The 55911-nt window shown below is 50.9% G+C and overlaps 4 protein-coding genes across 6 annotated transcripts; 2 read left to right on the top strand and 2 right to left on the bottom strand.

Annotated features, from left to right (window-relative positions):
* Nucleotides 1-15080: 15080 nt before the first annotated feature.
* CLEC4G (C-type lectin domain family 4 member G) lies at nucleotides 15081-18284 on the top strand. Of its 2 annotated transcripts, none has more exons than XM_007169056.3 (9): nucleotides 15081-15149; nucleotides 15481-15582; nucleotides 15888-15941; nucleotides 16132-16194; nucleotides 16331-16435; nucleotides 16775-16864; nucleotides 17083-17231; nucleotides 17351-17466; nucleotides 17714-18284. In XM_007169056.3, the coding sequence occupies exons 1-9, from the start codon at nucleotides 15095-15097 to the stop codon at nucleotides 17805-17807; spliced, it is 828 nt and encodes a 275-aa protein (XP_007169118.1). In that variant the 5' UTR covers nucleotides 15081-15094; the 3' UTR covers nucleotides 17808-18284. The 2 variants fall into 2 exon arrangements, with proteins under 2 accessions (XP_007169118.1, XP_007169117.1); XM_007169055.2 differs by having other exon boundaries at nucleotides 17752-18284.
* Nucleotides 18285-31800: 13516 nt separating this feature from the next.
* FCER2 (Fc epsilon receptor II) lies at nucleotides 31801-39375 on the top strand. Its single transcript, XM_007169057.1, has 10 exons — nucleotides 31801-31822; nucleotides 32881-33000; nucleotides 33320-33373; nucleotides 35944-36006; nucleotides 36179-36241; nucleotides 36367-36429; nucleotides 36543-36632; nucleotides 38556-38707; nucleotides 38814-38920; nucleotides 39237-39375. Exons 1-10 carry the CDS (start codon nucleotides 31801-31803, stop codon nucleotides 39373-39375), a joined length of 873 nt encoding a protein of 290 aa, XP_007169119.1.
* Nucleotides 39376-43848: 4473 nt separating this feature from the next.
* Nucleotides 43849-46091, bottom strand: TRAPPC5 (trafficking protein particle complex subunit 5). 2 transcript variants are annotated; one of them, XM_007169059.2, is made up of 2 exons: nucleotides 46027-46091; nucleotides 43849-44470 (listed from the first exon to the last, which is right to left on the bottom strand). In XM_007169059.2, exon 2 carries the CDS (start codon nucleotides 44456-44458, stop codon nucleotides 43892-43894), a length of 567 nt encoding a protein of 188 aa, XP_007169121.1. In that variant the 5' UTR covers nucleotides 44459-44470; nucleotides 46027-46091; the 3' UTR covers nucleotides 43849-43891. The 2 variants fall into 2 exon arrangements, with proteins under 2 accessions (XP_007169121.1, XP_057395027.1); XM_057539044.1 differs by lacking the exon at nucleotides 46027-46091 and adding an exon at nucleotides 44598-45205.
* A 1024-nt stretch (nucleotides 46092-47115) lies between these two features.
* Nucleotides 47116-49643, bottom strand: MCEMP1 (mast cell expressed membrane protein 1). The gene is made up of 7 exons (XM_007169060.2): nucleotides 49568-49643; nucleotides 49160-49243; nucleotides 48462-48584; nucleotides 48263-48313; nucleotides 48043-48186; nucleotides 47693-47761; nucleotides 47116-47571 (listed from the first exon to the last, which is right to left on the bottom strand). Exons 1-7 carry the CDS (start codon nucleotides 49638-49640, stop codon nucleotides 47555-47557), a joined length of 561 nt encoding a protein of 186 aa, XP_007169122.1. The 5' UTR covers nucleotides 49641-49643; the 3' UTR covers nucleotides 47116-47554.
* Between the last annotated feature and the right edge of the window lie 6268 nt (nucleotides 49644-55911).

A 55911-nucleotide genomic window follows, 5' to 3' on the forward strand; every position in this document is an offset into this window, starting at 1 on the left:
TCATTTAAAAATGGTTAAAATGACAACATTGTGAATCAACTCTACTTCAGTTTTTAAAAAATAAATAAAATGGTTAAAATGGTAGATTTTTATGTCATGCATATTTTACCACAATAAAACAATTTTATCAAAAAATCTATTTAGGATTTCAATTGGGATAGCATTGAATTTATAAATTCATTTAGGGAGAATTAAACTCTTTAAAATACTGAGTGTTCTTCTGGGGAACTCACTTTTTGTCTTGATTTGTTCAGACACATTCTTAGGAGAATAACAGCTTTATTCATAGTCTTGTTATGATTATTCTTTAACTTTCAAGGGATTTTCGTATATTAGGTAGAGGATTTGTTTCTTATTTTCCAATGTTCACTGCTAGAACATAGAAACTTGTTCCCTTGTACGTTAATCTTGGTGAGTCCTCTAATTAGTCCAGAAGTTAAGTCCCTAGGACTTTCTGGAAATATGATCACTGTTAACATTCACTTTTCCTTTCCAATATTTTTAGGTCTTATTTACTATTGCACTGGGAAAATAGCAAGACAGGCATCCTTATTTTGTTCTTGATTTTACCAAAAATGTTTTTCATAATTCACAAGTAAGACATTTCTGTGGGTTCCTGGAAATTGCCACTTATCAAATGAAGGAAGTTCTATCCTGTTCTTTGTTTACTTCAGCATTTGTTTTCTTGTGTTTATCTTTTTTTTTCTAATGAGGAATGAGTGTTAAATAGATATATTTCATAATTGCAACGTGGAGGGGACAAAAATAAATTGTGGAAGGATGTAGACCACATGGTACTTTTTTTTTGTTTTTGTTTTTTATAAATTTATTTATTTATTTATTTTTGGCTGTGTTGGGTCTTCGTTTCTGTGCGAGGGCTTTCTCCAGTTGCGGCGAGTGGGGGCCACTCTTCATCGTGGTGCGCGGGCGTCTCACTATTGCGGCCTCTCTTGTTGCGGAGCACAGGCTCCAGTCGCGCAGGCTCAGTAGTTGTGGCTCACGGGCCTAGTTGCTCCGCGGCATGTGGGATCTTCCCAGACCAGGGCTCGAACCCGTGTCCCCTGCATTGGCAGGCAGATTCTCAACCACTGCGCCACCAGGGAAGCCCCATGGTACCGTTTAGGTAAAGCTTCCAGAGGTGCAAAACAACTCCATATATTGTCTAAATGCACACATAATTCAGATAGGTTTTAATAGAATAAACACCGAGTTCGGGAGGGCATTTTCCTTGGGAAAGGGAGGAGAGAAATAAGACCAGAGGGGGCATATGGGGCTATCAGCTATAATTTATTTACTTTTAAGAAGATCTCAAAAACACGAAGAAGTCAAAACCTGATAAAGCTGAGTGAAAGGCATGCGGGTTTTCATGTTTTTCTCTGGCATACCTTTGTGCGTGCTTAATAAATAAAGCACGCCCAAAGCAAAACCAAAACTAACAGCAGCAACCAAAGCATAAGATACCCTTCCACTGAGCTGGGTTCCCTGGTGACTAGTAAGCTTCCTGTCTCTGGAGAGAATGGAAATCACAGAGTGGTCTTGGCCTTGGGACTGAATCCCGTGACTTTCACCTTCCTCCCATACTAGTCCAAACCCCTTGTCTGCACGATTCAAGTCCTTGTATGATCTGGCCCCAGCTGGCACCCCAGCCTCAGACTACTGCCCCTGAATTAGTCTCAGCTTCTCTGAAGAGTCCTAGGCCCTCTCTCCTCCCAATCTTTGCAAGCATCAATATCATGCTAGGAACACTCTTTCATCCTCCAGAATAATTCTGGCTTTTTCCTCCAGGCATCACCTCCTCCCGGAAGTCCTCCAGGATCCTCCAGGCTGAGTCAGATGCCTCTAGGGGTCCTCATAGTCCCCTGTGCCTCCCAGACTCATCACATGGTTTTAAAGTCCCTGGTCAGGTGACCTAAATGGGAAGGAAATCCAAAAATGAGGGGATATATGCATACGTGTAGCGGATTCACTTTGCTGTACAGTAGAGACTAACACAATATTGTAAAGCAACTATACTCCAATAAAAATTAATTTAAAATTCATTTATAAAAAAATGGCATTCTAAAGTCCCTGGTCACATGTTTCCCACCTCCCTGCTCCCCGCCCCCCCGCCCCCCCAATGGGTCTCCCTTCCCTGGAGTGGGCCAGGGCTAAAGGTTAGAGGGCTGTGACCAGGCTTGTGCCTGGGACCTCCCTTTCCCTTTAATTTCCCCTGTGACAAATTCTGGGCACAAGACAGGGAGTGGACAGCCTTCTGGTTGCCTGGCAACACTGGACATCTCCCCCAACCTCCCCAAGGCAGCTTCAGCTAGAGGTATATACAAGAGAGACCCATGTTCCTGCCTCCTTGCCTTTGCCTTGGCTGTGCCCTCTGCCTGGTAGACCCTTCCTTTTTCTGTCAACAGTGCACAAGTCCTTGATGGCCCAGTTCCCGTGCTACCTCTTTCAGAAAACCTCTTCTCATGCACCCAAACAAATTCATTGTTTCTTCTCCATAAGGGCTGATGAATCCTTTCCATCTAGATCCTTTCCTAAGAACATATTCTGGTGAGATTGTGCAACACTTGTGGATTTTTTTTTTCTTCCATTTCCTCCCACTGAGCCCTCATCCCTCCTGAGTACTGCTGTCCTGGAGAGCCCCAGGAGGAGGGTGTGCCCTCCCTGAAGGTCCTGCCCCACTGTAACCTCCTGCTGGTAAGGCAGCTGTCAGCCCCTGTTGATTCAGGTTCCATTTCTGATGACAAAAGCAAGATGGATCTTTTGTCCCGGAACCAGAGGACTTTTAGGAAGAGGAGCGGGACCCTCCCATTTTGTGGGCAATAACCTTCCTCAGCCCTGCATTGGTCTCTGAGTACTGTTGACTTTTAATGTCTAACCATTCTTCCCCACTCTGTACTACAGGCAGCCTCTCTGACTGAGGCAGGAGATAGATGGGCTCCAGATTAGGTATTTACAACTGGCCTCCTGTTTGCACTTTGAGATGGAAATAACAACAGAAACAGGGTAAATAGCCAGGCTTCGTCCCCTGAGGACACTTTAAGATAACAGTCACGGCAGGAACAGAGAGGGGCTAAACCCTGCTTGAGGAAAAGATCAAGAGGTCATATATGTCCCATCCTTGGGGCAAGGGAGACACTGCACCTGTGCAGAAAGGCTCCTTGGGGGTCAAAAAAGAGGGGGCAGCACCCCATGATAGGTGATGCCAAGGCGCCCCATAGGCCTCTGGGCTGGAATTCATCTTGGAAAAAAGTTGTGCACGCATGCTGGGGAGGGTCCTAGGGCAGGTCAGGTGTGGAAAAAGAAACCAGATAATTGGCCAGACGTAAACAGAGACCCGGAAGAACTGCCCTATATGAGTGATGGAACTGCCTCTTAACTGCACTTCTCCTCATTAGGGAGGACGCCCACACCCTTGTCTCTACAGGTGTGTACCTCTGCCTTGCTTCTGTCTTAACTAAACAAACTGTCTCTCTACGTGCTCTCCCACTTGTGCTGTGCTGTGTCTCTAATAATAAACTTTGTGCCTGTTTTTACAGTTTTTGCCTCCTTGAGAAATGCATTTTTCAATGGGAGTAAGAGCCAGGGGAAATTTGCTTCTAGCCTCTAGCCCTTGCTGGCCTCGTGACTAGGATTCCTGGTTTTCATCCAGGCCACCCAGGTTCAATTCCTGGGCAGGGAACTAAGATCTCGCTTCAAGCCACCGCTCACTGCTGCTGCCTCTCCAAGATCATGACGTGGGCGATACACATGCTTACACACTTGGTGTGATTGTGTGTGTCAGTTACAGAAATGTCCTGGCGCTATGCATCTCAAGTGGTTTCTGCTTCTTGCCATCCTAGGTTACTGGGATCTAGACCACGGCTGCTTCTGCAACTAGTTTATTACTCATTTGTTTCAGAGTGCGTGCCCACCAAGTTTTACTTATTCACTAGTGAAGTTCTATAAATTAATAAGAAAAAAGAAAAAGAAAAAGAAAAAGATGGGTAAAAGGGTACAATTTATAGAAAATCAAACCAGAAGAGTGAATCAACATATACTGATACTCAAAATCTCCAGGAGTCAGGGAACACAATCAAAAACTACAATGAGATTCAGTGAGAAGGAGCAAAACGGATTAAAACATAAACAGTGATAAAAACGTAAAGACTCTTTTTTAACTAAGGGGGAGAAAAGAGAGAGAGAGAGAAGGTGGGGAAGGGGGGGATAACGAGGGATTGAAAATGAAGCCACTAAGGATTTCACTTGACAAATCAGGTTTTTTTAATAGAATTTTAATTTTTTAAATAAATTTATTGTATTTATTTATTTTTGGCTGCGTTGGGTCTTTGTTGCTGCGCGCGGGCTTTCTCTAGTCGTGGCAAGTGGGGACTACTCTTCGTTGAGGTGCGCGGGCTTCTCACTGCGGTGGCTTCTCTTGTTGCGGAGCACGGGCTCTAGGCACGCAGGCTCAGTAGTTGTGGCTTGTGGGCTCTAGAGCACAGGCTCAGTAGTTGTGGCGCAAGGGCTCAGTTGCTCCGCGGCATGTGGGATCTTCCCGGACCAGGGCTCGAACCCGTGTCCCCTGCATTGGCAGGTGGATTCTTAACCCCCAGGGAAGTCCCTGTGAGTCTGTTTCTAAGAAATCCTTTCTACCGGATATTTTCCCCAAAGTTTGGCTTTGCAAATATTTAGATTTAAATCCAGCTGGGCTGGGGTTGATTGTCTTATTTGCCATGACATGGCCTTCAACAGGGGATGGCACATAGTAGGAACTCAAGAAATATTTGTTAAATGAATGCATAAGAGGCCATAGTAGGCAGTCATTAAATATCTGTTCAATGAATTTGTGTGAAACTTAAGATGAGGAGTTCCTGCCATGGTGGGTACCTGGTCTGTATCTCAGCCCACATGTCCCTTGGAGGGATTATAATCGTCCTCCTGCAAAGGACTGCATTGCCTTGTGGGTATCTGGACCCAAAAGGCTACCCATCTCATTGGTCAGACCCTGGAGACCAGTCTTCAACAGCGCCACTGTGTAGTTTGGAGAGGAATTGCAAGAATGGTCTGATTCAGACCCAGTCTCCACTTGGGGTGGAAACCTTTCTGCTCCCTCTCTTCCCACACTTGGTTTTTAGGGTCCCTAAAGATTCTTGGACAATTCAAGAGAAAAGAAGGAAAATCTGAGCTGCTTGCGAATCAGGAAAGTAAGAGAGAAAGCCATTGATTAGAAAAAGAAATGAGTTTATGCAACATTTTGTTTCAGTAACATAGTAATTGGAATTCTTGGTTTAATGTGTGACTTCTACAAGGGCAGAGATTGCAGCTGCTTCTTTGCGATATCCACAGCCGTTGGACTGTGTCTGGTACCTAGGAGGTGTTGAATAAATGTCTATTAAATAAATGAGAGTAAATCTCTGAGCCTTTGCTCTTGTTATTTTCTTTGGCTGGAGTGTGCTTCCTCCAATATGTTCATGGCTATTCCCTTGTTTCATTTGGATCTCTGCTTAAATGTTGCCCCTTCCATCCTTCCTTTCTTCCTTCCTTCCTTCCCTCTCTCTCCCTATCTTCCTGGTTTTATTGAAACATAGTTCACACACCATATAATTCACCTGTACAATGCAGTGGTTTTTATTATATTCACACAGTTGTGCATCTATCACCACAACCAATGTAAGAACTTTATATAATCCTGAAAAGAAACCCCATAGCCCGTAACCATTACCCTCCATTTTCCCCCATCACTCCTGGCCTTAGACAATAACTAATCTACTTTCTGCCTTTATAGATTTGCCTATTCTGGACATTTCTTATACATGGAATTGTACAATATGTGGTCTTCTATATCTGACTTCTTTCATTTAGCATAATGTTTTCAAGGTTCATCCACGTCATAGCATGTATCGGGACTTTGTTCTTTTTTTTAAGGCTGTATGATATTTCATCATTTGGATGTACCCCATCGTGTTTATCCATTCATCAGTTAATGGACATTTGGCTTAGTTCCACTTCTTCGCGATTATGAATCACACTGCTCTAAGCATTCATGTACAAGTTTTTGTGTGGATGTAAGTTTTCATTTTTCTTGGGTACATACCTATGTGTGGAATTGCTGGGTCACATGGTAATTCTATGTTTAACTGACTGAAGAACTGTCAAACCATTTTCCAAAGAATAGTGCATTTTCAGAAAGACCTTTCCTGATCATCCTAAAGCAGCTGCTCCAAATCACTCACTACCTCCGTACACTACTTCATTTTTCCTTCACTCCCTGGTGGGATAGTACAGGATAGTGTATATACTTATTGCTCTATGACACTAGAATACATGGTACATATTCATTTGCTTACTGTCTTCCCTTCCACAAGATTGTAATATCCATTAAAATGGGAATTTTGGGGCTTCCCTGGTGGCGCAGTGGTTGAGAATCTGCCTGCCAATGCAGGGGACACGGGTTCGAGCCCTGGTCTGGGAAGATCCCACATGCCGCGGAACAACTAGGCCCGTGAGCCACAACTACTGAGCCTGTGCGTCTGGAGCCTGTGCTCCGCAACAACAGAGGCCGCGATAGTGAGACGCCCGCGCACCGCGATGAAGAGTGGCCCCCGCTTGCCTCAACTAGAGAAAGCCCTTGCACAGAAACGAAGACCCAACACAGCAAAAATAAATAAATTTATTTTTAAAAAAAGGGAATTTTGGCCAGTTCTGTCCATTGCTGAATCTCCAGTGCCTAGGAAAGTGTCTGCAATAGGGTAACTCACACACTAGACAAGCAGGTGTCCCGGAAGCCACAGGAAGTTTGGCATGGCCACCTGCTAATGTGCCTCAGAGAAATCCACAAGATGCCTGGTTCTGAGTAGAAGCAGTTGCAGTGGTCAACTCAAGTCACTGGGAAAGCTGCAGTGCCAGAAGCCAAATGACTGCATTCACACCTGAGTGGGGGCTGAGATTCTGGAGACAAGGGTCACGCTTCTGAGAACGTCCAGGTTGAAAGGAAAAAAGGGCCCGTCTGCTCTGTCTTGGAACATTATCTGACATACCCAACTGCCAGGGGAAAGGGGCTCCCCTCCCTACTCACCCCATACTCCAGACTGCGTTTGCTTGGAGTACAAGAATGTGCTTGTTTATGTTTATGACTGTTTCAGTTATCTATGCGAGATAACAAATCACCCTACAACTTGGGGCTTAAAACTCACAATTCCATGGGTTTACCCAGTGGCTCCTTTCCTGGTCTAGCCTAGAATTGGTTGCATTGTTGCACTGGGATGGCAGCTGGAACGGCTGGAAGAGCCAAGAGGATCTTTGTTGCTGGCCGCCAGCTGGACCACTTTCCCCTCCACGTGGCCTCTCATCCTCACGGATCAAAGCCAGGCTCTCTAACAAGGAGAACTGTAGCATCCCAGGAGCTCGTGTGTGGAAGCCGCAAAGCACCCTGGGGCCCAGACTCGGAAGTCACGTGTTGGTTCTTCTGCACGCCCACTTCTGAAAGCAAATCATGTGGATAGTCCAGATTCTGAGGGAGAGGAAATTGATTCCATGTGACGTGAGGAGTAACAAAGTCACATCGCAGAGAGGCTTGTGTAGGAGATGGGTGGGATTTGGCTGGGATCTTTCAGTCTCCCACAATAACTAAGAGAATTGTCTCTGTGGCGGAGGAACATGGCTTTGGGTCAGGGCACCAACACCTCTTGGTTGGGTAGCCTTGGGCAAGCCACCTTTCCTGTATGAGCTCCGGATTCCTTCCCATGAAGTAGAAGCAATCCAGTTTTATCATCACCTGACAATCCGCCTTATAGTTACCGCCAGGAAAACGGGCTACAAATCAGCAATTCTAAGATCTTTTCTGGCAGACTCTCTCCATGAAACTGGACAATTCATTTAACTAGAGGTCCCAGTTGATCTTGGATGGCAACCATGGAAAAATCATATCAACAGCAAAAATAATAGCAGCTACCTCTTATGGAGTCCTACCAGGCTGAGTGTATTACTCTGCTGGTCTGTAGAAACGGCCAAGGAGTCTTTGGGTCACCCCAGAAGCAGAGCCTGAGATAAGGATTTGAGGACTTGTAGTTTACCTGGGCGGTGGTTCTAGAAGCCCCTGGAGGAATGTAGGGAAGTGGGAGAGGGAAGAGAAAGAGCCAATACAGGATGTGCTCAGGAGCTGAATCCCACTGGGGACCTTGGGAAGACGGTGCAGAACACGTGACTCTGAGTTATACTAATGAGTGTCTACCTTTTTAAAAAAAAAAATTCTCGTCTTTTCATTTTATTTGATCATATATGTCTCTCTCATGCCTTCCTGAAACAAGGCAAGAGAATAGGCATCGAATAAAATTTTTAAACACGAAGTGGATACAGTTTGTTATTTCTGAGGGTTGTTGAGAGGATGCCAGAAGGTGTGTGTAGGCACTTACAAGGGGGGCTGCAATGCAAGAAGTGCTCCTTACAAAAAAACAAAAATAAAAACATTTTTCCTTCTCAGTGAGCCCAACCCTGGCCACCCTACTTGCTGGTCACTGCCCCAGCCCAGCACTCCAGGGTCCTTTATCCAACTTGACTTGTCTTCCTTTAATTATTTTTTTTTTCGTAGCACTTGTGACTTTTTAATACACAATATTAGAGGTCTCATCCTCAGCATATGAACACTGGGGACTGATCAGTCTTTGCTTGTGGGAGCCTGTCCTGTGCATTGGTAGGATGTTGAGTAGCATCGTGAGTCTCCAACCCACTAGATGCCAGTAGCACAACCACCAATTGTGAAGAGCACAAATGTCTCCTGACATTGCTCTATATCCCCTGGGGAGATTAATTGCCCTCAGTTGAGATCCACCATGCTATTCAACATACCTTTTATTTTTTATTTTATTTTATTTTATTTTATCTGAACTTAAAATGCTTTATTTTTTTTACCAGCAAATGGTAACACTTTGACATATGCCAGGCTGGTGGCTTGGGTTTTCCTCAAGATTTGTTGTTGTTACACTTATTCATTTGTTTTTTTTAATGTTTATTTATTTATTTTCTTATTAGTCATCCATTTTATACACATCAGTGCATACATGTCAGTCCGAATCGCCCAATTCATCACACCACCACCACCACCACCCCCCGCCGCTTTCCCCCCCTTGGTGTCCATACGTTTGTCCTCTACGTCTGTGTCTCAATTTCTGCTCTGCAAACTGGTTCACCTGTACCATTTTCTAGGTTCCACATATATGCGTTAACATACGATATTTGTTTTTCTCTTTCTGACTTACTTCACTCTGTATGACAGTCTCTAGATCCATCCACGTCTCAACAAATGACCCAATTTCATTCCTTTTTATGGCTGAGTAATATTCCATTGTATATATGTAACACATCTTCTTTATCCATTCGTCTGTTGATGGGCATTTAGGTTGCTTTTAGGGAGTGTTCTAATTTCATTCTTTTACATGTAGCTGTCCAGTTTTCCCAGCACCGCTTATTGAAAAGACTGTCTTTTCTCCATTGTATATCCTTGCCTCCTTTGCCAGAGATTAGTTGACCATAGGTGCGTGGGTTTATCTCTGGGCTTTCTATCCTGTTCCATTGATCTATATTTCTGTTTTTGTGCCAGTACCATATTGTCTTGATTACTGTAGCTTTGTAGTATTGCCTGAAGTCAGGGAGTCTGATTCCTCCAACTCCAATTTTTTCCCTCAAGACTGCTTTGGGTATTCGGGGTCTTTTGTGTCTCCATACAAATTTTAACATTTTTTGTCCTAGTTCTGTAAAAAATGCCATTGGTAATTTGAAAAGGATTGCATTGAATCTGTAGATTGCTTTGGGTAGTATAGTCATTTTAACAATATTGATTCTTCCAATCCAAGAACATGGTATATCTCTCCATCTGTTGGTATCATCTTTAATTTCTTTCATCAGTGTCTTATAGTTTTCTGCATACAGGTCTTTTGTCTCCCTAGGTAGGTTTATTCTTAGGTATTTTATTCTTCTTGTTGCAATGGTAAATGGTAGTGTTTCCTTAATTTCTCCTTCAGACTTTTCATTATTCGTGTATAGGAATGCAAGAGATTTCTGTGCATTAATTTTGTATCCTGCAACTTTACCAAATTCATTGATTAGCTCTAGTAGTTTTCTGGTGGCATCTTTAGGATTCTCTATGTATAGTGTCATGTTATCTGCAAACAGTGACAGTTTTACTTCTTTTCCAATTTGTATTCCTTTTATTTCTTTTTCTTCCTTGATTGCCGTGGCTAGGACTTCCAAAACTATGTTGCATAATAGTGGTGAGAGTGGACATCCTTGTCTTCTTCCTGATCTTAGAGGAAATGCTTTCAGTTTTTCACCATTGAGAATGATGTTTGCTGTGGGTTTGTAGTATATGACCTTTATTATGTTGAAGTAGGTTCCCTCTATGCCCACTTTCTGGAGAGTTTTTATCATAAATTGGTGTTGAGTTTTGTCAAAAGCTTTTTCTGCATCTATTGAGATGATCATATGGTTTTTATTCTTCAATTTGTTAATATGGTGTATCACATTGATTGATTTGCATATATTGAAGAATCCTTGCATCCCTGGGATTAATCCCACTTGATCATGGTGTATGATCCTTTAAATGTGTTGTTGGATTCTGTTTGCTAGTATTTTGTTGAGGATTTTTGCATCTATATTCATCAGTGATATCGGTGTGTAATTTTCTTTTTTTGTAGTATCTTTGCCTGGTTTTGGTATCAGGGTGATTGTGGCCTCATAGAATGAGTTTGGGAGTTTTCCTTCCTCTGCAATTTTTTGGAAGAGTTTGAGAAGGATGGGTGTTAGCTCTTCGCTAAATGTTTGATAGAATTCACCTGTGAAGCCATCTGGTCCTGGACTTTTGTTTGTTGGAAGATTTTAAATCACAGTTTCAATTTCATTACTTGTGATTGGTATGTTCATATTTTCTATTTCTTCCTGGTTCAGTCTTGGAAGGGTATATCTTTCTAAGAATTTGTCCATTTCTTCCAGGTTGTCCATTTTATTGGCATAAAGTTTCTTGTAGTAGTCTCTTAGGTTGCTTTGTATTTCTGCGGTGTCTATTGTAACTTCTCCTTTTTCATTTCAGATTTTATTGATTTGAGTCCTCTCCCTCTTTTTCTTGATGAGTCTGGCTAATGCTTTATCAATTTTGTTTATCTTCTCAAAGAACCAGCTTTTAGTTTTATTGATCTTTGCTATTGTTTCCTTTGTTTCTATTTCATTTATTTCTGCTCTGATCTTTATGATTTCTTTCCTTCTGCTAACTTTGGGTTTTGTTTGTTCTTCTTTCTCTAGTTTCTTTAGGTGTAACGTTAGATTGTTTATTTGAGATTTTTCTTGTTTCTTGAGGTAGGCTTGTATAGCTATAAACTTCCCTCTTAGAACTGCTTTTGCTGCATCCCATAGGTTTTGGATCGTCGTGTTTTCATTGTCATTTGTCTCTAAGTATTTTTTGATTTCTTCAGTGATCTCTTGGTTATTTAGTAACGTATTGTTTAGCATCCATGTGTTTGTGTTTTTTACGTTTTTTTCCCCTGTAATTGATTTCTAATATCATAACGTTGTGGTCAGAAAAGATGCTTGATATGATTTCAATTTTCTTAAATTTACTGAGGCTTGATTTGTGACCCAAGATGTGATCTATCCTGGAGAATGTTCCATGCACACTTGAGAAGAAAGTGTAATCTGCTGTTTTTGGATGGAATGTCCTATAAATATCAATCAAATCTATCTGGTCTATTGTGTCATTTAAAGCTTGTGTTTCCTTATTAATTTTCTGTTTGGATGATTTGTCCATTGGTGTAAGTGAAGTATTAAAGTCCCCCACTATTACTGTGTTACTGTCGATTTCCTCTTTTATAGCTGTTAGCAGTTGCCTTATGTATTGAGGTGCTCCTATGTTGGGTGCATATATGTTTATAATTGTTATATCTTCTTCTTGGATTGATCCCTTGATCATTACGTAGTGTCCTTCCTTGTTTCTCGTAACATTCTTTATTTTAAAGTCTATTTTATCTGATATGAGTATTGCTACTCCAGCTTTCTTTTGATTTTCATTTGCATGGAATAACTTTTTCCATCCCCTCACTTTCAGTCTGTATGTGTCCCTAGGTCTGAAGTGGGTCTCTTGTAGACAGCATATATATGGGTCTTGTTTTTGTATCCATTCAGCAAGCCTGTGTCTTTTGGTTGGAGCATTTAATCCATTCACGTTTAAGGTAATTATTGATATGTATGTTCCTATTACCATTTTCTTAATTGTTTTGGGTTTGTTTTTGTAGGTCCTTTTCTTCTCTTGTGTTTCCCACTTAGAGAAGTTCCTTTAGCATTTGTTGTAGAGCTGGTTTGGTGGTGCTGAATTCTCTTAGCTTTTGCTTGTCTGTAAAACTTTTGATTTCTCCATCAAATCTGAATGAGATCCTTGCCGGGTAGAGTAATCTTGATTGTAGGTTCTTCCCTTTAATCACCTTAAGTATATCATGCCACTCCCTTCTGGCTTGTAGAGTTTCTGCTGAGAAATCAGCTGTTAACCTTATGGGAATTGCCTTGTATGTTATTTGTCGTTTTTCCCTTGTTGTTTTCAATAATTTTTCTTTGTCTTTAATTTTTGCCAATTTGATTACTATGTGTTTCAGCGTGTTTCTCCTTGGGCTTATCCTGTATGGGACTCTCTGTGCTTCCTGGATTTGTTTGGCTACTTCCTTTCCCATGTTAGGCAGATTTTTGACTATAATCTCTTCAAATATTTTCTTGGGTCCTTTTTCTCTCTCTTCTCCTTCTGGGACCCCTATAACATGAATGTTGTTGCATTTAATGTTGTCCCAGAGGTCTCTTAGGCTGTCTTCATTTCTTTTCATTCTTTTTCCTTTATTCTGTTCTGCAGCAGTGAATTCCACCATTCTGTCTTCCAGGTCACTTATCCGTTCTTCTGCCTCAGTTATTCTGCTATTGATTCCTTCTAGTGTAGTTTTCATTTCAGTTATTGTATTGCTCATCTCTGTTTGTTTGTTCTTTAATTCTTCTAGATCTTTGTTAAACATTTCTTGCATCTTCTCGATCTTTGCCTCCATTCTTTTTCCGAGGTCCTAGATCATCTTCACTATCATTATTCTGAATTCTTTTTTGGAAGGTTGCCTATCTCCACTTCATTTAGTTGTTTTTCTGGGGTTTTATCTTGTTCCTTCATCTGGTACATAGCCCTCTGCCTTTTCATCTTGTCTATCTTTCTGTGAATGTGGTTTTTGTTCTACAGGCTGCAGGATTGTAGTTCTTCTTGCTTCTGTTGTCTGCCCTCTGGTGGATGAGGCTATCTAAGAGGCTTGTGGGAGTTTCCTGATGGGAGGGACTAGGGGTTGGTAGAGCTGGCTGTTGCTCTGGTGGGCAGAGCTCAGTAAAACTTTAATCCACTTGTCTGCTGATGGGTGGGGCTGGGTCCCCTCCCTGTTGGTTGTTTGGCCTGAGGCGACCCAACAGTGGAGCCTACCCGGGCTCTTTGGTGGGGCTAATGGCGGACTCTGGCAGGGCTCACGCCAAGGAGTACTCCCCAGACTTTCTGCTGCCAGTGTCCTTGTCCCTTGGTGAGCCACAGCTGCCCCCTACCTCTGCAGGAGACCCTCCAACACTAGCAGGTAGGTCTGGTCAGTCTCGTATGGGGTCACTGCTCCTTCCCCTGGGTCCAGATGCACACACTACTTTGTGTGTGCCCTCCAAGAATGGAGTCTCTGTTTCCCCCAGTCCTGTCGAAGTCCTGCAATCAAATCCCGCTAGCCTTCAAAGTCTGATTCTCTAGGAATTCCTCTTCCATTGCCAGACCCCAGGTTGGGAAGCCTGACGTGGGGCTCAGAACCTTCACTCCAGTGGATGGACTTCTGTGGTATAAGTGTTCTCCAGTTTGTGAGTCACCCACCCAGCAGTTATCGGATTTGATTTTATTGTGATAGCGCCCCTCCTACTGTCTCATTGCGGCTCCTCCTTTGTCTTTGCATGTGGGGTATCATTTTTGGTGAGTTCCAGTGTCTTCCTGTCGATGATTGTTCAGCAGTTAGTTGTGATTCCGGTGTTCTCAAAAGAGGGAGTAAGAGCATGTCCGTCTACTCTGTCATCTTGAAGCAATCTCCAACTTACCTTTTAATTATGTTCATTATTGGCTGTCTGTCTCTCCCTACCCCCTACTGGAATGTTAACTCCAAGAAAAAAGGAATTTTCTTCTTTAGTTCATTGATGTATCCTCAGTTCCTTGATCGATGCCTGGCATGTGGTAGGTGTCCAATATTAGTTGAAAGAATGAATGACATTTGGAGGGTTTTGTGCTTGGGGATGGTGCCAAGGCTTGCCGTGCATAACCTCATTTCTTTATCACAGCATCCCTTGGAGGGAGGCCTTGTCACTGTCCCCCTTTGCACAGAGGAGAAAAACAGAGGCTTCTAGAAGCTGCATATGGACACCCTACACACACACCCAATAGTAGAGTCCAGAAGCTTAGCTGGCCTCCATGCAACAACTGGCTGTGTTCTCCCTTCTAGTCGAAGAGGACTGAATAAAGGTCAGGGTCAAAGGTAGCTTCTGGCAGGCACCTGCAGGGGAGTTGAGGAGCCATGAGCAGCTGGCATGGGGTTGAGGGGCGCACACCTGAAGGGCCTTTCTCAGGTACCCTCAGGGAGCTGCCTTGAACTTGGCTGGGTTCATCCTGTCCCTCTCAGGAGGAAGGCCAACGCCAGACCTATAAGAGATGTGGACCGAGCTCCAAAGTGAAGCCCCAGCAGAGCCTGGAAATGGTTGCTGGAGCACGTGCCTGGTGATGGTGGGGGTTGGGGATGAGCGCCCAAGAGGCTGGGACTACACGCACGTGCACACACACACACACACACTTCACTCCTCCCACTCCTTCTACCCTCCATCAACCCCCCTCAACTCCCCACTTCCCCTCCCCACCCCACCCTTATTGCAGTCCAGCCCAGCTCAGCCCAGCCCAGCCCAGAAAGGGCCCATCGTTGTGATTGGTCAGTGGTTCTCTGTACCAGGAATTGAGACACAGGAGATGGGAAGGAAGGAAGAGGGTGGGTTGGGCGGGGAGAGGGATGGGGTTACTTTTGTATCTACTCCCAGAGCTGGGTGCCTGCTCACCATGGACACTGTCGGGTACAGCAAGTGGGACGGCAGGCTGGAGGAGGTCCCCGGAGGTATGAGCAATGGGGCTGCCTCACAGGTCCCCTTGGGTCCCTCTCTGACCAGTGGTTTGGGGTTTGATGGGAGAATGGAGAGGATCAGCCAAGAGAGGGCCTAAGTAGTGAGTGCAGGAGAGACACCACAGGCCCTAGAGCCAGCTGGACCTGGATTCAAATTTCAACTCTGCCACTTAGGGGCTGTGTGACCACAGACAAGTTACTGTACCTCTCTGAATCTCAGTTTCCTGGGAGGAACCCAAGCATCCAGGGCTCAGTCCTCAGGGCCCAGGGATCCAGGGTGGTCCTGGTACCGGAGGAACTCAGGAGTCCATCTGTGTTATCCCAGGGCACTGGGGACGCTGGGGACAGAGACCCCTCCTCCTGGCCCTGGCTCTCTTGGTGGTCACAATCCTGTGGACCCTCGTTCTGAGCGTCCTGTTTTCCAAGGGTGAGTGACTGGATGATGGGGGAGGTCGTGTCCAGCCCCCCTGGGGACACAGACCTTTTCTCCGTCCCTAAACACACCAGCCAGGTCCCAGGCCCTTGCCTGGGTCTGAGTGTGAACACCTCGGAACAGAGTTTGTGTGCACCCACGTGTGTGCATATGTGCCTGTGAATGTGTTTGTCCTTTGTCGGTGTGTGTGCACATCACGTGTGCTGCACGCCTGTCTACCCACTCTGTGCGTCCGGTGATCGGGGTCCCCACACCCCTCGGGCCGCGGGGAGAGTTCCCGAGTCCCCCTCTCTCCGCAGCCTCCACAGAGCGCGGGGCGCTGCTCGGCCAACAGGATCTGCTGAGGACAAACTGTACGTGCAGGACAGGGGCTCTTGGGTCCCCAAAGTTCGGGGGCGGAAGGGTCTTGGACCCTGGCGTCGGGATAGTGGGTGGGTCGGTGGGGATCTCACAGTCTGCAAGGCTGGCCCTGGAGTTGGGCAGGGTCCTGTGAGTCCCCGAGGGTGACCTGGAGTGTGTGGGGCGGACGGGGGATCGTTCCAGCCTCGAAGCAGACGGTGGTGCTGGGTGTCTTGAAGGAGGAGATCCGAGCCTGCAATAGCTGCTGTGAGACTGGTGGACCGAGGGGGCGGGGCTTGTGGCCGGGATTGGAGGAGGCGAGTGGGAGCGGGGCTCCTGGCGCGTAGTGGGGGCGGCGGGCTGGTCTCAGATGTCCCGCCCCCATCCTCGTCCCCCTTCCAAGGCCTGGGGACTCAGGCGCAGCTGCAGACCGTGCGCACCAAGCTTAGAGAGGCACAGTCGAAGCTGATCCAGCAGGAGAGCGCCCTGAAAGAACTGAGCGAGCGCGGTGAGGGCGGGACATTGCCATGATCCCTGACCCCTCACCCCGGCTGTTACCCTACCCTTGATTCACCTCCGGACCCCTCTGTGACCCCCACCTATCCTGTGATCCTGACCATTGACCCCAGTCGTGTCCTCCATCCTGCCTCTGACCTCTGGATTCTGACCTTGACTGCAACTCCTAACCCCAACCGCAACTGGACCCTACCCAGCTATAACAGTCCTTGACCGTGATGTCATTCTTGACCTTGGCAATGACCACGGAAGTGGATGCTGACCTTAACTAATCATGACCCTATTACTGATGCTGAGCCTAGCTATAATCTGGACTCCTTTTACCTCGCAGTGACCCAGAGTTTGGCTGAAGCCGGTAGGGACCGTGAGAACATCCGCAGTGAGCTCTTCCGGGCGCTGGAAGGAGTTCGGCTCGGGAACCGTGAGCACGATCCGGAGGGGTGGAGGGGAGAGGCGAGGACAAGTGGACCCCGCCCTTGAGCCCCAGGGTTCCCTGATCCGCCTGGCCCCGTCCTTTAACCTTGGCCTGGTCTCAGTGGCTCCGACCCTGAGCCCGGGGGTCCAACACTCCCCTCCCCAATCCTCACCATCTGCTCCATTCGGGAGCAAATCACCTCTTTGATCCTCGCCACCCTGCAGGCTCCTGCGAGGAGTGCCCCAAGTCGTGGCTGCCATTCCAGGGCTCCTGTTACCTTTTCTCCACCCAACGGGCCACGTGGGTGGAGGCGCAGCGCCACTGCGAGGGCGCTAGAGCGCACCTGGTGATTGTCGGGGGCCTGGATGAGCAGGTGCGCAGCTCCGGCTTTGGGGGGCGGGGGGGCGGGGAGAAGGAGTTTACCTGAGGGGGCGTGGTTGGGGGCGGGGTGGGGCGGGACGGACGCGAGGCTCAGTCTCCCCTCTTGCCCAGGGCTTCCTAAGTCGGAACATTGGTGGCCGCGGTTACTGGCTGGGCCTGAGGGCCGTGCGCAGGGCGCGCAGGATCCAGGGCTACCAGTGGGTGGACGGAGTCCCGCTCAGCTTCAGGTGAGGGAAGGGACTTGGGGAGGCTGACAGTTCGGATCCTAGGAGAAGCGCTTCGGCCAGATCTCAGGGCCTCCTTAGGGATGGGCGGGCTACACCCCAGGAAGTGACTAGGGTTAAATTCTGGGGTTAGAAAGTTATATCCCAGGTGCGTGTGCTCAGGTTAGGCCCTCAGGATGTCTAGGTTAGACGCAAGCAATAAACAGGCTAGACCCCGGAAAGGAAGACTGGACCCCATGGCCATCCTCAGCCTAGCCTCCCAGCAACACCTCCGCCAAACCACTGCAGCTACTGGAATCAGGGGGAGCCCAATGACTCGCTGGGGCGCGAGGACTGCATCATGATTCTCCGCACGGGGATGTGGAACGACGCACCGTGCGACAACAGGGACGACAGCTGGATCTGTGAGAAGAGGCTCAGCTGCTGATCTCCCCCCAGTGCCCCAGAGTCACGCCCACTGGCACTTGTCCAATCGCCTGAGCCGCTCACCGTCCTGGCTCCGCCCACCACCATTAATTTCCCACCCCACCCACAGCGTAGGCCAGTAACTGCACTCTGAGACCTCCGCTCCAGCCTCACTGCAACCCCTCACCCGTGGACCTCACCTAGTCTCCACCCACTCCAAAACCTGAGCTCCCCGGCCCTGTGATCTGACCCTATCGCCCTCCCTAACCAAGGTCAAGTAATTCAGGGATGGAGCTGTTTGATTTACTTGTATTTACATGGTATGTTACCATGCAGATGGAAGGCCTCAAAGATAGGGATTTTGAGAGCTTTCTTCGCAGCCCGAGGGAGCATCAATAAATGAGAAATGAATCTTGGCCCCTGGCTCTGGTTAGCTGTTCTAAGCTTTATCTCAGAGACTCTGATATCATCCATGTGAGTGACCCTGACCTCAGGGGCCTATGATGCCCCCCAAACCCAGTGGGTAACCTGCATCGGGCCAGGAGGGCTGTAGGGCACGGGGGACACAGGAATGAGTCTGACCCCCATCCTTACCCCTGGGACAATGTGACCAGTGACCTGACCGAGGAATACATGAAGGAGTGATATGATGCATTTGAAGGAGCCACCTGTGTCCCCAGGGAGAGGAACTCTGCTGAGATGCTGCAGTGCTGGCCCTGTTCCTTGAGGAGACTGTCATCCTATTGTGGAGACTACAGGCAGCCTGACACAAGGCCCTGAGACAGGTGGGAGAGGGGCTGCCCGGATCTGATGAGCATTGTCTCTTTCATCTCGGGCACCCAGGTTCTGTGGGATGTTCAGGGAATACATCCAGAGAAGATGGACTTTCCAAGAACAATGGGATTTCAGCACATGGAGCTGGGAAGGGAGGGCTTTGCAGGCAGAGGGTGTTGGAAAGTGTAAGGCATGGCTGAACCCATTTGGGGGGTATGGGGTGCACACAGCCTAGCTTTATCAACTGGAGACTTTTGATCTGAATTTACCCTGCACTCCCAAAGCCTCCTGCTCCTGTCTTGGGGACCTGGGGGCTCTCCCATCATTTCCAGTGGAGACGGGTCCAACTGTCCAACTGAGGGGAGTGACAGGCTAGCAGCTTTTAGTTCTGTGCAGAGCTGAGTCCAGAACCAAAGCTGCTCGGAGCCCCCAGGCTGCCCAGCCCTGAGAGCATTCACTGAGTAGGAACAGGAGGCAACAGCACCCAAACTCCCTGGCCAGGCGGAATCTTTCAGTGCTGTAACCAGGAAACCCCCAACCCTTCACTGAACCCTCTAAACTGCAGCCCAGGGGACTTCCCTGGCAGTCTAGTGGTTAAGACTCCACACTTCCACTGCAGGGGGTGCAGGCTCGATACCTGGTGGGGGAACTGAGATCCTACATTCCGAGTGGTGTGGCCATAAATAAATAAATAAATAAATAAACTCCAGCCCAGAGCAAGGCATTGACCTTGCCCAGCAGCCATCTGACTTCTGGACAGATAAAATACCTAGTAGACTGTTGACCAGACTGATGGATTTCCAGACAGTCAGCTTGGAAGAGTGTATGAGTTCCCTACTGCTGCTGTAACAAATGCCTGCCAACTTGGTGGCTTGAAACAATACATAGAATAGAATACAATAGAATAGAATAGAATAGAATACAATAGAATAGAATACATCTGTTCTACAGTTGTGGAGGTCAGAAGTCCAAAAGTAGTTTCATTGGGACTTTCCTGGCGGTCCAGTGGTTAAGACTCCATGCTTCCACTGCAGGGGGCACGGGTTCGATCCCTGGTTGGGGAACTAAGATCCTGCATGCTGTGCAGTGCAGCCAAAAAGAGAAAATAAACAAACAAATTAGTTTCACTGGACTGAAATCAAGGTCACGAGGATCAGTCTCCCCCCAGAAACTCCATGTGACCCAGCAGTTCCACTTCTGGATAGATATCCAAAAGAACTGAAAGCAGGGTCTTGAAAAGATATTTTCATACCCATGTTCATAGCAGCATTATTCACAATAGCCAACAGGTAGAAGCAACCCAAGTGTCCATCAATGGATGAATGGATAAACCAAATATACTCATCCATATAATGGAATATTATTCAGCCTTAAAAAGGAAGGCAATTCTGACACTTATTACAGCATTATGCTGCGTGAAGTAAACCAGTCACAAAAGGACAAATACTGTTGTTTAATGGGTACGGAGTTTCAGTGTTGCAAGATGAAACAATTCTGGAGATCTGTTGCAGAACGATGCGAATATACTTAACACTCCTGAACTGTCCATTTAAAAATGGTTAAGATGGTAAATTTTAGTTATGTTTATTTTACAACAGTTGAAAAAATTTTTTTATTTTAAATGCACTTATTTCAAGCTTACAATTTAACAACTTTTGAGAAATGTATACAGCTGTGTAGCCACCACTGCACTGCAGATGTAGAACATTTCCATCACCTCCTAAAATTCCTTCTTGTCCCTTCCCAAACAATCCTCACCTCCTCCCCTCCCCCAGGCCACCACTGACCTGCTTTCCATCACTATTGACGAGATTTGTCTTTTCTCAAATGCCACATACATTGAATCGTACAGTGTATAGTGCTTTGTGCCTGGATTCTTTCTCTAGGCATATAGTGTTTTTGAGATTCACCCACGCTGTTGTAGTTTGTTTCTTTTCATTGCTGAATCATCTTCCATTGGCTGGCTGGACCACCATCTGTGTATCCAGTCACCTGTTGACAGATGTTTGTGTTGTTTGAATGTGAGAGTATGAATCAAGCTACTGTGAATAATCTCATACAGAACTTTTTATGGATTTAAGTATTCACTTCTCTTGGGTAAATACCTGGGAGTGGGTCAGATAGTAGGTAAGTGATTAACTTTGTAAGAAACTGACAAACAGTTTTCCAAAGTGGTTGCACCCTTTTTGCTTCCCCAATACTCAGCGATGTCTCCAGGCTCTGGTTGCTCGGGGAGGGTATTTTTGACCCAAGAGAGGCTTTAGCAGTTCTAGAACCAGGTGGAGGTGCTTATCTAGAGAAGAGCAGGAGGGGCGGAAATGAGGCTGGAAATTGAAGCTGATATTGTGGGAAGGCAGGAAGCACGGGTTTACGTGTGCCTGATAACACGTGTTTTCATGGGAAGAGGAGACGGGGCAGGGGGCTGGGAAGCAGGAGGTGGGGGAGGGGTCTCTGCTATTTGGAATTACAGCCCCCTGAACAGAGACAAATAGAAGGGTTGTTGACTGCACCCCAAAGAGGGGTCTTCTGGGGGTGACAGTAGTGGTGCTTCAGCAGACCAAGGAGGAGGTTGGCCAGAGAGAAGCTGGAGAGGGGAGAGCTGATGAGAGAGCAAGTCTCCGTGAAAAAGGAGCAATTTCTTTCATTCATTCATTCATTCAATGCAATCATTTTCTCACCCAGAAACATTTCTTGTGCACTTACTGTAAGCCAGGCACTGGAGTTCCAATGGAGAACAAGAGGTAAAAAACTTTAGACTGAGCGGAAGCAACCACCCACAAAATAGTATAGACGCTATGAGCCCATTTATATGAAGTTCTAGAATAGGCAGAACTACTCAAGCTTGGAAAATTGTGGGCACAATGGTTCCCCGGGAGCAGAGGTAGGGACTTCCTGGGAAAGGCCATGAAAGAACTTTCTGGAATGATGGAAACATTCTGTACCTTGATAGAAGTTTGGATTACACAGGTGAATGCATTTGTCAAAGCTCCAAGAAAACACTGCTGGAATTTGTGTATTTCATTCTAAGTTATTTTACTCAAAAGGGAAAAAAGTTAGGAGAGCAGCCAGCGAACATTGACCTCTAGTTCACGGTCTGTGGGTTGGAGCATTTGGGGGGGGGATTTAGTATTGATATTTAGGGGGCTGGAGTGGGCTAATGTCTGCACCTTACTTTGAAATGTATGAAAAATAAAATGGATTGAAGGGTGGATGGATGAACAGATTTGTTATCAAGCAAATATAGACAGTGTTGATTGTAGAATCTAGGGATGGATTTTCATTCTAAAACTCAACTTTTCTGTATGCTTGAAAATTGTCATAATGAAATGTTGGGGTTCAGGTTGTGGTTGCTGCCTTTTTGGGGCTCACAGTCTGGCAGGTGATGAAGAGGAGGTGATGAGGAGAAATAGAAGGTGGTGTGCCCACGTGGTGAAATTGGAAGTGGAACATTCTGGAAAAGCAGTCCCCCCGCTCCCTGCACTTCTATCCTAAGGAGTGAGGTGGGGGAGGGAAAGCAGGGTCTGTCTTGGAGAGGCCAAAGTGGCTTGCGCTGGGAAGCAGGGGGTTGGGGGCAGAAAAGGCCCCTTCCGGCCACCCTCTTACCCTTTCCCAGTAGGTGTTCCCACCAACAGCCCCCTGAGTGACCACATGACCCCACTGTGTGGGGCTGAGTCAGCAAATCAAAGGTGACCTTGGAGCCCAGCCAGGGTTTCCTGGATGGAACGGCCCTATCTGTCACCCCACTTTCCAAGGAAGTGAACTCGGGACAGAGTAGCTTGTCTTCTCCAACCTCCCACATCCCTCCCCCCAATTCCAGGAACCCCCCTGGGATCCTGAGGCATCTTACTGGGTTGGCTGAGGTATCTGGGGAAGCCCCTAGGGTAGGATAGAACACACACTCCTCCTGTCCCCTTGGCAGCCCCTTTGCCATCCACCTCACCACCCCGCCCCCAACTCTTCCCTCTCCTATGTCCCCATGTCCACTCACAGATGGCTCAAATGGATGGATTTGGCAGATGCAGAGAGAAAGACCACAGTCTAGAACCTGTGCTTGCCACTTACTCGATGGGTGAGCCTAGGCAAGTGACTTTGCCTCCCTGAGCCTCAGTTTTTGCATCTATCAAATGGGAATAATAATAACATCTACCTCCTCAGGTGCTGTGGTCAGCTGAACTATGGCCCCCAAAGATGTTTCCGTCCCAATCCCTGGAACCTGTGAATAGGCAACCTGACAGGGTGAAAGGGGCTTTGCAGGTGAGATTAAGATAAGGACCTGGAGATGGGGAGATGATCGTGGACTACCCAGGTGAGCCCAGTGTTATCCCAAGAGGCCTTATAAGAGAAAGGCAGGAGGATCAGAGTCAGAGAAAGGTTGAAAGATGCTACACTGTTTGCTTTGAAGATGGAGGAAGGGGCCACAGGCCATTAAAAGTGGGGGGGCCTCTAGAAGCTGGAAAAGCTAAGAAAACATTCTCTCTAGAATGTCCAGGAGGAGGGCAACCCTGTCCACGCCTTGATTTTAGCCAGTGAGACCTGTATTGGGCTTCTGACCTCCAGAACTGCAAGATAATACACTTAACGTTGTTTAAAGCCGGCCAGTTTGAGGTAATTCCTTACAGCAGTCATTAAGAAACTCCTACAGATGTGATGTCTGTAAAGCACCTACTGTGTGCCTAGCCCTGAGCCAAAGGGCTGGGGACTCGGTGGTGACAACAGGCACTGCCCCTGCCCTTCTGGAACTCGTGTTCTAATGGGCACCGTGCAAGATATAAGCAAACCGGACACCTTCACAGGTGGGGGTCATAGAGACCATTGACAGGGTGACTGAGGGGCTAGGGGCCGGTTTAACCAGGACCACTTCTCTTGGAGGGCAGAGAGCTGGAGGATGAGGAAGGGCCAGCCAGAGGGCTCAAAAAACAGAAAAGTGTGCAGATGCGGCTGGAGCTGAGCAAAGGAACGATGCAGGCAAGGAAGGTGCCAGCCACGCAGGGCCCTGCTGGCTGCAGGGAGTTTGGGTTTTCTTCCAAGAGCCTTTGTGCTTTGTGGCGGGGGGCGGGGGGGCGGTATTAATAATGGGAGATACGCAACAGCGATGTGTTTCGGGAAATAGTGCTAACAGCGCTCCCATTTGTTGCTGGCTTCTCTCTATCCTGCGGAAGAGACTTTTCTTTTTTTTTTTTTTTTAAGTGTACTTAAGGGTGAAGTTTCTGAGCTGAAGGCACATTTTTTTTTTTTAAAGAGGTAATTCTTTTTTTTAAACTTTGGGTTTATTTATTTATTTATTTATGGCTGTGTTGGGTCTTCGTTTCTGTGCGAGGGCTTATCTCTAGTTGCGGCAAGTGGGGGCCACTCTTCATCGCGGTGCGCGGGCCTCTCATTATCGCGGCGTCTCTTGTTGCGGAGCACAGGCTCCAGATGCGCAGGCTCAGTAATTGTGGCTCACGGGCCTAGTTGCTCCGCGGCATGTGGAATCTTCCCAGACCAGGGCTCGAACCCGTGTCCCCTGCGTTGGCAGGCAGATTCTCAACCACTGCGCCACCAGGGAAGCCCGAGACTTTTTGTTTAATTGTTCGGAAGGACTTATGCACACGACAACCTACGTGGGAGAATTGTGCATATCCCCACTTTACAGATGAGGAAACTGAGCCCCACAGGAGAAGGGGGTGGAGCTGGGACTCCGTGGCCTTCTCTCACCCACGCGGGTTGTGGGGAGTCACCCAGTCGGGGGAAGCAGTGACCAGGTATATCCAGCAGAGGGCAGCACTCCTACCGTCCTGACCAACCTAGGGAACCAACCCGCAGAACAGCCAGATGGAGGAGAAAAACCTCACCATCTTAGACCAAAGTCCTTAAGGTCTAGAGGCCTGGTCCCTGAGGGACTGAGGACTTGGGGTCCTGGATTTCTAGGTTCCTGAGCGTCAAGACTGGGGTCTTGGGGAATTCCCTGGCTGCCCAGTGGTTAGGACTTGGCGCTTTCACTGCTGTGGCTGGGATTCAATCCCTGGTCGGCAAACTAAGATCCCGCAAGCCATGCAGCATGGACAAAAAACTGGGAATAAACAAACAAACAAACAAACAAACAAATAAATAAAACAAAACAGAGCCAGTGTTAAAAAAAGAAAAAAGACTAGGGTCTTGGCTTCCTGGGTCCCTAAGGGGCTGGGGGCCTGGCGGGCCTGGATTTCTGGGGTCCTGAAAGTCAGGACTGGGGTCCTGAAATCCTGGATCTCCAAAGGGCTAGGGGCCTGGGTCGCTGAGTGTGGGGCTTGGGGTCCTGGCTTCTTGGGTCCTTAAGGGTTTGGATTCCTGGGTCTCCAGGAAGGTCAGAGCATGGGTCCCTGATGGTGGAGCCTGGGGTCCAAGATTTCTGTATCTCTAGGGGGCTGGGAGCCATCCTCTAGCCTGGTCCCCACACAATATCCCATCCTCTCAGAGAACCATGGGCAATGTCAGAGAGAAACCCCCAAATCTCCCAGTGCAGTCCTGGAATGCTCTCAGGATTCCCAGGATGGGCTAGCTCAGCCCCCTGGTCCCTGGGGGTGTGCTGGGGCCTGGAGGGGCTGGAGGGAGTGGGCATTGGGCCTGGGAGTCTCTCCAGAAGGAAGGATGTGGACAAGCCAGCCTCTGTGTCCCCCTCATCCTGAGCCCCACCTCCAACCCCTCCCCACCCCCAACAGCACAAAAAACCACAATCAGCCACGTGAGGCTCCAGGAGGTGATAATGCAGAGCCAGCCCCTTCCCATCCCACACGTGCCTTTCCTCTTCCTGCTGACCTGCTCTCTGCATGGATGATGGTTGGGAAGGGGAGTGAGGAGGGGCACATTTGCCTGTGAGCTCAGGGACCCTCCAGGAAGGGTGCCCAGGTCCTACCCGCAGGGAGCTCCGGGTCCCAGGAGAGGCCCACCTAACACAGATGGACTGGGTAAGGGGAATACAGAGGACTGTGGGGTCTCAGAGGAGGCCCCCAGCCCGGCCTCTGCAGTCAGGGAGGTCTCCGTGTCACTGCAGGCCAGCTTGGCACCCCAGGAGCGGGAGCTGGCAGTGCAAAGGCCCTGAGGTGTAAGAGTGCACCTGGGGAGTCTTGTAGGAAGTGGGGGTGGGGGGAGGTGTGGCTGGAGAGGCTGAGCAGGTAAAGCCCTTGAACTCCAGGCAGGGGAGGCATGGAGGGTTGGAAGCGGGGGAAGATGTGGTCCTGTGGCTGATGGAGAGGGGCCTGCCACCATTGTCCAGGAGGGAAGATGGTGACCGGGGGTGGGGTCGTGGAAGAGGAGAGACAGGACTAGTCAAAAGATAAGGAATGTGGGTGATGGGGTGGGGAGAAGGCAGGTGGTGGTGGGCAATGCTGTGCTCAGCCCGGGGCAGGGGTTGCATCTGGGCTTACTCTGCTCATCACACCCGCCCCCCTCGATTTCCTCCAACAGACCCTGCTGCCCAGGGGATCCCCAGGCGTGTGCAGAAGGGGAAGGTGGCAGCTACACGGGGCCTTGCGGGCTCTTCTTTGCCCTTTGCACGTGCTGTTTCCCCTGCTGGGGATCCCTCCCCGCTTCCGTGAGCTGGGGGTCTCATTCCCTGCAGGGGTTCCGGCTAAACGTCACCCACTCAGAGAGCTTTCCTGGGTCACTATTTAAATAGTGCCTCTGACACCCCCTCCTCCTATCTCCTTTATGTCTCTGACATCCGTCACCGTCTGACATTTGTCTGTCTCCCCGGATAGAACGTCAGCTCCAAGGGTAGAGTTTTTGTTCAGCTTGTTCATGACATCAGCCCCAAGGGCCCATCATGGTGTCCAGTGTCTCACTGAATGCATGAATGAATGAATGAGTGAGTGAATGACAGTGATGAAATAAAAATTCACATTTTAAGGTGAGACGAGAAAAATTTAAACATAAAACTTCTCCTCTGCCCTTTGGTCTCCTCGCTCGCCCTCTTGCATGCATCGTGCATCTGCGTTATGCGTGAACCAGACCTCCCCAACGGCAGAAATACCTGCTCAACCATAAAGATCAATTTTCTCCTTCTGGCGCCAGCCCTGTAACTCCTTAGACGGTGACATTCCTTCCACAATCTGTAAGGGGTCACGACGAGCCACCACTCGCCGTATAGGTGCAGACATCTTCGGTGAACTTTCCATACAATGCTAATATACCATTTTCCTTAAAGATAGAGATGGATGCAGAACAGACTGGTCAGACAACCTGGGGTGATCCTGGGCGGTACCTAATGGTAGTTCTCAGCTTAAATACTTACTTATGACCTCCTTAATGCCACTAGCTATATTACTTGTATTCTGCCTATTTTACCAGATTATTGTTTCTTGCATAACCAAATGTGTAATCGAGGGACTTCCCTGGTGGTGCAGTGGTTAAGAATCTACCTGCTAATGCAGGGGACACGGTTCAAGCCCTGGTCTGGGAAGATCCCACATGCTGCACAGCAATTAAGTCCGTGCACCACAACTACTGAGCCTGTGCTCTAGAGCTCACGAGCCACAACTACTGAGCCCATGCGCCACAACTACTGAAGCCCGCGTGCCTAGAGCCCGTGCTCCACAACAAGAGAAGCTACCGCAATGAGAAGCCCATGCACCACAGCAAAGAGTAGCCCCCGCTCGCCACAACTAGAGAAAGCCCATGTGCAGCAATAAAGACCCAACACAGCCAAAAATAAATAAATAAAATAAAATAAATAAATTTATTAAAAAGAAGACTTTAAAAAAATGTGTAATCGAGCCTCAGGTAGATTTAATCACGATTAGGTGACTTGAAACAGTTGATCAAATATATAGTCTTATAAGATCAGTGATCGTAATAGTGTAACTCTAGCTATGGGAAGAAGCAACAAGAGGGAACCATTTCCTGGACCATAATGAGCTAGTAAGAGAGGTAGTCCAGAAGCTTTTGGCTACTGTTAACAGCCCACTAATAGCACATTGAGTGGCTCTATCCATGAAATCTTCTCCAGACCTGGGAATGAGCATTCCTAGCACCATGGGACAAATTGGTCACGAAAGGCCTCCCAAACTTTGGTCGAAATTAAGACTGAAAGGGAGGGGATTGTAAAACAAAGGATGTTTGTTGCCCACCATCCAGTTCTTCAAGAATCAAGTCATTGGCCACCGCAGTTGCCGACCTACAACAAGGAATTCAGGGCGAAGATCAGGATGAGGCACTTTGTGCTGTAGGAAAATTGGCAGAACTGGCCCTCGGATAGACAGAGATTTCCAGGAGACAATTTTATGAGCTCAGTTTCTTGTATCATCCCATCCTTAGGAAACCACTAAAACCATTAACTAAGATATCTGTCCCTCGAGAACAGCAGCAACCTTCTACCCAGATGAGTACTCAAATATGAAATATGAAAAAGAATATATATGTGTAAATGAGTCACTTTGCTGTATAGCAGAAATTAACACAACTTTGTAAATCAACTATACTTCAATAAAATGAAAAAAAAAAACAGATGAGGGACTTCCCTGGTGGTCCAGTGGTTAAGACTCTGTGCTTCTAATGCAGGGGGCGTGGGTTCCATCCCTGGTTGGGGAACTAAGATCCCACATGCCGCGTGGTGTGGCCCCAAAAAAATAAAATAAAAAATTTAAAGTTAAAATTAAAAAAATTAATAAAAAGATGACTGCTCGATTGCATGAACACCCCTTCTCCAAAATCACATCTATACTGGCTTCCTCCTTTACCTCTTCGGAATAGCCCTCAGAGCTCTCTGAGAGACTGTCTCCCGGATTATAATCCTCAGGTTGGCTCCAATAAAATTTTCCGTTTCTTTCTTAGATTGACTTTTTTTTTTTTTAAAGGAAGAAGGCTTATCTTTTTTTTTTTTTTTTTTAAAGAAATTCACGTTCTTTTATTTATTTATTTATGACTGTGTTGAGTCTTCGTTTCTGTGCGAGGGCTTTCTCTAGTTGCGGCAAGTGGGGACCACTCTTCATCGCGGTGCGCGGGCCTCTCACCATCGCGGCCTCTCTTGTTGCGGAGCACAGGCTCCAGACGCGCAGGCTCAGTAATTGTGGCTCATGGGCCCAGTTGCTCCGTGGCATGTGGGATCCTCCCAGACCAGGGCTCGAACCCGTGTTCCCTGCATTGGCAGGCAGACTCTCAACCACTGCGCCACCAGGGAAGCCCTAGATTGACTATTGATGAGTTTTTTCGTCGCATGAACGAATGATGCACAGGAGATGCACGGGGCTGAACACAGAGATGTGGGAAGTAGCAAGGATTGGGGGTGATTGAAGCCGGGCGGTGGTACAGAGGTGGAGGGAGAGGTCCTAAGGGGAAACTGAGGCCTGTGGGGGATGGGGGTGGGGGGAGGAGGGCCAAGTCCAGCCCTCCTCCCGCAGGAGGGCTGCTGGAGGAGGGCCCTGCTTCTGTCCATCAAGCCCTCTTTGGAAACAGTTCTGCAGAAGACCAGTAGAGGGCGTACGTGTGTGTCTGTATGACCGTGTACTTGCGAGTGTGCGTGTGTGTTGCATAGCTGTGGTGTGTGTCACTATGTCTGTGCGTTTTGTGTGTGTATGTTTCGGTACACTTATATGTGCGTTTGTGTTTATGTGTGCATGTGATTACGTTTTGTGTGTGCACATTGGGTGCGTCTATCTTGCATCTGTAGTTCCACTGTGTGTTGTCTCTGTGTGTTTAAGTTGTGTGTGTGTGTTGTGTGTACCTCTGTGCATTTCTGTGTATTTGTCTGTGTCTGTGTACATCTATGTGTATGCGTTGTGTACGTGTGTGGTTTGGTGGTATCCTGTGGTCTGTACCTTTGTGTGTGTGTTGTGTAGATGCCTCTGGGTTGTGTCTGTGTGCACGTGGGGCATGTGCAGTTTTGCATTGTGTAGGTATCTGTGGTTGGATAGTGTTGTTTGTCCGTGTGTCTGAATCTTTCTATGTGTGTTGTGTGGATACCTTTGCATGTCGATTTGTGCTTTTGTGGTGTGTGTGTGTGTGTGTGTGTGTGTGTATGTATGTTGTGTGGGTGTCTAAATTGAGTCTTGGCAGGAACCTAGCATCATGCAAGCCGTCGAGTCCCAGTTAGAACATGTAGGGCCACTGGGCACCAGTATGACCTGGGGCTGGGGTGCCTGGGCCTGCAGAGTTGTCAGAAGCTCGGAAACAGCAGATTCCATCACAGGCCCAGCCTCTATCCGGAACCCCGTCCTGTGGCCTCCCCGCAGCCCAGCAGGACTTGTTCCCAAACTTTCTCCTCCTCCTTCCTGTGTCCTCACCACCCAGCTGTTCACCCACACTGGCCATTTTCCATAGCATCTTCCAAGCACCCACCCCCACGTCCCTCCCATCATAAAGGCTATCTCATCTCAAACCTACCTGCTTCTTCTCTCCATCCCCATTGCCACTGTCCCAGGCCACCTCCTATGGCTCCTGGACCAGGTGACAGGCCCCCGCAGTGTCCCCACCCCCACCTGGCCTCCATAAAAGTCCCCCAGGGTTCCCACCCCCCAGGTCTCCTGCCATCTTTGCCCACCCAGTGGCCCCCAGTGACCTCTCTCTGTTGCCCACCTGATAGTGGAAAGTGGGCACCGAAGGCTTCCTGGAAGAAGCGACCTCTGGGCTGAGTCTTGAGGGACGACCTTTCCTCCTTTGAGGGAGGAAAGCAGGGGTAGGTGTGGACAGAATTGCCAGGGACCTGGTTTGGGGAAGTGAAACCCGGCTGATTTGCGTGACTGAGCAGGGATGTGCTTGGTGGGTGCATTGAGGGCTGATGGTGCAGGATGCTGGAGAGCCACTGAAGGCCGTAAGCAGGGGAAGGAGCTCTTGTGTTGGAAACACGGGCTGGCATCGGGGCCCTGCCGCCCTGGCCCTTAGTATCAGACACCCACCAGGAGGCCGTGTCTCCCAGTTGTGGAGCAAATAGGCTCCGAGGTCACCCATTTTGGGTTCAAGGTCCAGTCCCACCACAGTGTGGTGCGGACAGATTCCTTACCCTCTCGGTACCTCAGTTCACCTACAGAACACCTACTGTGTGCCAGTACCTCGAATGCCGTATCATACAGCCTCCAGGGGCCTCCAGGGGAGAACCAGCGCTGCCGCTCACCCTCAGTTTACAGATGAACAAACTGAGTCGCTCATCCGGGGTGAAGCCAGGACTCAGCTCCAGGTCTGGCCAGCATGGGCTCAGGCATGTCCGGCTGCAGGGTGGTGACACCTCTGGCCTCCTCTGGGATGCTGAAAGACCCGGTTTGAGCAGCCGTTCATCGAGCCTGGCTGCCCCCATCTCCATTTCCCTGAGACTCAGAGAGGGGAAGTGACTTGCCCATAGTCATCCAGCAAGGGGGGCAGCTGGTGGCCCCCAGGCTTGTCAGACCCCAAAGCCCATGCTCTTTGGCACATAGGTGCTTTAGAGTCAAGAGACTTTTAAGGACTCCTTGGGCACATTGGCAGAGGAGGAAACTGAGGCCTGGGTGATGGAGTCTGTATTTCCCAGCAGGACCTGGCATGCTTGATAAACATCTGAGATCTGAAGACCCACTGTGTGCAGCGCTGTGCCACAAGCCTCATGTCCATTGTTATCTCATTTGGTCCTACCCCGGCCTCATGAGTTGGGTACTATCATCACCCCCATTTTACAGAAGGGAAAACTGAGGCTCAGAAAGGTTGATTCTTGGGCCAAGGTGGCACAGGCAGCAAGAGTAACAAGAGCTGATAATATTTTTGGTTCTGACTGTGTCCCAAGACTTGCTCAAAGCACATTCATATAGAGCAGACCACCCTCCTCTACCGTGTAGGTATCCTTAATATTGTCATTTTGTGGATGAGGAAGTTGGTTTCAAGGTTAAGCCACTTGCCAATATCACTCAGGTGCACATTCATGGAACACCTGCTGTGCACATCGCATGTGATGGGCTCTGGGGCGCCCACCTCTGGTCCCAGGCCTCTGGTCCTCCACACCAGTTGCGTCCCCCAGTTAACCGCAACATTGACTCCCAGTCACGGACTAAACAAAATCAGCCAATGGTCATGGAGTTCCTCAAGTCCCAGGTGCTGTCCTGTGCCAGTAACTGGAGTCTGACATCTAACCCTAACCCTCGTTAAAACCCAGATCCCAGGCAGAGCGGTGACTGTGCCCGCCAAGTGGGCTGCCTTGACAGGTAGTGAGCACCCCATCACTGGGAGAAACCAAGCAGCGCTGTAATGGAGGAAACTTCATACTCAGGTGAGAGAACTCTCTGAAGCTGACCCTGGCAAAAGCAAGAAACCTGACCTCCTGATCTCCCACTTAGGAGGGGAAAAGGGCTCCTGGGTCCCTATCTGTGAAGAAGAGTGAATTTTTAGCAAAAGCCCAGCACTGGAAGAAGGTGAGCCCTGACTGGGTTTCCCGGCACAGAGCCAAGAGAAGGCAGGAGAAGGAAGCTGCGGGTCCCTCCCTTCTCTGACTCAACACGCTCACGACAAAAAAACCCAAAAAACAAAAAACACCAGCTCCAGTTGGTGCACTAGGAACCTGAGAGAGAGAAGACCACGTGAAGGGGACTCAGAACAAGTGGAACTCAGCATGATGACTCCTCACAGCCAGGCTGAGGGAAGGCGGCCTGTGGCTGCGGTGGGGCATCAAGGTAGAGCTTTGGGGGGCCCTGGAGTGGGGTGAGGGAAGAGCTCAGATATGGGGAAGAACTGAGACCCAGTGTCTGGTGTTTAGGGTAGGAGCTCAAAGTAGGGAGCAGGCAACAGGGTGAGGGCTGGGGGTCGGGGGGTGGGCAGGGGAAGGGGGACCCAGTCTTCCTGAGGTGATGCTGGGAACCCAGCATTGGCGGGGGGTAACTGAATCCACACAAGGGAGAAGGGGCACAGGTGAGAGCTGGGTCGGGGTCAGCCACCTGAGGAGGGAGCCTTTGGAGGAGGGGGTCTCACCTCCTGGCCCCAGACCTGTCTCTATGGCCAGTGTCTCTCTGGCCCCAAGTCAGGCTCGCTGGCCACTGGAGTGTGGGCATAAGGAGCGGCCGTCATTGGGCTGGACCAGCAGAGGGACAGAGTCAGAGATGCACAGACACAGAGACGGACAGACAAAGATCGGGGGCTATGGTTGCCGATGGACATGAATGCGGCATGTAGAGAAAGTGTCCAGAGGAGGCTGGGGGTCCACTGAGACCCTCTGCTTCAGTGTGGGCTCTGGACAAGCTCCTAGGACTCTGGCTTTCTGGGTTTTGGGAAGCTGGCAGAGCCGGAGCCTAGCCTCACCCTGCTTTCCTCGTTGTTCCCCCCGACTCCTGGCAGAGTTTCTGAAACTTCACAGAAGGCAGAGGCACTGCTGCAGGAGAGGGATACAGCTGTTGCTGCTGGGGCTGGTGGTCACAGTTCTATGCGCTGGGCTGCTGGCTCTGATTCTCCTGTGGCGTGAGGACACCCTCAGCCCCACAGGGCCCCCTTCTCGTGTTCCCTCACAGACTCCCACTCTCAGATCCTGGGGAGCCCAACATACCCCTCAGAGCCCAATTTCCCCATCGTGTCTCCCACCGTGTCCCCACCAGCCCCTTCCCATGCCCCTCCCACCCTCCCTCGAGGGCACCTTGCCCTGCCCCAGGACACCAGTCTCCCCCCCTTTCGGCACCTCCCACACGATATACCCAAGGTCTCCATCCCCCGCTGGCAGGTGGGGTGTGGATGGATGGAGCACCTGAAATATCCTTCCTCTCCTCTCCCTCCCTCTCCCCAGATTGGGAAACTGCACGAAATCTGAAACAGCTGGAGGAGGCCACTGCCCAGAAGGGTATGGAGGGGCCAAGGGGGGCAGGGGGACCGGGCTCTTCTCCTGCTTCTGCCACTGACTGCTGTGGGATGAGAGGGAAGGTCTGGGCTCCAGTGTCCTCCCAGGATCTAAGGGTCAGTCTATGCCCCGCAGGGGTGTGAAAACCCAGAGACTCTTGGAGGGGAGGCTTTGAGAAGTGCCTGATGGAATCGTACCTAACTGCTCCGTGCTTCAGCTTTCTCACCTGTAAAATGGGCATCATTTTAGCGCTCAGAGGCAGAAAGAAGCTAAGACTTTCAAAGGGCTCAGAACTGAGTCCAGTGAGTTTTCGAGAAACGCCTGCTGCTTTTTTATTTCATTCTGGCTGGGGGAGGGGTACACACGTTCATTGGATTCTTGCCTGTGCTTTCCTGAGTACAGGCAGACCTCAGAGATATTGTGCGGTTTGGTTCCAGAGTAAAGCGAATATCGCAATAAATATTGCACACGACTATTTTGGTTTTGCAGTACATGTAAAAGTTATATTTATACTATACTGTGGTCTATTAAGCGTGCAATAGCATTAGGTCTAAAAAAGTGTACATACCTTAATGTAAAAATACTTTCTTGTTAAAAAATGCTAATCATCATCTAAGCCTTCAGTGAATCATAATCTTTTTGCTGGTGGAGGGTTTTATGCTGAGATTTCAGCAATTCAGCCCCATCTTCAGGCTCCACTTCTAGTTCTCTTGCTGTTTCTACCGCATCTGCAGTTCCTTCCCCCACTGAAGTCATGAATCCCTCAAAGTCATCCATGAGGGTTGGAATCAACTTCTTCCAAATTCCTGTTAATGTTGACAGCTTGACCTCTTCCCATGAATCACCCATGTTCCTCATGGCTCTAGAATGGTGAATACTTTCCAGAAGGTTTTCAGTTGACTTTGGTCGGAACCATCAGAGGAATCACCATCTATGGCAGCTATAGCTTTACAAAATGTATTTCTTAAAGAATAAGGCTTGAAAGTCGAAACGACTCCTTGATCCATGGGCTGCAGCACGGATGTTGGATTAGCAGCCATGGAAACAACATGAATCTCATTGTCTATTTCCCTCAGAGCTCTTGGGTGACCAGGTGCATTGTCAATGAAGAGTACTAATTTGAAAGGAACCTTTTTTTCTGAGCAGTAGATCTCAACAGTGGGCCTAAAATATTCAGTAAACCGTGTTGTCAACAGATGTGCTGTCATCCAGGTTTTGTTGTTCCATTTATAGAGCACCGGCAGAGTAAATTTAGCATCGTTCTTAATTGCCCCAGGATTTTCAGAATGAGAAATGAGCATTGGCTTCAACTGAAGGTCACCAGCTGCATTAGCCCCTAACAAGAGAGACAGCCTGTCTGTTGAAGCTTTGAAGCCAGGCATTGACTTCTCCTCTCTATCTATGAAAGTCCTAGATGGCATCTTCTTCCAATATAAGGCTGTTTCATCTACATTGAAAATCTCTTGCTTAGTGTAGCCACTTTCGTGAGTTACCTAGATGTTCTGGAGAACTTGTTGCGGCTTCTACACCAGCACTTGCTACTTCCCCTTGCGTTTTCATGTTATGGAGGCGGCTTCTTTCTTTAAACCTCATGAACCCACGTCGGCTGGCCTCACATTTTTTTTCTGCAGCTTCCTCACCTCTCTCAGCCTTCATAGAATTGAAGAATATTAGGGCCTTGCTCTGGATGAGTGAGGCTTTGACTCCATGAAATGTTGTGGCTGGTTTCATCTTCTATCCAGACCATGAAAACTTTCTCCCTATCAGCAATGGGGCCGTTTCACTTCCTTACCATTTGTGTCTTTACTGCAGTAGCATTACTAATCTCCTTCAAGAACATTTCCTTTGCATTCACAACTTAGCTGTTTTGCACCAGAGCCTTAGTTTTTGGCCCGTCTCAGCCTTTGACATGCCTTCCTCACTAAGCTTCATCATTTCTAGCTTTTGATTTAAAGTGAGAGACGTGTGACTGTTCTTTTCACTTGAACCCTTAGAGGCCACTGTAGGGATATTCGTTGACTTCATTTCAATATTGTTGTGTCTCAGGGAATAGGGAGGCCAGAGGAGAGGGAGAGACGTGGGGGAACGGCCGGTCGGCGGAGCAGTCAGAACACACAACATTTATCCATTAAGTTCATATATGGGCATGGTTCATGGTGCCCTGAAACAATTACCAGAGTAACATCAAAGATCACTGACCACAGGTCATCATAACAGAAACAAGCATAATGAAAAAGTTTGAAATATTGCGAGAATTACCAAAATGTGACACAGAGACACGAAGTGAGCAAACACAGCTGGGAAAATGGCACTGATAGACTTTCTCAATGCAGGGTCACCACAGACCTTTGATTTGTAAAAAATGTGATATCCGCAAAGTGTAATAAAACCAGATCTGCCTGTACTTGTGCCCCTGAAATTAAAAACAGTTTTTAATTGTTTTTAAATTAAACAATGGCTGTGGCCATTGTGATTATGTGACAGGGATCCTTGCGCTTGGGCCTGGGGTAGGGGGGATTCTTGGACCTGTCTTCCTGGCTCCTGAGGACCAGTCTTCTCTCCTGCCTCCCCAGTCTCTCAGGTGTCCAAGGACTTGGAAAGACACAAGGGCGACCAGATGGCCCAGAAATCCCAGGGTGAGTGACCTGAGCTAGGGTGGATGAATGAACACGTGGACACAGGGCTCCAGACCACCATGAATTGCAAAATGGGCAGGTGACCCTAAAGACTCAGGCGAAGAGGCCAAGGGGGGACTGGGGGGTGAGTCTGAGAACTTTCTTACCACCAAGTCCCCTCCCCTGCAATCAGCTGCCCAGATGCTGCAGGACATGGAGAGAATCCAAGCTGAACAGAAGAGAATGGAATCTCAGGGTGAGAGACGGGGGTGGGGTTGGGGGGCTTGGTCCTAGGGCCATGGGGGGCTGTGGAGCTGGGGGCCAGGCTCCGGGACTCTTAGTATCATCCCTGACACCAGCCCTGCCCCCCACCCCCATCAGAATCTGAGCTCTCCCGGAACCTGGATGGTCTTCGAGCTGACCTGAGCAACTTGAAGTCCCACAGTGAGCCTCAGGGGAGGGGGGCAGGGAGGTATGCCTGGATTTGTGGCCCTCAAATTAAAAACAAACACATTGACCCCTGCCCACTCCCCATCCCCCCGACCTAACCACCCAAGGCTTGAATGAGAGGCGCGAGGCCTTGGATTCACTGGGGAGACTCCAGGAAGAGGTGGGGAAGTTGTGGATGGAGATACGCGAGTCCGTCGGTGAGCAATTGCGTCTGTACCCGTGGGGGCGTCGGTGCATGCGGGTGACAACATGGGTGTGTGGCAGTGTGTTCCAAAGTGCAGTAGAGGTGTGAGCGTGACAGTGTGGATGGTGTGTGCTCACGTGTGCGGCAGGGCCGATGGGCGACACCTGAGAAAGCCCTTTCTGATTCCAACAGCTCCCCTCCACCGACCTGGGTGCGGGGCTCCCACGCTTTTTCCCTCCTCCAGGAAAAGCTGTCTCGCAATCACCATTGCTGGGTCCTCTTTACTGATCTCGCCTCTGCCCGTCTCCACTCGGGGGCGGGTCGTGGGTAGGATGCCCTCAGCCACAGCCCTTCCGGAGGAGTGTCTGACCCAACCAGGGCGGGGACGGGGGGATCCCCTCTGCAGTAGTGGGGACCAGGGGGACCATGACATCTTCCCCAGGGGTGGCCGTGATGGAGGCAAGGCTGGCCGTTCCGAGGGTCGTGGGGGGGGCGCCAGCAGGCTGCAGAGAGAGCAGACGTGCGATCACTGTGCCTTTAACCTCGGGTGGGACCTGGGTATTACCGCCTGAAGTCCCCACCCCCTTGCCCCTATCTACCCTTGATTTTTGGCCTCCCACCTCTGGGAAGCCCCAGCTGGGTCAGAGAAGAGGAAGGATCTCTGCTCCATGTGGAGGAGCGCTGTCTCCTGGGACCCAGTGTGGCTCTGGGAGTCCCAGCAAGAAACCCTGCTGTGCTCCTCCCGGGAGAGGGGGAGGGGGGATCTGGCTCTCGCTCACCCTGATCCCCAGTCAGTCCTTGAGTTCCTCCCCCCCAAAAGTCCGGCCCCCATGGCCTGGGGTCTGGGTCCAGCTCTGTAGCTGTCTCTCGGTGACGGTGTGACACAGAGCCAGGGCACCAGCCCCAAAGTTTTCTTGAAGGGACCAGAGATGCTCTCTGTTGTGGTTTTGTGTTTTTGTTTTGTTTTGTTGTTGTTGTTTGCCACACCTTGAGGCACGTGGAACTTCCCCGACTAGGGATGGAACCCGTGCCCCCTGCAGTGGAAGCTCGTAAGTCTTAACCACTGGACCACCGGGGAAGTCCTGAGATGCTTGCTTATGTTTTCATGCTGCTCCCCCAGAGGGCTGCCTACTGGCTACTGTTTGATGTGGGAGAAGTCTCCCCAGGGCTCCTCCAACTGCTGTGGACCCCAGACCCCTTAGAAAACTTCCACCCAAGCTATGGAGCCCTCCATGAACTTCACTCTAAGAAAATCTATTTTAAACCACGAGTGAGTCAGTCCAGTAACAGTGGTTTTAGCCTCCCACCTGGGAGTGGCGGCAATGACGGTGCCTGAGAGTGTCCTTGGGTCTGGGGCAAGGGGAGAAAGACCAAGGTGGTCCCTTATGGAGGCCGTCAGGACCCAGCCCTCCAGTCTCCTCCTACCCTGTCCCATCCCCACCACAGGCTCCCCTGACCAACTAGAAGAAAATCGTCTCAATTTCCCAGAAAGCATCAAGAGTGCTGGTTTGGGGGGTGCTGGCAGCGACAGCAGCCAGAGCTATGACTGGGGGGACGCGGCTGTCGGTGGGGACAGCAATGGGGAAGTGATGCTGGCGGTCTTGGCCTCAGCCCTGCCGTCGGCACCGGTGACTAAGCGTGGCTGAGCTGGTGTTGGTAGAGCTGGTGTTGGTAAAGGTGTTGTTGGCTGTGGTGTTGGTGGTGCAGAGATGCTGCTGGCCATCGTGGGCAGCTGCAGTGATGATGATGTCAGCATCAGACCTCCAGGGAAGAAGGCAACCTGGGAGACCCTCTGTTAGGCCCTGGGGTGGATCTGCTTTCAGCCCAGACCCCAGGAGAGACGCTGCCACCCGCCCTGCCCATGGTACCCACGGCACCCGCCACGGCACCCGCCGTGGTACCCCCCACCGCTGCCCCCTCAGCCTCTCCTCCACAGGCTCTGTGTGCAACATCTGCCCCGAGGAGTGGATCTATTTCCAAAAGAAGTGCTACTACTTCGGTGAGGGCACCAAAAAATGGATCCAGGCCCGGAACGCCTGCAGCAAACTGCACGGGCGGCTGGTCAGCATCCGCAGCCAGGAGGAGCAGGTGGGCCTGGGCTCTGCGGGGAGGACACAGATCCCCGCCCTGACTTCCTGTGTGGTGGTGGGGGGGGGACCCAGGCACATCTCCCCAGCCCTGTCCTGCTCCCCAGGACTTCCTGACCAAACACTCCAACAAGAGGGGCTCCTGGATTGGCCTTCGGGACCTGGACATCGAGGGGGAGTTCATCTGGATGGACAGTAGCCCCCTGGGCTACAGGTGAAGAGGGGGAAACGCAGGGGAGGGGCCCTCGGAGAAGGGGGACCTTTCTGTGATGCGAGGGGAGGGTATTTGGGGGCATGCGTCCCCCCGGGCTGGGTCTTGGGGAGCTTCTGGATGGCAACCGAGGGAGATGGTCAGGGTTTGGATATGCAGGCTCAGACTGGGGGGAGGGTGTCTCTGGTCTGCAGGGACTTGGGGTGGGAAACCAGGGATGGGGTGGGGAGGGCCCAGGCTTGGAGGGGTGTGTCAAGGCTGAAGGCAGTGGGGACCCTTCCCCGTACCCCATCCTCTGACCTGAAGCCTCCTGCTCCAGCAACTGGCAGCTGGGGGAGCCCAACGACGCGGGCCAGGGCGAGAACTGCGTGATGATGCAGGGCTCGGGGCAGTGGAATGACGTTTTCTGCGGCAGCTACCTGAACAGCTGGGTGTGTGACCGGCTGGCCACGTGCTGAGCGCCCGCCCGCCAACCCGGCCCTGTGTCCCCTGGGCTGTGGACCCTCACAGCCCCCCTGCCCACCCGCCAGCTGCACCCCTCTGCATCCCTCTCCCACCTCGAACACGAGAATGGCCGGGCCCACAGCAGGACCCTGAGGACCCCCAACAAACGGAAGCAGCGTACTCATCCCTGGATCCCTGCCAACACCCCGGAGGGCCTGTCCCTTGCCCCTCAGCCCAGCTGGTCGTCACCACTGCCCTGCCCTCAAGTGCTCGGAGTTCCCACTGTGAGAACCTCTGCCCGCAAGCCTGGAGGCTAGAAGCCCTCTCCTCGCCTGGCAGCCCGGCCTTCCAGGGAGCAGCGGAGGACACCTCAGACCGCAGCATGCTTCCTCCATCCCCGCCTCGCCATCTCTTGGCACCAGAGGACAGAGACTTCTGGCTCAGGTAGCCAGTGCTCCCCGTCCAACCTGCATCATGAAATGGGGTGATGATGGCCCCTCACACTGGCCCCTCCTCACTGGCTCTGGTCTCCAGGCATGGAACATGGGAGCTGGGAGTTCCAGAGCCTGGTGTCTGAGGCCACCTCTGGGTACCAGGAACTGAAGTGGCATTTATACCTCCCTAGTTTTTTGGGTTTTTTTCCCTACTTTATTACAAGAAGCATTTACTAGGCAGGGCCTGGAGATGAAGACTCTGGGGTCTGATGGAGCAGAGAACACCCCTAGACCCCCAGGAATATTGCAGGGCAAGGCAGTGGACCGCCCTGAGCCTAGTTCCCAGCCCAGAACAGGGCCCAGTACACAGAAGGCTGGAGAGGCCAATGGGGAGATGGCCAGGTCACCTGGCGGCCAGTTCAGGTCCTGAGCTGCCGGCTCCACCCCCGCTCAGGCAACACCAGCTCCAGGCTTGGCCCAGGTCAGCCCCACACCTCTGGGAGGCTGTGGAAAGAGGCAGACCAGGATCTCAGGATGCCCCTGGTTAAGTGCCTCGCTGCCCACCCCCCCACCCCCCAGTTCCTGGCCTAGAAAAGGAAGAGCCAGACATGCTCACGTGATTCTCGGGCCCACTCGAGAAAGAGGAATCCACGAGGAGAGAACCACGCTGGACCACCCAGGACTCTGGGCGTCAAGGGCCAGACCAAGCCCCAGCCACGTGGACCAGGATGGGGTGGGGACCGAGTTGGCCCCTTGCAGTGAAACATGGGCTAGAACCCCCAGGCACCTGTTAGCTCTCTCCTACCCCCACCCCCAGATTTTTGTCCCCCTGCAGACGTCTCCTCGGAACTCCAGGCCAGCACACAGCTGCCTATCCTGCTGCAGCCTTGGTGTAGCCCCTGTCCTCGCTTGCCCAGGTCTCCCTATTCACTGCCCCAAACCTCCCAGAAGTTTCTTTCCAGCTCAGAGAAAATGCCAAAGTCCTACAGGATCCTTTGTGATCGTGTGAACCCTTCCCATGCGCCATATCTCCTCAATTTCACCCACACCAGCCTCCTCACTCTTCCTTCAACTTTCAGGCTCACTCCCACCACAGGGCCTTTGCACATGCTGCCTCCCCCTCCCTCCCATTTAAAATGACACCTCCTGACTCCCCACCCCTTTTACCCCACTGTATTTTCTCACCACAGCACTCTTCTCCTTTCAACAGAATGTGTAATTTACCGATCTGTTTGTTTCAGGTTGGCAAGGGCCTTTGTTTTGTTCTCAGCTGTGTCCCCAGAGCCTGGCACATAGTAGGCGCTCAATAAATATTTGTTGAATTAAATTAATGTGAGACCTTCTCTCGGAACCTGCTTCGGGGGCCTGTGAAACAAGGGATGCTGCCTGCCTGGTTCACCGAGGGCTGGTGCTGGGTTCGTCCTCCTCACTCCCCCCACCCCACCTATCTGGGGGCTTCAGTCCCAAGCATCCGAAGTCAGAGCCGCTGTGATGGGAACCTGCAGGACCACGGCGGCCGGTTCGTTCTCTCGGTCCTCCCCTTGCCCTAAACAGGTGCCTGGCTACACAATCCTACAGCTTGTTCCAAACCATCTCCCTTCTCCACGAGTCCCTACGCATCTTCTACAGGAAGCAACGGACCCTGGACCCTCCTCTCGCAGCTCCCAAGCTCTCGAGCATCCCCTGGGGACCAGCCACCTCTCCTCCCCTCCTGCCCTCCTTTTCTAGGGCATCTTTTACTGTTGGGACTCTGGATGGAGCTGGCCCTGCCATCCCTACCTCCTGCCCCTCGCTCCTGCAATCTGGCTCCTGCCCCAGGGGGCCCCGGAAGCCACTCTCACTAGGGTCCCTGAGGACCTCGGGCTGCTCAACCCAAAGGTAACTCCTTCAGCTCCCTCTGAAATCCAGCTTCCCAGGTACCACAGCCGCTGGCTTTACATCCTCTAGGCCTGTGGCTTCTGTCTCTGTACTGACACTGCCCCCTCACCCCAGATTCACGCTGCTACCCTGGCCACCCCCTCTCCCAGCTGCCTTGGGGCCCCCCCACCCGGCCCCCAGCCAACAGCCATTTCCTGATCATCTGTGCACTACACAGTGGTAGTTTCATTTATCCTGTTGACACACACTACATTCTTTGCAGTGTGCTGAGGCCCACCTCTTGCTGAGATGACTGAAAATGCCCCTGACCAAGCCTGGCGCCCACCCCCATCGCTGCCCCATCTCCCCATCTCGTGCTGCCCTCCGAACAGCAAGTTGAAAAGCTGCACCCACCCCACCCTTAAACCCTGCTCATAAGCAGTGAGGGGGACCCAGCCAAAAGCACCTGAGATTCCCCTTCAAAACACACTTGTTCAGGTCTTGGCCAGGGGCGTCGGGGGGGAAGCGAAAATGTGAAGAAATTTTCCCCTCCAAAGTCCTGAAGGGCTTTCATTGGGCTGGCGGGAAGTGTGAGGAGTGATCAAGAGACCAAGGGTGGTGGGCAAAAGGGCAGTCTGCCCAAAATGTAATTGTTTTCCTTTTTCAACAAGGAACGTGTGTTCAGGTAACGGGGTCATGCGTTTAGAGATGAACCGCAAACTATTTTAAGCACCCAGATGACTTTTAAGTGACCCCACCTATTTCCCCTTGAGAACCAGGTCTCTAAGGCCAGGGTTCTCAAAGTGCAGCCCCTGGAGTTATCAGAAGTTCCTAGGAACTTGTTAGAGATGCAAATCCCCAGCTCACACCGGATCTGCAGAATTGGAAACTCTTGGGGGGTGGAGGGGGGCAGCCGCCCCAGTTTGCACACAGGATTCCCCTGGGGACCTCGCTAAAATGCAGACTCTGAGTGGTTAGTCTGGGGTGGGCCTGAGGGTCTGCATTTCCGACAGGCTCCTGGAGGATGCTGACACCGAGGCCCGGGACCACACTTTTGAGTAGCAAGGGTCTAAAAAAAAAAAGGGTTGTGGACTTCCCTAGTGGTGCAGTGGTTAAGAATCCGCCTGCCAAGGCAGGGGACACGGGTTCGAGACCTGGTCCAGGAAGATCCCACATGCCGTGGAGAAACTAAGCCCGTGCGCCACAACTACTGAGCCTGCGCTCTAGAGCCCGCGCGCCTAGAGCCCGTGCTCTGCAACAAGAGAAGCCACTGCGATGAGAAGCCCGCGCACCACAACGAAGAGTAGCCCCCGCTTGCTGCAACTAGAGAAACCCCGCGGGCAGCAACGAAGACCCAACGCGGCCAAAAATAAAATAAGTAATAAATTTTTTTTAAAAAGGGGGAGGGGTTGACAAACAACCACCCTCTGTCTGTTTCCTAGATACACAGCTACTCCCACTCCTTAACCTACTGCTGTCTACAGCACAAAGTAGTTGGACAGAGGCTGCTGGGCGCAAACTATTCACTCTCTGGTCCTTTACAGAAAAAGTGTGCCGGCCCCTGGTCTAAAGGAGTCTCCCTTGGCCTGATCCCTCCACCTTGATACCGCCCCCCCCCCCCCCACCTCCTCAGCCGAGGGATGGCCTCCAACTGCAATTCCGGAAGTTGCCAGCATTCTCCCTACTGCAGCCATACCAGCAGCTCCTTGGGCCTGGTTTATCTTCCCGCTGCCGCCACCCCCCCTCCCCATTGTACTATAAACACACTTGGGGGTCTTCCCTGGTGGCCCAGTGGTTGACTCCGTGCTCCCAATGCAGGGGGCCCGGGTTCGATCCCCAGTCAGGGAACTAGGTCCCACGCGCCGCAACTAAAAGATCCCGCATGCCGCAACTAAGACCCTGGAGCAGCCAAATAAATAAATATTTTTTAAAATAATAATAATAAACACGCTTGGGCCTTGGCATCCCTCAGCAGCCTGAGGCAGGGGCCTGGGTCAAGGTGTTTGTTTTTGTTTTGTTTGGCCACGCTGCGGGGCTTGCGGGGTCTTAGTTCCCTGACCAGGGATTGAACCCACACCCTCGGCAGTGAAAGTGCCAAAGCGCCGAGTCCTAACCACTGCACCGCCAGGGAATTCCCGGGTCAAGGTGTTGAGCGAATCTCTGAGGCCCTCACACAAGACACAAGACACGCTTGGGAAGGGGGCTATCTGCATCCTTTATCGGGAGGGGGGGGGCGGAATCAGCGGCCCTCCAGGGCCCGGTCTCGGGCGATGACCGCCTCCTCGAACTTGATCATGAGCGTGGTGCCCTTGTGCCAGTGCGCCGTGACCTTGGCGGGGAAGCCACTGTGCGTGAGCACCGCCTCCACGATGCCAGCCGTGAAGCTGGCGCAGTTGAGCGTGCTGTTCTCCTTGGGCACGGAGATGTAGGTGTTGATGAGCGGCTCCCGCTCGATGATGTAGAAGGTGCGGGCGTCGTCATTGGCCTGCTCCAGCTTGTCGGCCTCCTTGCCGAAGAGCGCCTTCCACACGGCGCCCTTCACGAAGAGCAGGGCGCCCAGCACCTTGGTTTCCCGCCGGGCGCCCTTTTCGCGAGCCACCAGCGCATCCAGAACGCGGGCGCCCACCTGGCGGCCTAGCGCGGCCAGGCGAGCCTGCAGCTCTGCCACAGAGAAGACGCGGCTCTGGCAGTGCTGCACCAGCTCGGAGAAGAGCAGCGCGAAGGCGCTCAGGCTCACCTCGGTGCGCGGCCGGGCCAGCGCGCGCTCCAGCAGCGCCGACTTCCCGCGCGTGAAGCGCGCCTCCATGCCGCCGCTGCCCTGCGGGGAGACGAGAAAACGTGGGTGTCAGAGGCGGGAAGGAGCCCCTCTCAACCACCTCCCTTGTGCGCTCCATCAGTGATTTCCCACGTGGGAAGAGAGGAGTAGAAGAAAAGGAGGTACCCACCTGCGCGTAAAGCATACCTCCCTTACGCCTAGCCAGCGACGGCCAAACGGGAGAGGGGGTAGGCTTGTACCCTAGGCGAGGAGAGGATTTGGAAGGGAGGGGGGTGGAGGGGGAAGGTGGGATGAGAGACAAGAGGGGGACCAGAAGGGGGCGCTCGAAACCACCCCCTCAACCCTCGAGTTCCAGGTGATCCTTGTGCGTTCAAAGCACCGTCCTAAGCCCTCCGCCACCTGTACGAGTAACCAGAAAACTAGTGCGTGGGGAGGGGGGCGTCAGACCTAGGGCAGGAAGGGGACGAGGATGGGGGGCCGTGAGAGTACACTGGCAACTATCCCTCCCCCCGCCATGCGCTCCAGCAGCAACAGCGCTGACTTCCCTGGGTGAAGAGAACTTCCCTGCCTCTCCCCTGCGGAAAGTCAGAGAAACTGGGAGAGAGGAGTAGGGGGTGTGTGGAGACCAACGGCCAGGAGGGTTGGGGGCTTGGGGAACAGGCAAGACACATGGGGCAAGCCAGGAGAGGATGCTGGGAACCCTTCCAAACCCGCACCCTCGGGCAGCACCAATTTGTCATGCACGAAGCATGCCTCTTTGAGTGGGCCTGCGTTTGTAAAAAGACTGGAGGAGCGGCCAGGGAAGGCGTTGGGAACCACCCCCCCCAACCCGCGTGCTTTACAGAAAGGTAGCTGCACCGTGGAAAGAGGGAGGGGGCGGACTGTCGGACCCGGGGGTTAGGGGAGCCAGGAAGGGGCGCAGTGATCCTCCCATCCCAGGGCGTGAAGCCACAGCTGTCGGTGGCGAGAGACCCGGAAGGGGGTTGCTGGGAAAATCCCTAGGGGGTGCTGAGACCAAAAAGAAAAAAAAAAAATGTGGATCAGCGATGGGAATGGCAGCGGGTGGGGCGGGGGGTAATCCCAAGGGCTCTGAGACACACAGAACCCTGCTAAGGGTGGGGTCGGGAGGGGTAACTGAGAACCCCGCCCCCACTACGCAGGGACCGGGCCAGAAGCCGGAAGGGTCTGGGGATGCTGAGAGGGCCCCAACCAGGTCTGCGTGGGGGATGAAAAGACCACGGGAGGGGAATCTCAGGAGCTACAGGACGCCCCTGCCCCGGTGCGCAGCTGCCTACATGGGGACTGCCCAGCGCGCGAGAGGGGAGGAGGAGTGTTGAGACCCCTCCACCCACCCGCCATGGGGTTGGTGAGCTAAGCCGTGGAAAGACCGGGATCCCGCGACCCCGGCCCCGGCGTGGACCAGGCAGAGGAACAGGGAAGGAGCCCACCCTCCTCGTGGTCCCCCGGGGTGGGCCGAAGAGGGATTTCGGGGATCGTGAACGCCGAGACCCTGACCCAGGACCCAAAGACCCGCGGAAAGGGGTTGGGGACCGGACGCGGCACGGCGCCGGGAGGGGTGGTGGCGGGCGGGGTCTCACCGGGACTTGCGGCAGCCAATTCGGCCGAGCTGCTTTACGGCGCCGTAAAAGGCCCGGCGTGCGCAGGCGCCGAGGCGGGACGGGCGGGGCGCGCTCTGTGATTCCCGAGAGTGGCCGCACGGGGGCGCGCGTGTCCGTGCGGCCCTACAGAGGGGTGCGGCCCGGGCCAGGGACCTCGCTGGCCTTGGTTGGCCCGTGATCGAGGGGACAGTGGCACGGGTCGTCCATCTGCTCAGGAGCACACATTTGATGATGGGCACATGTCTCTGTCTTGGGAACATGTGCGTCCTCGGGCATATGTCTACTTGTCTCAGGGGCACATGTATGCCCATGCACACACACTCACCGGTCTTAGGGACACACATATGTCCATGCGCATATGTCCACTTGTCTTAGGGTCCATGCGCATGTCCGTGGGCACAAGTTCTCAGAGGACGTACATCCATGAGCCGTGGGCATAGTACATTTAAAGGCATGTGCGCTCATGAATACATGCCCTGTGGACAGATATATTCACGAGCACGGTACATACTCAGGGGCTCATACACCGTGGGCCCATGCACACTTAGGGAGACATTGGACATCTCAGGCCACAGACCCTCATGGGCACACACTCAGCGGCGCAGAGACTCAGTCGCTCCCAGGGTACACATTCATGGACACACTGGGACCCACTGGGGACATTGGTTCTCATGCCCCCTCGTGCCCCCAGGGTTCCTAGCATACGTCCACGTGTTCACCGTGTGACCTTTCTCATTCTCCGAGTTGGAACACTTACAGACCCTCCCTACCAGGTTCCAAAGCTCCCCAGCCACACCAATAACAGATCTGAAAGATGCGTTGTTTCCCCTTGGCCTTTATCATCATGAATCACGGAATGTGAGTGCAGAAACAAATGGACACATGCGGGTCCACGCTCTGAACACCCTCGGTGGCATAATCAGGCACACTCGTGTTGACACACACCTGTTCAGGCCAGCACAGCGTGACAGGTGGTTGTGACAGGGCACATACCCACAATTACAGTGATACATTCCCATGGTGTGCCCACCCCACCCCCTCACGCCTCCATCACGCAACATCCCGCAGGACACACATGTGTTTATGCTGAAATGGGCACGTGCAACACGTGTCACCAACACCCACACCCACAGTGACACACTTCTGTGTCACAGCCACCCACGGAGACATGCATTACACTCACAACATGCCGCAATACACATATGCATCACATGTACAGTGACATAGGGGTGCACACCACACTCGCTATGACTCCCACCTTCAACATTCACCCATAACACCTTCCTGTGGGAAACACTGAAATACCCACCCTCCATGAAGTGCTTACCCCGACACACGAGCACACATGCCCACACGCAACTCCACAACACATTCACCAAGACACATGATTTTCTACACGTGGGATGAAGCGCAGCATCAGACCAGGCTGGGGCCCCCATTTTCCATCTTCATCGAGAGGTGCTATCTTGTCCTCCGAGGTGCAGCCAGGGCTCTGATGTCTTTTCTTTTATTGAGGTGTGGGCTCTGCGGGGTGGGGGTGGGGTGAAGGGTGGAGACCCGAGGTCAGACAGATTCCACTCTTGAAAGAGAATCTGGGGCCAAATCCAAGGGGGCCCCTCATTCGCTTCCCCTGGACCCAACTTACTTGGATTTGACATCTTCAGCATCTGGAGGATTTCCTGTAATGTAGTCTTGATTTCGTTTATGTTTGAGACTGGGGAGAGACAGGAAAAAGCTGAGGTGGGGCTTTCTTAGCTTTATTGGAAGCCTCCTCCCTGCCCGGCCCCCAACCTGGGGTGCCACACAGCCCATGTACTTGGAGTTCCCATGCATTTATATACTCCCCAAGTGACTTGGAGGGTGACATCCATCACCTCGCCAAACCTTGTGCTCTGGAAGGGCAGGACCCCTGCTGTCCCCTCCCTCGACTCCCCAGCACCCAGCCCAGTATTGGGCATGGAGGCAAATTCACCCAGTGGAGGTCTATAAGGGCACCTGTCGCCAGCGTCCTCAGTTTCTGGTTCCCTTCATGGACCTTGCTCTTGACCATGTCAATGCTCTGCTTGGCCGCCTTGATGCTCTGATCGACATCGCTCCAGCGCTTCTTCCCCTCCTGGCACTCTCCCACCGAAAGAGAGACTGCAGGGGCGGATAAGGGCTGTCTGTGTCACCTCTGCTCTCCCTACCCCCACCCCGACCCAGGTCCTTCCCTCACCGTTCTGGAGCTCCCTTTTCAAGACCAGCAGCTCCTGGGACATCTCGGAATCTGTTCAGGATGGGGTGGGGAGGCCAGAAAACCTTAGAATCGCCTCAGGTCTGCAGTTGAGAGCGGCACTGGACCGCCCCGGCTCCTGGGAACCCCTTTGCCCTGCCCCAGCCCCTTCCTCCACCACCAAAACAAAAAAAACACTCACTCTTCACCAGGACCAAGACTAAGAGGATGACGCAGGACACAACAAGGACAACATACAGGTTCATCATGGCTCTAGGCAACCAACGGGGGACCTGGGCAGGGTCGGAGGGTGGCTTGGACTGGGCTGGAACGGGGGTAGAGGCAGGACAGGTCATCTCCAGGGCCCAACACTGCCACTCAGACCATCAGCGCTGACTGTAACACCAGCGACAGCTCTTCACCTACACCCACTGTTCCCGATACCGTAAGCAGCTGCGGCCATCAACAACACTGCCGCCAACATGCACCCCGGCCAGTGCCGCCAGCAACTATCCCTAACGCTGTCAGGATCACACCCCCCTTAACATCCCTGTCACCAACACCCACCAACGTCAATGACCGTTGCTGCCAGCATTGTTTCCATCACCAGGACCTCATCAGCACCCTCATCAGCTCCGTCTAGGTGGTTCTGTCCCGATCCACCACGTGGTCCCCTACTCACCATCACCAACACCCAGACCTTCAGCAGCACCTCCACCGGCACAATCACACCATCATCATCACCACCTCCTCAAAGCTACCCCCCCCACCGCTGTCACACACAAGCCCTGATGCCACCACACTCCACACCATTGACCCTGACCTCCACACACCACCCCTTGTCCCTCCCACAGGCCCCTCCCAAGGCTGTGTGATGTGGGCTTGTGGGCGGCTGCTTACCCTTATTCTTGGCTGGTGAATGACTGCCCTTTGGCTGCTGCTGGGTTTTGAAGATGATATTCTCATAGGCAGGGTCATCTGCACCTGTGGGCAGGTCAGTGAGAGGGATTGAAGAAAGCTGCCGAGAGCGCTGGGGCAAGGGTGAGGGTGGGAGAGGGGTCTCAGACGTCTTGGTTCACGGAGCCCTGCACACAACAAATTTCTGGGTGTAAAGATAAGGAGTGGGGAACTAAGATCTACATCTTGATTAAGTGGAGACGATGTGAGTGAACATTTGGGTGATTAACAGACACACACACACACTTTGGGTGGGGGAAGGCACCCTCTGGCCCCCACTTTCAGCTCTTTACCTCTCCCATCCGAACCTCTCCCTCTTGACTTCTCCCCTCCCCACCCAAGGTGTCTAACCTTCTTTATTGTCTGGGGACCCCCGTTTCTTGTCTTTGAAGGCTGCCGCCTGCATCTTGATCTCCTGGTTCATGTAGCTTTCCTCGGCCTCCGTAGTCCCCAGCCTGCCAATTTGTCTACACACAACCCCACCCACCAGAAAGTGTCTGGGCAGATGAGGAAATCTCTGGGTTGGGGTGGAGGAGAGGAAGGAGAGGTCAGCCTCCTCTTTTCAGGGATGCAGGAACCTCCCACCCTGGGACATTCTCACCCCAACCCCAGCTAGAGAGGGATCTTAGGAGACCAGAGGTCTCAGGGAGGACCAAGAAGAGATGCCCATAGACCCAGAAACAGAATAGAGTGGTCAGGAACTTGGGGTAGAGGTGTTAACTAATGCAATGGTGATCATCATATTGCAATATATAAATGTATCAAATCAACATGTTGTACATCGTAAACCTATGCAATGTCATATGTCAATTATATTCAATAAAATAAGTTTTTTTAAAAAAGAGGATGGTCAGGAACTTTACAGGAAGCTGTGTGTGTGTGTGTGTGTGTGTGTGTGTGTCTACCTGGGTAAACCTCATCCCCCCATCTCCTCTTGCTCTCACGGGAGATGCTGTGGTACCCCAGAGTCCCACCTTTGGGGGCGGGGGCATCCAGCCTTGGAGGCAGGATTCCTAGGTCCCCACACCTACCTTCCCGCTGCCCTAGTCCCACTCTTCAGCTCCACCCTGAGAAGTTCTACTTCTTCAAGGCCCCTTGGAGGAGAGGAACAGATATGAGGCAATGGGACTAACCACTGGAGCTCCACCCCTACATCTGGGACTGGCACCAGACATCACATTAACCTAACCCTGGAAGTAGTTCCTCCTCCAGCTGGAGACCCCTGACAGAGAAACACTCAGAAACACACTCACCCTCATCCACACATCTGCTCGCCTACCCAGACCCACACACACACTTGCACACACACACTCCTGAATACCCCCAGTCGCATATCTGCTCAAGTGTACACATGGCATGCTCATTTGCATGCTTATACATATTCATGCACGCACACTGTCTCCACTCTGTCTAGGCGTCTTAAATCTCTCTTTGTGTCTACCTGACCTTGAGAACTGGGGATTAAAATGAGACAAAGTATGTAAGGAATTTTTTCTTTAAGTCTAGAGCGGTGCCTTCTGATAGAAGTATAATGTGAAACACACGTGGATTTTTGGCAGGGTTTTTAAAAATTGAAGTATAGTTGGTTTATAATATTATGTTAGTTTCAGGTGTACAACATAGTGATTCAATATTTTTATAGACTATACCCCATGGCTATATTTCCCTGTGCTGTACCATATATCCTTGTTGCTTATCTACTTTATACATAGTAGTTTGTATCTCTTAATCCCTTAAGCTTACACTGTCCCTTCCTCTTCCCTCTCCCCACTAGTAACCACTAGTTTGTTCTCTATATCTGAGTCTGTTTCTGTTTCTTTTTTTTTTTTAACTATCTCATTTTTAAAAAATATTACTTTATTTATTTATTTATTTATTTTTATTTTATGGCTGTGTTGGGTCTTCATTTCTGTGCGAGGGCTTTCTCTAGTTGTGGCAAGCGGGGGCCACTCTTCATCACAGTGCGCGGGCCTCTCACTATCGTGGCCTCTCTTGTTGTGGAGCACAGGCTCCAGATGCGCAGGCTCAGTAATTGTGGCTCACGGGCCTAGTTGCTCCGCGGCATGTGGGATCCTCCCAGACCAGGGCCCGAACCCGTGTCCTCTGCATTGGCAGGCAGATTCTTCACCACTGCACCATCAGGGAAGCCCCTGTTTCTGTTTCTTTATACACATTCATTAAAAAAATTTTTTTTTTAGATTCCACATACAGGTGATAACATACAGTATTTGTCTTTCTCCGTCTGGCTTATTTCACTAAACATAATACCCTCCAAGTCCACCCATGTTGTTGCAAATGGCAGAATTTCATCCTTTTTCATGGCTGAGTAATATTCCATTGTGCATATGTGTGTGTGTATATATGTATATTTATATACATATATACACACATATATATCACATCTTCTTTATCCATTCATCTGTTGATGGACACTTGGGTTGCTTCCATATCTTGGATATTGTAAATAATGCTGCTATGAACATTGGGGTACATTTATCTTTTCAAATTAGTGTTTTCATTTTTTTGGATATATACCCAGGAGTGGAATTTATGGATCATATATTTGTTCTATTTTTAGTTTTTTGAGGAACCACCATAATGTTTTGCATTGTGGCTGGACCAATTTACATTCCTACCAACAGTGTATAAGGGTTCTATTTTCTCCACATCCTCGCCAACATTTGTCATTTGTAGGCTTTTAGATAAAAGCTATTCTGATAAGTTGAGGGGATATCTCACTGTGGTTTTAATTTGCATTTCTTTAATAATTAGTGATGTTGAGCATCTTTTTATATGCCCATTAGCCATCTCTATGTCTTCTTTGGAAAGATGTCTGTTTAGATTTTCAGACTATTTTTTAATCAGTTGTTTGTGAACCACATGTTTATTGAGATATTTTACCTTTTTTGGGGGGGGGTACTAAGTCTTCAAAACCAAACGTGTATTTACACTTAAGGCACATTTCAACTTGGACTGGCTACATTTAACTGCCATATTGGACAGTGCTGGTCTAGAGTATTATAATTTTCTCCTGTTACTGAACTCAGGTTCGGCATCTCGCCACTCAAAAGCCAATACTCGAGAGACAAGTGTTGGTTGAAAAGAAAAGGTTGCTTTATTCAGGAGGCCAGCAACCTGGGGAGAAGGCAGACTCATGTCCAAAAGACATCTCCCAGCTGCCGATCAGGGGGCAAAAGCTTTTAAAGGGGAGTTTCAGGGGTGGATAGATGGAGGGAGGGGGCTACATGCAGAAACAGTAGAGTCGGCTCCGACAGTCACCTTGAAGTTGGTCATGCAGTGGTCTGATCAATGTCATCTGGATTGTTTTAAGTACAATTAATCTTCAGTTCCAGGGTTGGTTTGTTCCCATTTCCTTGAGGCCAGTTCTCAAAATTGTGTAAGATGGGGCAGCTTATGTCATGGCTACAGTCTGGTCATCACGTAGTTAACTTCCCCCACCTGGTAGGGGTTTTGGTATCCACTAAGCAGCTCAAAGCCTATGGCTCAGAATATTATCTATAGCCCTTGAGGAGGAACTAAAGGTCCTGACTTTGCTTAATGGCAAGACTATTATTTTGTCCTGTTTGACTGTTTTCCTTTACTTCTGCATTTTTTCATTTCTCTGATTAAATTTATTCTTTGCCTAAAGTTTTTCTACAGACAAGAGGCAGGCAGAGGACATGGGGGGAGGTGGTGTCTGTCCTGGGAAGGCCCCGTAGGGTCCTGCTCTGTTACACTCCCTTTGGAAAAAATAATTTTAAAACTTTCTATGTGTGGAAAGTGAGTATGTTTTAGGTTTAAAATATGTGATTAAATTCTAGATAACTTTGGAATGGTCCCCGAGATCTGGCTGGTGAGGATAATGTTCTCTTTCCTAAAGTATTGCCAATCTTGTCTGTTCAAGGACTATCAATTTAATAATGATTAGATGCCAGCTCCTGCATCTCCTCTTACAAAGAAGTCAGCCATTGAGACATGTGACCCCGCCCCTGCTGATGTAATAGCCACAGAAGAGATGGACCAATGGGGAACTGGCTCTGCTCTGATGGACAGGCATAGGGGGCGGGGCCGTGGCATTACACATTTCCCTGGCTCCGATGAGGCTAAGACCAGGCTCCAGCCCTCTGGACTTTGAGAAAAAGGTAGCCCCGGAACTGGAAACCCACAAGCAACCATGTCATGGTGGCCTAAGAGGGCTCCATGGGGTTGCCTGACCAGATCCTTTCATGGAGCAACAGTCTCGATTTTCTTTTAAGAAAGAAAATGTGTCCTAACCAGGTATTGGTTTAGGGTGAGCACATGATCCAGGCCCAGCCAATCAAAGTCCAAAATTTGGCACAGGGGTGGGCAAATGAGCCAGACTCAACCAATGAGACTCAGGCCGGAGGCTTTTGGGATTCTTTCGTTTGCTTGTTTTTTTTGGTTGTGCCAGCATGCATACGGGGTCTAGTTTCCTGACCAGGGATTGAACCTGGGCCCCCTGCATTGGGAGCACGCAGTCCTACCCACTGGACCACCAGGGAAGTCCCCAAGCCTGAGGCTTTTATTGGGTTAACCAGGAAAAAGGGCATTCTCTCTTTTTTCCCCTTTGTCAGACTGCCAGGATATAAGCCTGGTGCTGTGACAGGGGAGAACTTGCTTGAGAGTGAAGCCAACACTAAGGAGAACAGACCTGACAGGGAGTCGGGTCCTGGAGACATTATCTGAGACCCTAGATCCAGCCATACCTGAGTCTGTTGTTCTAACCCTGAGCCTCTCAGTTACATAATCCAGAAATGTCCTTCCACTTTTGCTCGAGCTAGCTTGATGAGGGGTCTGTGGCACCTGCAACTAGCACAATCTTGGCTACTACAGGGGGCTGGGCTGCTGGCAAATGAAGAAAGAGGCTTAAGAAGGGGCTTTGCCTGTCAAAGTCTGCACTCTGAGACAGGATGACTGTGTTGGAACTGAGACCTCTAAAGAGGCTCTTCTTGGGGTCCAGATACAGGGGAACAATTGTGGGTCTTGGAGACAAAGAGGCATTCTCATCAGGGTCAGGGGACAGTGAGGGAGCAGGATGGGCAAGGTACTACACTCGCCCTCTCTGGTCCTTAACACTCTTCTGATGCAGTGGTCCCACTCCAACCCCATGGCCAAGGTGGGGTTAGGAGGGAGGACCTGGGAGGGGAATCCCTGGGTTGGGGTCTGGTGGGCTCCATGGGCACGGGGAGTGTTTGTGTGATCTCAGCTCACGACTACCATGATCAGACAGGTGGGTGTACCATCATAGGGGGTGGTTGTCAGTGGGAAGAGAGTCCAAAACATCCTGAAAACCACAAACCCACCCTGTCATCCATTCTCCAGCCTCTGGAGTGTGCTGCTGGGGTCTGTGACGTCTAAGTCTTGGGTCCCTCTTAAGACTGGCCACTGGGGCTTCCCTGGTGGTGCAGTGGTTAAGAATCTGCCTGCCAATGCAGGGGACACGGGTTCGAGCCCTGGCCCGGGAAGATCCCACATGCCGTGGAGCAACTAAGCCCGTGCGCCACAACTACTGAGCCTGAGCTCTAGAGGCCACAAGCCACAGCTACTGAGCCCACATGCCACAACTACTGAAGCCTGTGCACCTAGAGCCCGTGCTCCATAACAAGAGAAGCCAGGACAGTGAGAAGCCCGCGCACTGCAACGAGTAGTAGCCCCCGCTCACCGCAACTAGAGAAAGCCCGCGCACAGCAACGAAGACCCAACGCAGCCAAAAATAAATAAATAAATAAATAAATTTAAAAAAAGAATAATTAAAAAAAAAAAAGACTGGCCGCTAAGTGTTCTGAAGTCTCTGTCTGCATTTCTCAGGGGCTGGATTTTGAGACTCCTGGGTTAAGATTCTCAGGAAACCGGACCTTGAATCACCTGGATTTGTGCCCGCAGCAATGCTGAGGATTTGCCTTCTAGGGCTTTGACTCCAGACAGAGACCAACATCATCCAAGCTGGGGTGGGGACTTGATGTTGGAAACACGAGTGTCTGTCCAAGGCATACATGTGTCTATGTGTCCCTAGGTCCCTCTCCTCTATGTGTCTGTGGGCGTGGTGTCTTTGTGTGACAGTGGTAACTGGGTTGTGTACTGTGTGTGCACATGGCCATGTGTAACTGTGTACATACGTGTAGTGTGTGTACCTAGGTGGTGTATTCACCTGTGTGTGTGGTTATTTATTCAAGACACTTTCCTGAGCACCTACTATGTGCCATGCTCTCTTCTCAGCACCAGGATACACCAAAGAGCAAACAAGTCCCCGTCCTGTGTTTTCATATTTGAGTGTTCATGAGGGGTACGCATGTCCCTTGATGCAGGTGGGGAGTGAGGGATGGCGCTCCAGACTCTGGACTCAGCAATGGATTCAGGGATGCACCCTGACCCTGGGGCTGCTGGTGGCTTGAGGCCCTGGAGTGTATGTGGGGTAGGGGGCGGGGGGGTTCCTGTCCTGTCCAGACCCAGATCCCAGATGAGGCTTCATTGTGAGCAGCGGGGGAGAATGGCCCAGCAACTTCCCAGGAGGCCCGAGACCCTAGGGTGACTGTCAAGGTGGCCTCAAAGGTAACACTCTCGGGACCTCCCTGCTGGTCCAGTGGTTAAGACTCCGTGCTTCCAATACAGGGGGCGCGGGTTCGATCCCTGGTCGGGGAACTAAGATCCCACATGCCCACCCGGTGTGGTCAAAA

Source organism: Balaenoptera acutorostrata, chromosome 2 (genome assembly GCF_949987535.1).
Source record: "Balaenoptera acutorostrata chromosome 2, mBalAcu1.1, whole genome shotgun sequence".
NCBI classification, from domain to species: domain Eukaryota; kingdom Metazoa; phylum Chordata; class Mammalia; order Artiodactyla; family Balaenopteridae; genus Balaenoptera; species Balaenoptera acutorostrata.

Coding starts and splice junctions, on each gene's coding strand:
- CLEC4G (XM_007169055.2), top strand. CDS start 15,095: ATGGACACTGTCGGGTACAGCAAGTGGGACGGCAGGCTGGAGGAGGTC. Junction 15,583..15,887: donor GAGCGTCCTGTTTTCCAAGG/GTGAGTGACTGG, acceptor CTCTCTCCGCAG/CCTCCACAGAGCGCGGGGCG. Junction 17,467..17,751: donor GGAGTCCCGCTCAGCTTCAG/GTGAGGGAAGGG, acceptor AAACCACTGCAG/CTACTGGAATCAGGGGGAGC.
- FCER2 (XM_007169057.1), top strand. CDS start 31,801: ATGGAGGAAACTTCATACTCAG. Junction 31,823..32,880: donor GGAGGAAACTTCATACTCAG/GTGAGAGAACTC, acceptor GACTCCTGGCAG/AGTTTCTGAAACTTCACAGA. Junction 38,921..39,236: donor AGTAGCCCCCTGGGCTACAG/GTGAAGAGGGGG, acceptor CTCCTGCTCCAG/CAACTGGCAGCTGGGGGAGC.
- MCEMP1 (XM_007169060.2), bottom strand. CDS start 49,640: ATGAACCAGGAGATCAAGATGCAGGCGGCAGCCTTCAAAGACAAGAAA. Junction 49,244..49,567: donor GTCCCCAGACAATAAAGAAG/GTTAGACACCTT, acceptor ACCTGCCCACAG/GTGCAGATGACCCTGCCTAT. Junction 47,762..48,042: donor ACTGAGGACGCTGGCGACAG/GTGCCCTTATAG, acceptor GTCTCTCCCCAG/TCTCAAACATAAACGAAATC.